The following is a 72,089-nucleotide window of genomic DNA, read 5'->3' as shown; positions in this document are numbered from 1 at the left end:
TCTTTCGGCAGTGGTTCTGCTGTGCCGGTCCATGTTGTCACCTGTCTGATTGGCCGACAGCAATGCAGCAAGCAACGCCGTGGCACACGCCCACTTCTTTGTTTTAAGCGAGAAGAGTAAGAGGCGCCCACCAGTCTCACCAAAGTCATAAAAATACAGTATATACAATAAATATAATGATGTTTTGCAACAACGCTGAACTATATTTAGAATTTAAAAGGTACTTGTGGATGGATTTGTAATTTTTGTGGTTTTGAAAAACATCGCGATTGCCAACGCTGGCTGGTCGTGTGTTCCTTCACTCAAGCTCCAGCAGCAGAGCTCTCCATTCACAAATAAGTTCACGAGCCGGTCGTGAATCGCAATATTTCATCCATGGTGGTCCATATTAAATTGTAAATATGGTTCAATGTTGGCACGACTTGCCACTCGTAAAGTGTTACGGCAGATCCACACGCACTGCGGGAGTGCAAGCTTGGCTTGGGGTAGCTGGGCTGAAGGAACTGTAGAACTGCTGGCTTTCTCCTTACCTGTCGGTTTTGCTTCGAGTTGTATCGCGCTGTGCTGTGACAAGTGTTTCCTCAAATTGGATGTGGAGTTTTTAGCCAGCGCAAAGTTTGCAACGCACTGAGAGGGTTTGCAATGCACTGAGAGGGTTTTGTGATCCGTTTGTGGAGGTCCTCCTGCTTCTTCCATTGTTTACGTTGTGATGAGGTAGGTAGTGTCTATTGTTTTGGCCAGACTCGTCATTAGCGCTCGCCTCTCACACATGTTGGTAGACGTGACCCACTCCCAAACGCACGAAAAACATGTTCTCCTCGAAATTATCTTCGAAATGGACAACAAATTTCTGCATTCAACAGACATTACAACAGGGGTGTCCAAACTTTTTCCTTTGAGGGCCACATACAGAATAATCGAAGGATGCTAAGGGCCATTTTTAAATTATCTGACTTTATTAAACATGCCTGCGATTGGCTGGCAACCGGTTCAGGGTGTACCCCGCCTACCGCCCGAAGCCAGCTGGAATAGGCTCCAGCACCCCCGCGACCCTTGTGAGGAAAAGCGGTTAAGAAAATGGATGGATGGATATTAAACACGGTGAAACAATGTACGATAGTTTCGCTGTTTTTTTTGTGTGTATGTTTTTTTTTAGTTATTTTAAACAGGACAGTTTGGGATTTTTCTTTATTTTGGGGTGGCCCACACCCCTGTATCCCACAATAATAGATCCGCCCCTGTCATGTTTTGGTTTGGTGGGGGTGGGATTTTGTTTTCTTTTGGTGTTTTTGGTTGTCATGTATTCCTTGTCTCTTCCTTTGTCCCGTTATGTGTAATCACGTCCACCTGAGTGTGTCTTCCCTTCCCACTGTGTTGACCAATCAGCTCCCTTGCCACTTGTGTCTTGCCCAGCTGTGTCTAGTCATTGTCAATTAGTCTGTGTGTATTTAGTCACCTGTTTTCCGTTCAGTTCTTGTTGAGTCATTGTGCCTGTTGTTGTTCCTGTCCCTGTTATCCATGCCATGCCTTGTGTTTGTTTTTGATCGTGTTAATTTTTTCCATAATCCCTGGTTTACATTTTTTGTTAATTAAACCCATTTTTTACTTTCATCCCTGCCTTGCCCTGTTTTTGTTGCCCCTGCATTTGGGTCCTGCCTCCAACACCCCCCCCATCGTGATAGCCCCAGCCCTGAACCAATCTCCACATTCAGAATCAAAGGAAGAGTAATCGGTGATAAAATGACAAATTTTAAAGCAGTTTTTACTTGAGGAGCTTAGTTAATCATTAATGTGATATGTTCACAAATTAGACCTTGACACAGACATTGGAACGTGGAAGAAAACATTTTTGCTCCTGGAACTGAAATATCTGACTTAATTCATTAAATTACAAAGAGAAATATTTCTGTTTTAGATTTAAATAGTTTCTTTGTATATCTAGAAAAGCAGGCTATGTCAAAAGTAATTTTTTGATATGCTGAGGGCCGCTAGAAATTGGATGGTGGGCTGCAAATGGCCCCCGGGTCGTAGTTTGGACACCACTGCATTACAAGGTAATAAAAAAAGTAACATACAGCCACTTTGGAAAGTAACTTTAATCAGATTACTGGTTGGGAACAATGAACGCATTAGATTGCTCGTTATTGAAAGAAAGTAATCAGATTAAAATAACGTCTTACTTAGAAACGGGAAGGGGGGGTGCTCTAGTATTGTACAGGGGGGCAAATTTGAAGGCGGGCCGGGAATCACTGCTTTAGGGGCTCCGTAGTGTTTCAATGCAGAATGCCAAAAAATTCTGCACACATTGTCCCACATTATTATTATTTATTTATTTTTATTTATTTTATTTTTTTAGGTGGAGCTCTACACACTGGCCAGTTAATTATTGTCCAAACTTTAACAATTCCACGTTACATTGTAATGGGAAAGGGGGAAACATCAATTCCAAAATAATAAATGTCTCATTTGCATTGTTAATTCTTGCTGCACTGCTTTGTGAGGCTTAACTCAGTTGTTTAATTCGTGGCAAGTTTTATGTCATAATGACGTCATACTGTAAACATAGATGCTATCAGCATGAAAGCTTCACTGTCAGAGACTGAACATCAGAAACACTATCCCTGAGGTTGCATCCAAAGTCCAATTGTATGAATGACCCACAATCAGGAGCCCCGAGGCACATTGCCCTTTACGGTCCATTTGTTCATCGGATATGCCAACAGTATTCTTTCCTTCAAGCCACTGTAGCCTGTCCTCCTTTGCTTCCAAGTTGTTAAACCCTTCCATTCAAGCGTGCATCAAAACATGCTGCTAAGATAACCCAGGGTTCACCAATTCCGGTCCTCGAAGGTCCGGAGTCCTGCAGGTTTGAGATGTTTCCGCCTATCAACACACCTGATACTAAAGATCAGGCTCGTTATCAGGCATGCTGATGAGCTGATGAAATTAATCAGGTGTACTCGTGGGCGGAAACATCTAAAACCTGCAGGACTCCGGACCTTGAGGGCCGGAATTGGTGAACCCTGACCTAACCTATTAGCGAACAAGCGAATTAACATGTTTTGTCCATCAAATGATGAAACATAAGTTCATAACGAGTAAACGCTTCACAAGGTAAACGAGAAGCCCCACTTGAGTTCCTAACTGGAAAGCACCACAAAAAAAAGATGACATTTCCATGTAATTTTGGATGCAATGGATGGCTTTGAATTTAGACACCACTGCATGCTCCAGTGTCATACGCACCAATTACTACACCGAATCATTTTTTTTTCTGTCTTGAACTTAACATGCAGTCAAGCACTGCAGCTGCCTTCTTCACCTGCTCTTTCTTTTCCACTCTTTCCATCCACATTAGGCCTGTGGCCGTCTCTTCCTTCCTCACCTCCTGTCCCTCGATAGCAGTGTAACATTTTACCCTGGCCATGAATTTTACATGATCGTTCATCTCTGCACCAAGATGCCTCACTCTACACCACTCATCCACTCACACGATCCCACTTTGCACACTGTGGCCACACCCTCCTCCCGCCCTCATTAAAGATCGATGTTAAATAAATGTTTCAGGGAGATTTTTTTTTAATTTATTTATTATTATTATTTTAACAGGGGGCATACCATAATTTGCAGGCATACAAATCCAGAGACCACTCTAATAAATATGGCTAGAGCATGACCCACTACAAGTTATGAATAAGTAAGAAGACAAAGGCAGGAAAAATCAGCATTCGAGTGGAATCAGGTTGTGGAGGAAGACGAGATAAAGATCAGCAATAAGAAGGTGGACAGGGTTGCATGAAACACAACCTCGTCAGCTACTTCGTATTATTTACTCACAAAATGTGTTGTTCAATGTGTAAAGATGAGCAGATATTTGACTTTACTGTAACAGATGGTTTACAGTAAGCATAAAGCGAGAGCTAATTCTGCACAAAGGAGATGCCAAAAGAAAGAAAAATGCTGAATATCGTACATTTCAGCAAGAATGAACAGAGGGATGTTGCCTTTGTGTAGAGAGCAGCTTCTGTGCTGTGTCTAAGATGCAGTGAAAAAATTCCGTCAGTCTAAAGCGGCACTTCGACACGCGCCACACATTTCCATCAAAAATATCCAGCGGAGGGATAGCAGGAAGAAGCCATGCCAAGAGCTACTGTACAGAGTGCAAGCGAGTCAGCAGCAACTCCATATGGATCCGGCAAGTTGACTGGAATTTGACTAGCTCTGCTGGGTCTTCAGTAAAAGTGTGGAATAGAAAGCCATTCACAGATGGGGAGATTGCCAAAACGTTCATGCTTGATCATGATAAAGCCAACAAACTTTTTGACAACTTTCCGAATGAAGATAAAATAATCAAACAAATAAAAGACATGCCTATGTTAGCAAGAATTGTTCACGACCGTAAGAGGAGGAAACACAATTGGAGGACATAAATTCAGCGGCATACTTTTCCCTCGCTTTGGATTAATCGACAGATGTACCTTTTTAGACTGTATGAAAAGGCACAGTCTCAGTTACGGGTGCTATTTTTGTATTTAACACACATAAAGGCGCGCACCGCACTATTGGGCGCAAGCACAGTTAAACATATGCTAGCCCAAAACATAAGGTAGCATGCTTTCACGCTAAAACATACGCTAAGCATGCGTGCTAGCGTGTTTTTTTTTCAAAGGTAACGGAGCAAAACTGAGTTTGGTTGTTATTTTATTGAAGTATTTAACAATGTAAACAGTGAGTTCGGTTGTAGTTTAAATTATTAGCAGGGTTGCCACTGACGCAATTTCTCGCATTTCTCTCATACTCATGATTTACAATTATTTGTTGCACGAAGAAAAAGTATCTTTAACAAGGATGGAAAAATGTAATTTCCAATTCAATTTATAATTAAGGTTAAGAGTCTTGAGTGCCAAATCCAATAAGAATGAATGGACTTCGGCAGCTGTTAGTGCCATAAGTTGCTCTTCATTTGCATGTGCAGTTTGCTCCATCTAAACGGCCTAGGCACCCAGTATATTACTGTAATCACATATATATATATATATATATATATATAATTTTGAATGTGTCTGTACATTCACACAAGCTTCTTTCAAGCGTTCCTTGGACTACGGTGAGCAACATCCACAAACTCACAATACCACTTATTCACCATAACGAGAAGTTACCAGCGGCCATCTTACGTTGCTACCTACTAGGCTCACCAAACTTGAAAATATTGATTTTCCTGCAGCCTTTTCATGTTATATATTGTCTCTATGGTGAAAATGCCACCGTGTGTGGTGTATGGTTGTTCCAAAAAGTCTGCAAGAGCCCTACATGCACATTTCATTGGTAAAATGCATTTATACAGTTTCTCTTCTAGCCTAAGCTATTTCTGTAAGTGCTACTCAAGGATTTGTCCGCATCATACTGTCAGAACCATGAACAATGAAATTAAAGCAAAGCCCATCAGGACAAAATTGGCTTGAAATGTAAACCTGTTAGTCCATTTCCATTTATATACAGTAAGTCCTTGGCAACACCAGGCATACACATGGCCAATTTAACCCAGTGTCACATCTTTCCAAAACCTGAGATCATAAATTACATGATGTATGTTCCAAAAAAATTAAAATCACTTGTATATCAGATTTGTGACACGATTACAATTAACCCCGGTTTGTTACTTGTTTTTAATCACACAGGTCATTTTAAGCATAATTAAGTATCAAAACAATTTGTATAAATATGGGCACCCATCGTCAGGGGTGCAACTACCTGCTTTCTGAGGGGTATGCAGACAAAAAGCACCCCCCCCCCCCCCATCCCCCAAGAAAAAGAAAATAAGAAAATTGCCAACCATTTAATTTATGAGGTTTTGACACGATGCCAGAAATATTACAGCAAGTGAGCAGTGTTTTTTGATTTTCCAATGTTCGTTCATTGTTCTATTGCATCAACAAGCATTTTTTTTTTTAAAGTTAGTTATATTACGTAGGTCGTAGGTTGTTGCAATCTTTAGGTTGTTGCATTCTATTAGTTCACGAATAGATGGCACTAAATTATACACACTGTCTCTTTAATCAAAAACAGTTGCCAGACAAGAAAGTTTCTAGTCCGGACGAGAAAGTTTCTTGTCTGGACAAGAAACATATATATATATTTTTTCCCATGTCACTTTAGGGGTCCGTATTAAAGTGAATGTTATATTTTTTAATTATTATTTTAGTATTAAATGAATTTACATTTATTTTCATTTCCACAAACAACAGAACAAAAGTACCGAAATTGGTATTGTTCAGTATCGGTATCGATAGATACCCCAGCACGGACAATTGGAATCGAACCGGTTCAAATGCGAAAGGTAACCATCCCTACTTGAACGCAGCACGTGCTCTTTTTTTCAACATCCATCCACGGTCCGATAAATATAGCAAATACGTTAGCATTTTCGCAACGTTTTTCTTGACGCCGTCATAAAATGTTGAACATTAAAACTTGCCATCCTTTCTTTCTAGGCTCACATGTCCACGATAAAACAAAACAATCTTTGCCTGTAGACCCCAAGGTACATAATACACTGTCCTTGCATGTCTTAGCTCATGAGGTGAGGGATGCAGGCATAACCAATTTCCATAAAGGGGAAAACAACTCAGCTCATCCGTGCTCAGCAAACGCACTCTCCTCTCTCTGGACTGTAGTGCTGCAAAACAATTAAAGTTTGATTATGTTAGCTCAAACCTCAGTTGTCTGCAGTGAATTAGATGGGAGTGGTGAGGACATCCAGTCCTGTGACATCAAGGTTTTTACAGGAAGATAGATTAAGATGTTATTAAAGTGGAAGTCAAGTCAAACATTTTCTTCACAATTTTATGTTCTTTCCGCTGCCACTAGTCTAAACACAATAAACTGATTAATATTGCATTTGTGGAATATGAATTAAGCTGAAAAATCCACCCATTTTTATCCATCTCAGGGGGCGGCCATTTTGCCACTTACTGTAAACTGGGAAATGACAAAACAGTAAGTGCTCAGCTTGCGAACATCACATCACCAAAGCACATTGAGTTGCCTTGTATATGAAATGTGCTATAAAATAAACTTGCCTTGCCAAACGCAGAAAACAGGTGAGCCGTGATGCTACACAAAAATCAGTTGATATTGCTGTGCATCTTTTCACTTGAAATAACTTTTCAGGTGTATATGTGAAGGTCATCACAAACATTTATTTAAATGTCAACATAAATGTATCATAATCGCAGCACAATAACGCCAAATTTAACAACAGCTATATCTGGGGGTGTCAAAGTGAACCTTTATAATCCAGGGGGTCAGTCCTACAGTCCTCAAGGGACACTATCCAACATGTTTTAGATTTAGATCAGTTTCCCTCCTCCAACACACCTGATTCATATGATCAGGTCTTCAGCAAGCTCTGCAGAAGCCTACTAAGGATCCTGGTCAATTGAATCAGGTGTGTTGGAGCAGGAAAACATCTTTAAAAAAAAAAATGCTGGATAAGGACCCTTGAGGACCAGAGTTGATGACCCCTGCTATAATCTTTGTCTAGGCAGATTTCATGGCAGTGTTTTTATATTTGATAATATTTGATTACACAGTAGTGCATCCAACGCTTCATCCACTAAGTGTAGCATCTGAACAGCAACGTACTATTGATTACAAAAAGGAACACCGTTTAGTGGAAAGAAGCGCTACTGTGACAACTGGTAACAAAGGCAGTATTATAATAAGTGTATTTCATATTAGAATCAGAATCATTTCATTGTCATTAATTTGTACCACAAGCTGCAACAAAATTGAATAGCAGCTCCAATGTGCGTAAACAAAACACAATTAATTCCAATAGTAAAAATACGATATTAGAATGTGGTGTAGTTTTTTGTCTTGATTGGAAGGTAGACTTAGAATGTGGGATTTCTTTTTTGTAAGGTAGAGTTTTAGTGCTTAGACAGCCCCTTGGGAAGAAGCTGTCTCTGAGTCTATTTGTTCTGGCTCGTAATGTCCTGTAGTGCCTGCCAGAGGGCAACAGGTCGAAGAGGTGAAGGCTGGGGTGGAATGTGGGAGCGGCAGCTGGAGCTGTAGATGTCCAGCAGAGAGGGTACAGAGGGCAGCTGATGATCTTCTCTGCTGCCTTTATCATCCTCTGCAGCCCCTCAGTGCAGCTGGAGTAGAACGCCATGATGGCATAGGTCAGCAGAATCTATGTTGAAGCGGTAAAGGTTCACCAGCATCTGGGTGTTCAGGTTTTCCTTTATGACAAGCCTCAGAAAGTGTAGCCACTGCTGGGCCAATGCTGACGGTATAGGTGGAGGAGAGGTGGAGCCCAAGATTTACATACTGCGGCCGGTTAGTTTGAAAGTCCTTAATCCAGGCACTAGGGATGTAACCCGATTCATTCAGCCCCGATTCGATTCAATTTTCGATTTTCAAATATCTGATTTTCAATTTGATTTTTTACATACTTTTTTTTTTTTTTTAACAAAATGAATGATGTTTTTTAAACAAAATGTTTTTATTTTAACGTTTGCATTTTGTCATTGTTACAAATTGTCATTGTTACTTTTTGTAACTTTACACAAAAAAATGGAAAATGAAATAATAATTTTAATTTTTGTTTTATCAGTGGTTTGTTAGCGCCAGAAGTAAACAGGAAAATAAAGAAATATACAATAGATATGACTTATCATTACAAAATATGTTACTTTGAATATCTGCATTTATTTTGTATCAACCTGAACTTGTCTTAAAATGCAGAATTTGCTGTTACACTCCGTAACTAGAAAGTAAAACTGTCAGGTTTAAAGACCGTCTATAACATTTTTTAAAATACACAAATGAGGAGAAAGACACTAAAATGAGAAAACAAGGCCTTTTATTGTACTTGTACAAGGAGAGTTAAGTGAGAGAGATGTGTGCTGGTCACATGCCTCTGGCCCGCTCTGACACACATTCATATTTCTTGTCTTTTCATGGAGTTCGGCAACAAATGGTCAGTAAAAGGTGGAGGGAAAGTAGCAACATTGTGACAACAATGCAGCAGTCATGAACACAGGAGACATCCTTTTGACCACTAGTCTTTGAAGGTTGTCTATTGTCCTAGTGTGAAGTTCTTCATTCGCGCATTCCAGATGTCCTGAGGTTGAATACACATGCAGCAGCTCCATACAGATTGCGAAATGTTGAATATATGCTTTACAATTAATTCTATGTAATGAAATAGGAAAATATGGAATAATATATACATAATAATCCCAACAAAAACAAAACTCAAATTGGAAAACCAAAAGTAAACTTGTGCTTCTTTGGCATTTTTTTTAAATGTATTTATTTAAATACCAAAATATTGACATTCTCGGGCAAAATCTGTGATCTTTGCAAAGTAACAATGTCCCCTTGAGAAAACGTGTTCACTTCGCACAGAAGTGGCTGGTGTAGTGAGGTACGCTTTTGCCAGTGAAGAAAATAGTAGGTAGGTCTTACCATGCTCATTCCACCAGTCCAGTGTACCGACAGCTTTTGAGAGGTGTAGGTTCTTCACTTCTGTATCTGGTGATTTCTGTTTCTATCATTTTATTGTGGTCTTCTTCACAGCAGTCGTTGAAGCACTGGGTTCTGTTCCTCCATCACTTCTGTTCTTTTCTGGTAAGATGTACTCTATAGCAGGGAACACAAACAGTAGAGGAATGAACAAAAGCAACAACAACAAAAAACATAAATTTTATTTTACAATTTTATCCTCTCAATACATAATTATTTGGGCAAAATCTACTAATACAATATTTTATAGAAAAACATCAACAAAAACAAAATACTTGGTTGAGTACCAGTAGTTGCACATCTTTGTCCTTGATCCTATGGTAAACATCTCCATGCTGGATTTTCCTCTAGGGTAGCGTGCAAAATCTGGGGTCAACTGCAGTGCACTCCAGCAGGTGGTTGTATTCACTTGCATAGCTGTTTGATAGATTGCACGGGATAGCTGCCTTCATAGCAGTCACTGTGGGGCTGAGTCATCTTCATTATGTTCCATGCTTTGCTCAATCATGTGATTTAGGGGGACGATGAGGGACTCTGTTGGACTGTGGACATCACTGAGCACAGTGGCGACACCTTTTAAAGGTTTCAGTTTCGTCCTCGGGATCACGGATGTCAGAATTATCTTGTGCATCAATTTCACGTGGATTCCGTCGAACGTCTGCACTAAGAAGAGCTGCTGCAACAACTACCTGTTGCTCCAGATAGCGTTTAATCATGGCCAAATGTTTGCTGTAACATCCATAATAAGCTTGTGATGCTCGTCTTCCTCAAGTGCTTTTTGTTTGGCAGCGAAAACAGAGGTTGTAGTGGGGCTATGGTGGAAAAAAAGCGACAATGCGACCTAACAGACGTGATACACAGCTAATCCTGCCTGACTTGCTAAATTTAGTGTATGAGCAAAACAATTAATGCCCCAGTTTAGCTTCTCTTACGTCAACGTCGTTTTTTTCCGTTATTATGGCGTTAGATTTGTGCCACAATTCCGTGCGTAACAAAATGTGTTTCGTACGTACAAAATGTGTTTCGTACGTACCAAAAATGTGTTTCGTACGTACAAAATGTGTTTCGTACGTACCAAAAATGTGTTTCGTACGTACAAAATGTGTTTCGTGCGTACAAAACATTCCTCGCGCACGCTTGCTACGTCTCTCTTCAACACATACGAAACTTTGATTTACGCTTGCGATGCAAGGGTCGAGGCGTAATATTTGTGCCACAATTCTTACGTTTTCATTATGGTAAGTTACAAAATACTGTACTGTATTTAAGTCAGTAAATCCTATAGTTTTGTCCTCTTTTGATCGTGCTACTATCATTACAATCTTAAACAATGCATGCCATCATGAGTGGCGTTGTATAAGAAGTAGAAAAGAAAATGTTAGACCATCCATTTTTCTTTAGTAATTAGTGCCTGGTACCACTAAAGGTATATCGTGAATAATAGAAAACATTGAATACATAAGAGCACTGTGTTTGGCAGTCCAATGCCATAGTTATTGACGTAAGAATTGAATTCATTTTGGTTACAAGACAACCATACACCATGACTAGCAGCTGTTGAAATAAACATGTTTGCCCAAAATAATTGTTTTTACTAATGTGAGAAACATGGTTGATCTTGTCATTTTTCCATAACAACAGATAGACAATTAAAAATCTGAGCGCTAACCTTGGGTTTTGTTTTTATTACCAGGCAACAAAGATGACAAAGGACACAGAATGCACCTGATGACACCACAACAGAAGTGTAAAAAAAAACACGAGAAGCAGAAGATGAAGAAGTGGAGTGGAAAAAAATATTGATATCACGCTATTGGCCCATGCAATATGCATATAACAGACATGCAATAAGTTTCATATGGAATTTTTTGCTTTTATCTGAATTTGACCAGTCAGCCACTTGCTAAAATGTGCACCACCATCCACTAGTTGAACATTATTGAAGTCATTACAATTAAATAACTCTGAATACATTTTACTGCATTAGAAATATAATTTGTTCATTAGATAATAAAATCATCATCAGTCATTTCTTTAGATCCATATTAAATATTGCAATATCTATTGCTATATTCAGCAAAATCGCGTATTGCATGATTTTCCAATTTTGTGCAGCCCTAATTCCTGACGTTTTTGAGCCAGCTGATGAGACCAATTTGACTTAGTCATTAAAATGTCTGTAGGAAGAGTCAGAACGTGAAGCTGAGAAGCAGAGAAATCAAGAGCTCCTGAAGAATGACAACATTAACATTGGACTATCATAATTTGAAGTTCGAATAGTTGTAATGGCCTGTTTTGCAGCATACCAAATCAAACATTTTTAAAATATTTTGTCTCCTGTAAGTTGTCGACACTTTTACTGAACTTATTTAAATGTGTCTTGCAAACAGTATCATTGACAATTAGAAAAATAAAAAGTGTCACACACACTGTATTCGGAACAACCTGTAAACAATAACCAAAATACTATTGCAGGTACAGTGCCAATGCAGTACATGACACATTTATGGTTTCAAGATTAAAGTGCGGAAGTGCACACACTGCACATTTGCCCATCATTGACCAAGAAGACCTCAGAGTACTGTACTCACGATGATGTATTGAGAATGCAAGACCCAAGAGGTTCCACAGATGAAAATATATTACACATTGTATTTGTAATTGACACTTAATGATGCATTATCGATCAACAAACAGCAAACTGTACATTTTGTTTTTAAATCAAATGAATCGTCCTCAGTTACAGTGCATCTTTGCAGTTTTTATTTCAAGTTTTACACACAGTAGGCATGGTAGACTGCTATTGTGGAGCCATCCATCGCCGTCCCATCCATCTCAGCTGTACTCTCTATCCTTAGACATTTTATTGATGACTGTGACCCGGATATAGAAACGATGCGCAATCTGGATTGGTTTACCTGGTAAATTGGAAACAAACAAAAGCTCAAGGTTATTAATTGTAAAACGTGAAACAATCATATCCATCCATCTTCATGTAGTTATGGGAAAACAATGTGACCATCCATGTTTCTACAGTTTCTTGTTCATGTTAAATGTCTAGTACAACTAAGGGTAACCACTTCATAACCTCTGCAGCTATAATGTGATGCTCTTTTGAGGGAGAACAGTCAGAAGACCTTTGCAATAATCAAGTCTACTGGAAATAAAAGCATGAGTCAGGTTCTTCTGGTATGGAGCATGCAACCCTTCTGTCGAAGTCTTTTAGGTGGTAAAAGGCTGCTTTAGTGATTTGTTTGAGATGGCATTTATGTGCACAAGTATACAGGTAATGACAACAAAATTAACTCGTGAATTGAATTCAAGAGCTGATATCTCGTAATTTTCCACGATTTTCTAATCAATATCACTAACGTACTTAAAAATCAGTAACTATGGCATTGTGTTAACAGTGCTTTTGGACATTCCATGTTTTTTTCTGTCTGTTAGTTACACGATATACATTTGGTGGCACTAGGCACTAAAAATGCATAAAAAAATAAAGAAAGGGGGTGGCGATTTTTTCTTCTTCATCATGACTATGCACATCCATTGCCAATGTCGTGTATGTAACTATTACATACAATTTTGATTGTCTTGGGAGCCTGTGTGTGATAGTGGCCAAGTTAAAAGATGCTACTTTTATGCTACTTACCGTAATGAAAATGTTGAAAGTAGTCTTCGATTCGGAAGTTAGCGTCCCCCCCAACGGTCATCCAACGGTCCCATGAGGGCTAAAACTTGTCTTCCGCTAAGCAGGAAAGCAGTTGGGAGCTGCTTCACCCCGTAATATAACAAAACTTTTGTTAAGTAAATAAAAGTCAGCAGAAATGCAGATAAAATACAAACAGGAAAGCACCGAGTGCTAGTAAAAAAACAAAAAAACAAAAACAAAATCGAAGAAGCGCCCATGATGCAACGCGGCATGACGACACGTTGTCAAAGTTCTGCCTGATTGGATATTAAACAGCCAATCAGGATTTGCTCTCCTGTCCGACTCCTGATTGGTTAAGAATTGTGGCACAAATATTACGCCTCGACCCTTGCATCGCAAGCGTAACTCAAAGTTTCGTACGTGTTGAGGAGAGACGTAGCAAGCGTGCGCGAGGATTGTTTTGTACGCACGAAACACATTTTGTACGTACGAAACACATTTTTGGTACGTACGAAACACATTCTGTACGTACGAAACACATTTTTGGTACGTACGAAACACATTTTGTACGTACGAAACACATTTTGTACGTACGAAACACATTTTGTTACGCACGGAATTGTGGCACAAATCTAACGCCATACGTTATCCGTCACTACAGCGATGTGATGTGTTGGTCGTTCCAGCTTCCATTCTGCTCTAGCATTCTCGCTCAGTGCTTGAGCAATGTTTGTCCCGCTGTGTTTTTCAAAAAAAGGACACGTTTGAAGTACAAAGCTTGCCATCTTCCACTGATCCCATGAGCCATAAGGTAACTTTGCGTTTGCCCTAGATGTCCGCCCGTTGGTCGTGATAGCAACACAATCAGCCTTTCCAAGCACCTCAACAACAACAGCTTTGACTTGCCTGTCGAGTTTGGGCATCACCACCTGGCTGGAGTGTGGGCGGGACGGAATTGTGTATTTTGGCGCTATAGTATTTTATCATCTCATCATAGCTGTTTTGCATTCCACAGTTGAAAATGGTTTTTAGTGATATAAACAGCGATGGACTGTGTAATCCCTTTGGCCCTTGCACTGGATTGAGCTAAAGGATGTGCAAATGTGTTTGTCAGTGTCGTTTGTTGCCTTAGTAATCTTATTCGTGGTGACATCGTTAGCTCGCTGTGGTATATATTAGTGTTGCGTCGTTCACGACCGTTTCGTTCAAAATGAACGGATCTTTTCAGTGAACGTGAGTGAACGGCTCAGTTCTTGAAGTGATTCGTTCTTTTCTCAGTTCATGCCGCCAGTCTTCGTGAATGACCAATCAGCAGCTAGTGTCAGACGTGGGCAGGATTTTACTACACATACAGCCTCGCTATTGGTGATCAGGAACGAGTCACTGAGGAAGTGAGTGAACGAGTCAGTGAGTAAACGTGTTGCCATTTCCGGTTCAGGAACGATTCAGTGAATGAGCGTGTTGCCATTTCCGGTTCGCGAACGAGTCAGTGAGTGAATGTGTTCCATTTCCAGTTCAGGAACGATTCAGTGAATGAGCGTGTTGCCATTTCCGGTTCGCGAACGAGTCAGTGAGTGAACATGCTACCTCCATTTCCTGTTCGCGTACGATTCATTGAGTGAACGTACTACCATACCAGGTCAGTGAGTGAGTGTATTCTTGCCACGAGTGGTTCACCATTGAAGGAACTTCTCACGGAAACGCCACTATTTCCGTGCTGGTGGGGACAAACTTTCATAATCATGTGTTTCTCCAAGCTAACAGCTAATGTGGTGTCCATCCACGTACTGGGGCTGGGGGAAAGGGTGAAAACAAAACAAAACAAAACAAAATGCATGAAAACAAAATACAGCGAGTGACGGTCTTTCTCTCACCAGCACATGACGGTGTTCTCCGCGCTGCAGCGGCGGGGCGATGACGTTGTTGAGGATATCTGTGACGGATTTATTATCCTCTCTGTGTACTGTGAGTGTAGTCTACTGCGATTATTATTATTATCATTATTATCATCGTTATCATCATCATCATTATTATTATTATTATTACAGTTGATTTTAAAAAGTAACTTTATAAATTAAAACTTAAAAAAAAAAAAACACAACGTTCCAATTACGTCCGTGCCTTGTTAGTGAGTCGGTGAACGAATCCTTTGAACGAACTGATTCTAGTAATTCAGTTCACCTAAAAGCACTGCAATGCCCATCACTAGTATATATGTTGAGACATGTTGGTCGTACTATTATTGTACGGTAACAGTCTCTTGCAATGTTTGCTTGTCATGTCCGTAGTTTTCTTTCGTACACACAGGGAAGCCAAAATTCTGACACACAATTGACTTTAAATTAGCTGGCGAGTCCTTTTGAAGTCAATTGATGCCGCTAGCTTGGCGCCACAGCCATCCACAAATGCTATACGCAATGACGTTTGCCGCAAGCTTGTCAAGTAATTTACGCAATGTGCGTATACAGTTTTACTGCAGAGACGTTAGAGAGTGGTGCCGGCTGTGCTTAACATGGTGTTCCGCATCGATACTTTGATTTTTTTTTTTTTTTTTTTTTCTTTTACAGTGATGCATATTTTAAGTGGTTTACATCAAGATTACATTGATTTTCAATCGTTACAACCCTGCAGGCACAGGTGGGATTCCCGGTTGGGACAATATCGAAACCAGGATGTCCGGGATTATGGTGTTGAATGCAGAACTACCTGTATAGTCAATAAAGAACAACCTGACATAGTTGCACCGGTGCTCCAGGTGGCGGAATGGTTGATATGGCTATGGCGTTTTCTGTGGATTTATTCTGCTGTGAATGGGTTCGTAACCAGGGTAGGAGAAAGGAATGTGATAAATGGGGGGCCAGACCAGTGCTAATGGTCGATAATCAGAGGCTGGCTGAGGAGCACGTTTTTGGGTTTGGATGATAGTTGCTGATAGCAGGCTGACATCTTAGGCCCTAGTCGGGTTGAATATATCTGAAGACCTGAGAGAGCTGGAGGGAACAGGCCTTCAACACTTTTCCGGGTACTTGATCTGGACCGGGCAGCCTTCCTTGGGTCAACTGACCAAACGTTCTAATGTTATGTCCCGTACCTCTAGCACATCAAATATTGTTTTACTGGTTCACTACATTTTAATGGTGTAATGATCTCACTTTAATAATCTCCAGAAAGGAAATTCAGGCACACAGAAAAAAAGCCAGGAGCGCTTATTTGTGATCCTACGTGCTGTCCATATACCACTGCATATCCTGGGGAGTATGAGTATGAGTGGCCCTCATGTTGCCGCACTGGCCATACTTAAAGCATGCTTAACATAAGCTGTTTTTTCGACCAACAAGACTAGGATATTTGAGTTCTGGGTAACGGGCGTTCTCGGTTGTAAAAGTTCAGTAGGGAATTTAGAATTGTTTCCACAGCGTCTTACCCTGGGTTTACACCGGTTGCGTGTGCGGTGCGGCTGCGGTGCGGTGCGGTGCGTCTTGACTGCGTGCTCCGGACGCGTCAAATTTTTGGACAATCCACACCGGCTCCGCACAGCTGTGGTCCGGCAGCTCCGTCGCTGACCACTTCCCGCCGTGTCTCGCGTGACCGCGCGCGATCATGTGGTATTAAAAACGACGACAAACACGCAGAAAGTCTGTGCTCAACAGAGAAGCAGAAAGAGAGGTGGACTTTTATTATTTTGTGGCTTTCTACCTCCAATATAAACCTCTCCTCGTCCATGTTCGCTGGTGTCTAAACCGTGAATGAGCACCTCGCACGTTAACTCCAGGCCCGTCACATCACGTTTTGCTAGCATGCTTGCGAAATAGGAGCTGGCGAGTGTTTTATCTTGAAAGGTAACCGGAAATTTATTTTGAAACTGCGTCGGTCTTCCTGTCCCGCTGCGGCGTCCGGCAAAAATAGAAAATAGGTCTATCCTTGCGGAAGGGCTGCGGCACGCCGCAGCTGAGACGCAGTCGACACGCAACGCACACGCAAGCGGTGTAAACTGCACCATTCGAATGAATGTAATCTAATCTAAGCAATTGCTTGTGTCGCCGGAACGCACCGCAACCGCACCGCAGCCGTACCGAAACCACGTCCGGTGTAAATCCCGGGTTAGGGTTCTCAGTAACTAATTCAAATGAGTTTAATTGAGCCCAGCTGATGTAAAAACAACGCCCCCAAATTTGACCAATCAGCCGTGGCCACTGCAGCCCGCCCCCTCAAAGTTCCTGCCTGGCTCAGCAAGACCCCACTGCTGAGATAGTACTTGGATGCCCTCTGGAGAATTTAATTACCCTGGTATTTGTTGTTGGTGGAAAAACGAACAAACTGAATTTTACCAAGGTAAACTGAAAAGTTTTCCATAAGTTCCTGCGGTGGAAAAGCGCCTATCGACGAGCAAGCATTGTCGCGGTGTGAGCTCTCCGGCTGCCAGAGGCTGTTCGCACTCAATATCATTTTCATTCCACTTCACAATAAATGTGCTAATTTAGGTTGGTCTTTCACAGAAAATCTTACCAATACATTTTAGTTTGAGGTTGTAAATTAAATTCACAAAATGTGAAAAAGTTCAAGTTTTACGAATACATTTTTTTTTTTTTTTTCCCCACGGAGGAGGTTTTCTGCTGTTTGGGCACCCAATCAATCTCAGGGAAAGGTTGAAGAAGTATTAAAAGACCCCTGCCAGCTATGAGGTGCCGTCTGGGCCAGAATTCAGGATTAGCTCTCACACATATAACTGAAAAGCTCTTATGAACACCACTGAAATGTTTGCTGCTTATACACACCAATCAAATGTGTTCATACGTACTAGTGAAATGCGCTCATAAACACCACTGAAATTCTCTTATAAACAGTACTGAAACGTTTTTGCTCACACACGCTGGTGAAATCCGTTCAGAAATACAACTCAATTGCTCTTATAAACAGTACTGAAATGCATCAACACATACATGTGAAACATTCTCATAAACATAACTGAATTGCTCTCATAAACAGTACTCAAATGCACTTTCTTTTTCTAACTTCCTTATTATTATTGTATTGTATTATTATTCTAATAAAGAAGTTAGAAAAAGAAAAAAACATCTCAATTTCAATCCGAATTACCCACAACTCACCCCAATATTTTACGTCATGGCCACGGACTTAAAATATATATCCGTTCATGTCAGGTTTAAAGTTGCGCAAATGATTAACTTATAAAATTGTGACTGTAGTCATTTGTCAGCACTGAACACCGTGCCTTAGGCATTACTGACACCTAGAGGTCAAAACGGCGCACAGCACATATCGGACATACATCTAATTAGACGCAGGACTTCAAATTTCAGAACTAATCTTCTGTTTCTGTCACTCCTTGTTTATTTTAATTTCAATAATGTTGTATTTGGGCCACTGCGTGACTTGATTCTAAAAATATAGTCAGATTATCTAGCCAGCTATATCTGTCAGATATATATATTTTCTTGTCAGAAAGCCTTTAAGTAATATGTAAGGAAATTTTAACTAGTATTTATACGAGAATTAATTTCATATAGGCGTCTGAAAGACTTTCAGTTGTGTGAGTAAGTGTGTTTCAGCTGTGTTTATGAGTGTTCTTTTCGACGTGTGTACATGGATTTCAGTAGGTTGTGTGAGAGGAATATATATTAAACGCAGCGGAAGTCATTTCTTTACGTTTTTCCAAGTAAAACAAATGGGCTGGCCAAAAAGCATTAAGTAACCCTAACTCAAGCCGCAGCATAACTTGGTGACATGTTATATAGCAAATGCACATAACGATCCATCTATTTGTCATTTACTTATTGATTATTGCCTTACAATAACATTTTGTTAATATGAAAGCTTTTAATTTGAAAATTTTCGTTCCCCCAATAGGATATGACGTTTCGTTCGGCCAATAGGAAACTGTGTGGTAGTCAGGTGTCATGTGATGTAGGCGATGGATCACCCCCCCGTTTCACATGTATGCGTGGATGCATTTGAGTACTGTTTGTGAACGTAATTCAGTTATGTGTGTGAGACCGTTTCACATGTATGCGTGGATGCATTTGAGTACTGTTTGTGAATGTAATTCAGTTATGTGTGTGAGACCGTTTCACATGTATGCGCGGATGCATTTGAGTACTGTTTGTGAACGTTATTCAGTTATGTGTGTGAGACCATTTCACATGTATGCGTGAATGTAATTTGAGTACTGTTTGTGAACGTAATTCAGTTATGTGTGTGAGACCGTTTCACATGTATGCGTGGATGCATTTCAGTACTGTTTATGAGAGCAATTCAGTTATGTTTATGAGAATGTTTCACATGTATGTGTGGATGCATTTCAGTACTGTTTATGAGAGCAATTCAGTTATGTTTATGAGAATGTTTCACATGTATGTGTGGATGCATTTCACGACTGTTTATAAGAGCAATTCAGTTGTATTTATGAACGGAGTTCACCAGTGTGTGAGCAAAAACGTTTCAGTACTGTTTATAAAAGCATTTCAGTGGTGTTTATGAGCGTATTTCACTCGTACGTATGAACACATTTGACTAGTGTGTATAAGCAGCAAACATTTCAGTGGTGTTTATAAGAGCTTTTCAGTTATAAGTGTGAGAGCTAATCCTGAATTATGGCCCAGACGGCACCTCATAGCCAGCTGACCAGTCCACACCCAAAGAATCCTTGAGCTGATATTAACTTGAGTTTGTTGATGTAGAGACAGTTGAGAGAGCGCTCTATGTCCCTGAATAATAGATTAAGTAACTTTAAAGCAGCTTTCACAGATACATTTCAATTATCAATGTTATGTCCTGTTTGTCACAAATAGCATTGCTGATGCATTTATCACTATAAGTGCATAAAGTAATGATTGTGCCAGTTTAGGGAACTTTATAGTCAGTTTGTGCCTTTTGTCTTGCTACTGCCTGGAACTTTGTTTTTGTTCCCTCTCACTGTGCACATAGAGAGAACTCTTTTCAACAAAAGCTTTGAAATCTCTTCTTCAAACAACTTGCTCTCTTCCTAAGCGTCACAGTACGCTAGAGAGCGCAAATACAGTATTGCATTACACACAGCAAATGCATACTTTTCCCCAAAAAAATGAGACCACAACTACTCAGTAATAATTCCTTGACTGATGTAAAGAATGATGGAATCAAACTTGTTATACATTTCACAATTAATAGGCGCTTTCACACCAAAAAGCCCAGGAACTTTGAGTTCATGGTAGAGTCAGTTCCGGGTCCGAAGAACTTGTGAGCGGCCCACGAGTTTGCGTTCACACGGCATGAAAGCAGGCAGGGTAGTTTATTCAAATGAGACTGATGACGTATGTCAGGGGAGGAAAAAAAACAGCACTACCCCGCCTGTCCAGCAAGTGGCGGTACCGGTAAAACTGAATGACAAACAACCAGTGTGACGTTGAAAAACGCGACCTTTGACCCTCCATCGCCATTTGTTATGATACAAGGCATATCATCTTTTCGTTTTCCTTGTCATGTTGTACAGAGTTGTGTTTGCAGCAATTAGAACTTCACGGGAAAGGTTGATGAGAACCATTGGGACCCGCCGTATTACCACATCAAGATGAGAAATGGGCAGGACTTGCTCACTTGGAAAGACAGTCAAACCTGCAAGCACGAAGACGTGCACTGGTAAGGTTTAAACACACAATTATACGAAATTTATTTCACATCGGAATTAAGCTGTAACATGTAACGGAGCTCCCCTTGCAAGGTGGAGAACACGAAAAAAAAAAATGAAGTTACAGAGTGTATTAGTGCCTTAAACACAACGTATGACTGGCGCGTTCAGTTGCACGTCTACTTGCGTGTGTCCCCGCGCGTCGGTCGTTTGTGGATATTTTGTCGTACTTTCTGCCATGAAAAGGGCAATCGCTGGAAACTGGTGTTTCCTGCCTAGTTCTCGTGCAATTCACGGCAAAATAGGGCTTGATGGCGAGTTGCTGTTCACGCTACATGTACGCTGCGTATTTCATAATACCGTTGGACCTGGATGTATTGTTAGTCTGTCCGCATGTTTTTTTTTTTTTTTTTCTGTTAAACACATGATTGACCGATCCAAAGTGTTGAAATGGCTTGCTTTCTTTGACGATGCACGAATGTTAGAACAAAGGTGCCGGGATTTTGGGAAAAGTGCTGATTTTGGAAGTGTCAGATTGCCACCTCAAGCCAGTGGTTTATCATAGGGCCATAAATTGGTGCATATTCCGCTATTTTAAGGTATTCTGTCATGTAAATCACAAGGCTGTTGCACAAAAGTAATTAATGTAGATATTAACATTTATTAATTTGTTGTGTTTCTGTTTCAGATTTGCCACTTCTACCAATCTGGGTGTGTTCCGCGCAGGGAGTGGAAGAACATCAGAACCTCTGAATGGTGGGACGCTGTAATTATGTTTGCATTACTGTTTGTCAAAAATAAAAACATTAAAAAGAATTCATTGAGCATAAGTTTTTATTCGTGTGGAAAAAAAACCAGAACCACAAAAGTGATATGAAAACAAAAGCATTTATTACTTATGCATTTGGCTTATTTGTGTCCACAAGTCTGTTTTGGACTGCCAGGAAGCCCATTTGGAACTCTCTGTCGTGCCTTTGTTCAACCAGCTCATGTGCCACGTGTTGATCTTCCTTGCGCTCCTCGCTTCTGAGGTCAACTTCCTCCTTGTGCTGCTCGCGTCTGAGTTCAAGGTCCTCCTTGTGCAACTGCATTTCTTCTAAGAACATTGCACTCGTGGACTCCCCCTTTTTTCATCAAATTGGTGCAGGTATTCCAAAAATAGGTGGTCTCGGTCCCGTGTCCGCTAACCTATAGGGATGTAAATGTACAATGAGTGACAGTAAATACTTTTGATGAGCTTCCAGTTACATGACTTTGAACTTATTGGAACTTGACAAAGGGGCAGGAAACTCTGTTCGAGTGGCGCAGTTTCTGCTTGTGGACGGACCATCCTCGCTTGTACCTTCCTAACGCATCGACTTAAACGGTTTCAACAGATTCGTGCAATGAGTAAGAGTACAGTACAATGATTTAGGTAGGGGTAAAACACGGCACTCACGTTAATGTACTTTCATTTTTCATAGTTACAGAACAGAATATGCCACACTACATTGCCAAATATGGCGGCATGCACTTGAAGCTTTTTTAGGCAATACACACTAGTAAAATTGCAGGAATGTAACTTTTTTTTCCCCTTTCTCAATGCACCATTATGAGTGAAATGAAAATTGTATATGTGAGTATGAGGATTTATTATTGTGTATGCCTATGAATTTCATGTACATACGTTAATGACAAATGCACGCATGTGTTAAGGTGCAATTGTTTACACAAGCAGGATTACACTTTTTCTTTTAGTACATTCCAGTAAAAGAAAATGTGTAGTAAATTAATACATTCCAGTAATGTACTTTTTTTTTTTTTTTTAATGAAATGAGTCAGTAGATATAAAGAATGGGTAGGACTAGACAAGTTTTTAACTTCTTTCTACTCCTTTGAACATGTAAACTATTATGAATGATTGCAATAAGTTTCTTCTTTCTTTTAAAATGTTAACTGCTACTCATTTGTTTATAATGTCCAATAAACAAACAAACACACTGCCTTATTCAACGAAGCAAAATTAATTGTGAGTGGGGTGTTGCTTTAAAAGTTTTAAATTAAGCTTTTGAAGTTATATAAAATGAAATGAAACATACCAGGACTGTTCAGGGAGGCATCATAACGTAAAGGAGAGCACAGAGAAGGTCCAGCTGTAAGTCACAGTACATAACATTATTTTTCTTACGTTTCAGTTTCCCTAGAACTGTTTATGAGTTGTTGTTGTTTTTTTGGGTTTTTTTTACGAGTTGTTAGGTGATGAGGCTAACAAGTTAAAACGTTTTAGTTACGTTGAATGCAGAGCTTTGTATTAAGGAAAAAAACAAAAAACAAAAACGAAGTGGTTGCTTTGCTTTTAACAGTGAATAGTATGCCTAGCTTCCACACATCCTTTTCACGAAGCTTTTCAATTTCGTCACTGAAAGCAGGGCTATTTCGGCGTTAGCTGCCTACAATACTTTTCGTTTACTAGGTTAATTGATTTAGGAATGATTTCACATTACATGGGCTCGGAGTTGCCCTGGATGCGTGACTTTGCCAAGCTTAACCTAACATGCTACGCTAACAGTTTAATGCTAGCGCGGTGTAAAAGCTACATTGCGACCGAGCATCGACCTAAATAAATATATATACAAAGATGTGCATGAGGCAATTCTGTCTTACCTTCATGTGTTAGCAAGGCTGTTGGCAATGAATCCTCGCACACTGCCGTGTCCTTGCACATTGCTTCCAGCATGGTGATTGCAGAGTCCTCCTTTGTACTATTGGTGGTACAACCCATCCGGTGGCCGAGAATGTCGTCCAGTCTTTCATACATTTATTAATTTTGCGGTCATTTCCACTGTGGTTGTTGTGGTCCTTGAGTTTCCTTTAGTCCTGTTGGAGTTTCTTTAGTTTTTCCCTCACCTGCTTTTGTGTGTGTAATGTTAACTCTGCTAGCTTCGCGGTTATTATCGTTTCTTGTTGGACTTTCGAAGTGCCGTTGGGTCTCCTCGTCCCATGTTTGCTCAGGAGAGCCTGTACTTCCTCGTCCGTCCACCTCTCGGTTTTTTAATCCTTCCATTGCCGAAATGTTTGAAGAAAAAGTCGTAGCGCCCGATAGAGTATAGTAAAGAAGAAATGGCGGCTTTACCGCGGGAGAAAAAAAAAAATCATCTAACCAAAACGACACACCTCCTCATCCAGTCAACCAATCATAACACACTAGACAACACGCCCCCACCTTGTGTCATTCAGGGTACACCCAAATACTCTCCTCATGCCGAGGAACTTAGGTAGTACCGTTCCGACCCCCCCAGACCCGGAACTGGTTTTGTGTGTGAACGCAAACTTTGGACAAACTCCCCCGGAACATATGGAAGTTCCATCATAAGTTCCTGAGGTGTGAAAGCGCCTAATATGGTCTCCTCCAAATTATTGGAATGACAAGGTAAATTCCTTTGTTTTTCTTGTGTCCTGTTTCAGTTTGGTTTGGGTTTTGTTTTATTTTGGTGAGACTGTTGCTTGCCTGGTGTTGTGTGTTTTTCCCCAGTCTCGTTATTGTTAACCTTGTCCACCTGCATGTGTCTTCCCTTCCCGGTGTGTGTGTGTTGCTGATTGGTTCCCCCTGCCTGCTGTGTCTCCCAGGTGTGTCCTGTTAGTATCTAATTAGTGTTGGTATAAGGGAGTGGTGTTTGTTTCACTCGGGTGTGGCAGCATTGCATATGTTGTAGTATACACCTTTTCTTGTGAGCTATGCTGAGTGCTTGTTTTGTTACTGGTAGTCAAGTTTTATACGTCTAGTTTATGTTTTATTCACATCTCGTCAAGTTCTCTATGTCTAGTTAAGTTTCCTCTACATCTAGTTAAATTTTCCTCTACATCTAGTTAAGTTTTCTCTACGTCTCCTCAAGTCCTCACGCCATGTCAAGTCTTCACGTCATGCCAAATCGTCACATCATGTCTAGTCTCCACGCCACGCCAAGTCTTCACACCTTACCCAGTCAGTTCACTTTCCAGCCAGTCAAAGTTATTCTTGTCTCATCCAGTCCTCTTCCTGCCTGGTTCTCTGCCTTTGGGTCCACCCTCACTCCCATCATAACATCTTGTATATTGAAGACTTTTGTGTGTGAAATCAAAAATGTGAATATTAGACCTAAGTTCTAAATTCCAGATATAATTTCATCACATTTTTATCTAGGTGTGTTTACGAGGGGTGGGAATCTCTGGCATGAGGCCGATTCGATATGTATCTCGATACACAAGTTGCGATTCGATTGAAAAACGATTATCTTTCAGAACAGAACGGTTCGATACGGTTCGATTAAGTTTGGGAACGATACAATTTTCGATTCGATACGATTAATTTCAATATTCAAAACTTATAGTGACATTTGTTGCTTGTAAACATTAATCTTAAAACACCACAAATTTTTACAGTATCTACAAATGTGTTAAAAAAGAACAACCACAATGTCTTCTATATTTTTATATATTGAATCAATTATTTAAATGGACCGGAACAAAGGGCTGGGCGATATGACTGAAAATGTATCAGTTTAAATATTTATTAGTTGTTATTGACAGCTATAATTGTTTTTTGTTTTTGTTTTTTTTAATTGAAAATAAGGATCAGGAAAACAAAAGGCTGATAATTCCATTTGAAATATAAATATTTAACCTTTAGACAGACACCAACACAATTAAACAGAATATGTCCACATTGTGAAGTATTTCAGAAACATGAAATAAACCTACCGTCCAGCCAAAAGAAATATGAAGCCACCTTATGGAACAATAAATCTATCAAACCCATTTTAACAACTTAATATATCCAAAAATATTTCCAAAAGTGCATTTCCCTTTTTATTAACAATTTTTGTTTTTAACAATTTTTGTTTTTCTTTGCCATCACATTCATTTTTGGTTAATGTATGATATCTTTTTTGTTTTTTTAATCTGAGACACGATGATGACCACGGAATCACTACTGTTTGTTTTGTTTTTTGGGCTGTCGTTCATTTTGAGTTTGATGACGTAATCACGGGCACGTCTCAGTTCTCCTTTCTGCTGCTCATGCTAGTTGTATACGTTGACAGGGAGCCACAAACTGAGAAATGAGATACTTGCAGTGTGCTTTTAGCTTAGCTGTGGGACATACCTGTGTCGTTTGAATCCATGCATTGGATCGTCACGGGAGTTATTCTTTTTGGCTCGCGCGCAGTACCCGGCCCGGGACATACAAGTGCACCGAGAGGACTCGATAGCCATGGGAAATACCGAGATGTACGGCACCGGCTTCTGCTAACTGTCTCCACTGTTGCATGTTGTCACTCGTTGTGTGCGCGCGCGCCGTGTCGCGAGCACGGCGCTGACGGTCGCCCCCCAAAAGGTGCGGAATGTCTTTGCATTATGTTTACAACATCCGGGGAATGAAGCGTCTCTGAGCGCTACTTTGCTAGCTCTCTGTAAACACGGAAGTAGCTTGAATAGTGCTGCTACTGAAATGTAAACAAAACAAGTAGAGCACGGTGCAGAACTCTTGCTATTGTTATGAAAACCATTAAGCCTCACTCGCAACCGATTCACAGCAACGCGATATCCGGTCCACAGCTTTACAAGCAATGTATCGAAGGATTCCCGGCGGATTTTGTATCGGTTGACAAGTCTGCTACCGATACGGTCGTTTAGCTCCCCTTGACGACCATGGTTCGGTCGAATCGTTTTTTTGTCCCACCCCTAGTGTTTACCAAAAACTCTGGACAGGATTTTGAAGCCACCCACTTACAAGTGAGCAAAAAATATTGGAACAGAAATTATTAAATAAACTTACAGTGAATAATGTTTAACATTTGGTGGCATTACCCCTACTTACAATAACTGCATCAAGCCTGCGACACGTTGACTTTACCAGACTGCATTTTATATTTGAAATGCTTTTCCAGGCCTTTACTGCAGCCTCTTTCAGTTCGTTTGTTTATGGGAGTTTCTCCCTTCAGTCTCCTCTTCAGTGTCATGACTAGGGTCATGTAAGGGTTATGCTTACTACCATGACTCGGGTCATGTAAGGGTTATTTTCACTGTCATGACTAGGGTCATGCAAGGATTATGCTTGGGCCATGCAAGGGTGATGTTTGGGTCACGACCGTGAGGTCAAGTGTCTGTTTTGAACTGATGTAACCAGTATCTAGTAGGGGTGTGAATTGCCTAGTACCTGACGATTCGATTCGTATCACGATTCACAGGTCACGATTCGATTCGATACCGATTAATCCCGATACGAATTTATAAGTCGATTGTTGCGATTTTTTTTCATTCAAATTTAGAAAATACTAATCAGTAAGCTTGTAGAGTGTAAGATTTATATGAAAATGTATTATTTATTTATCTGAAATTTCAGTCTTATAGAGGTTGTAATCTGTTTCATGTTTGAACAGCATTAAAATAAAATATTAAGGCTTAATGTTCCGTTCATATAACATTCTTCCATGCTCAAGGTGTGAATCCTAACCCGAAGTCAGACGTTTTGTTGAATATTTTTCCATTAAAAATGGAAGTTTAAAAATCGATTCACACACACACACACACACACACAAAAGGCAATGATGATAAGACGTTGAATCGGTAAGACTACCGAATGAACAATTCTGAGCTCTTAAAAAAAAAAAAAAAAAAAAAAAATCGATTCAGCCGCCTATTGAATCGATTCGAGAATTGCGCGATGGAGTATCGCGATATATTGCCGAATCGATTTTTTTTAACACCCCTAGTAGGCTATCTAGTTTCAACTGGTAAGACGCTATGTGATGTCAGAAGCTATGTGATGTCAAGAATCTTTAATCTCTTTATCTGGTCAACAGCCAATCAGATAATCCCATGTCACTCCTGTTATCCACATGTCTAGCCACAACCAATGTGATCAATTCGCGGTCTATATAAGGGAAGTGTGTGTTTTGTCGGATTATTACCTCTGTTCTTCTGTGCAACTGCACAGCCCAAGTTAGCTTAGCGTCTCGTGATTCTCGATACATTCTCGTTGTTTCTCGTCTAGTCAACTTTCTTCTGTGCCTCTCGATGTTATGCGAATAAAGAGTTAAAATCTTATTTGTGTCTGCGTTTTTGGGATCCATCCTCAGAACATAACATTCAGGATGTAAAATGCATACTCTATTGGATTAAGGTCTAGTGAATGACTTGGTCGATCTATGACCTTCCACTTTTATCTCCAGATGAAGACCTTTCTTGTGTTTTGTGTCATTATCTTGTTGCATGATGTAGCTACTCTCTATTATTTTGGAGGAATTTGTCCAGCAATTGCCAGGCAAAACAGCTGTGTATTGTTCAGAATTCATTCTGCTGCTACCATCACAAGTTACAGCCATGACATTACCTCTACCTTGCTTCATCAGCAGATCCTTTCTTTTTTTCCATTAATTTGGTATAAATTAATCTGGGTCCTATTACTACGTATAGAGAAATTTGTTTTAAAACTTTTGTGGCTCATCATCATATTACTTTGCAAAATCCAGTCTGATCCAAAACACACAAGCTCATCTATAAATCATACCGATTCAGCTCAGACTCTCATTTTAAACCATAAGAACGGAAGGAAACCAGGGCCCACTGCACTGGGTTCCTTCCGCTCATTTTTATTTATTTAAAAGGTTAAGTCCAACACTACTTCTAAATAGGGATGCTCCGAGCCCAGGTATTGTGGATCGGGTATCTGTCCATACGGTCCCGATCCTCACCCCGATCCACAGACGCTTATCTCCAGGGCACGTGTACGTTCAAGTCTCGAATGACTTGGTGAAACGAGGAATTGTGAGGTAAATATTTCCACTTTGGTACGCTGGTGCAGCCAATTTGTCTGTCAAAATGTCACTGAGGGAACATCGGATGCCAAAACAAAGAGATCAGAACATATTACTCCAGTACTTAAGGATTTACACTGGCTCCAAGTCAGCTGTAGAATCGATTTTAAAGTTCTGCTACTCGTCTATAAATCACTAAATGGTTTGGGTCCTGAATATATCCAAGAAATGCTGATTGAGTACAAACACAGCAGGGCTCTGAGATCGACAGACTTGGGCCAAATAGTGGAACCCAGAGTTCGAAGCAAACATGGTGAAGCTGCATTTAGCTGTTATGCTGCACACAGATGGAATAGGCTGCCAACAGAAGTGAAGTCAGCCCCGAGTGTAAATGCTTTTAAATCCAGGTTAAAAACTTTGCTTTTTTCTTATACCTTTGATTAGGGACTTTTAAACAGCTTTAATTGAGTTGGGTTTTTTTTTATTGTTTTGTATTTTTGTTTCCTTTTTAATTATTTTTTTATTTTAAATTTCCTTATGCTAAATGTTTTAAAGTTTGTTGAAATTTTGAAACCTATTTTCATTTATTTTTCTTCCTTTAAATATTAACTACTGTTTGTTGATGCTTCTGTGTTGTCTTTCCTCGTGTAAAGCACATTGAGTTGCCTTGTGTATGAAATGTGCTATACAAATAAACTTGCCTTGCCTTGCCTTGCCATTTGGCAGGAAGACGGGCCCCGCGGAAGCCGTTCGTTCGTTTGTGCAAAAACTATTTAGTACGGATCAAATCGTATCGGTAGATACTGAACCCAAGTGATCGGTATTTCTGTTATGAATCGGTAATGAAAAAAAGTGGATCGGAGCATCCCTACTTCTAAAACACAAATAAGTGGCACTATGGTACTGCTGATTAGCGTAGTGCCTTTCCCATGTGTTGTATTGCAAGCAGCATAGCCTGTACCTAATTTAAGTGTAAGCACGCTGAGCACTGATTCATGCACCATAATGTATGGAGCAGCTGAATGCGTCATCATCGTATCGTCTTCACTTTTGGCTGGACACAACTCTTGTGATCAGTGATCTCCAAGTTTAGTAATCCAGTCTGTTTTCCATGTCTCCCTCGTCCAACACACCTGAATCATATTAATCAGGATTGTTACCAGGCTTCTGTGGAGCTTCAATCAATTAATCAATCAAATCACTTTATTTCACTCTTTAAAATGAAAGAAATGAAAGGGGACAGAAAGAAGTAAAACTTGTTTTGTCTGCCCCTAATCAACACACACAAAAAAGAACACAAAATCAATGACAGCAAGCGGTCAAGACGCTTTTGGTGTTACAATACTACCAAACAATTCAAAAATAATTCAGCTGGGTGTCATTTTATGATATATATATTTTTGCAGTAAATATGCTTTTATACATTTTTTAAAAATACAAATAGATTGAGAACATTTTGCTTTACAATCCAAATTGTTCCATAGACTGACATCTTGAGTTGAAATACATCGTTCTTTTTGTTTTGTTCTGTATTTAGGTTTAGAGAAAATGTATACAGTGGTACCTCTACTTACGAAATTAATTGGTTCTGGAAGAAAGTTCTTAAGTAGAAAATTTTGTAAGTAGAGAGGCATTTTCCATGTAAATGCCTTAATCCGTTCCAAGCCTCCCAAATTTCAGACATAAATGTTTTATAAAGCATAAAAATGCATCAAAACATGTAACAAATACATGTTACAATTAGATTATTGCACAATAAATGAGAGTTGTGCATAATGTAAATAACAAAGAATAGAGTAAAGAATAAAAATGATGGTCATTTACCTTTTTAACTGCTGTCCTCATCGTTTTTTGCCCTCTGGTTCATGTTCTCCTCTCCTTTTTTTTTTTTTTTTTTGCCTGGTGTTTTGTAAAGAACTGATCCATGGATGTTTTTTTTTTTTTTTTTAAAAACAATCCTTCGTTAATGTCCAATGCAAACATCATCTTAGTAAGCAAACGCCCGACTGGTGAACACTTTTTCTGGGCGATTCTTTTAAACAAATTCTGAAACTTCATGGAAACTTCCGGTATGGCGAGGCATCTTTTAAAAAAAAGACTTGTCGCAATTAAAAACTTACTGTGCCTTCATCAATCGCCAATTGTTTGAATTTTTGCACAAATTCGTTGGCCGTTAGTTCATACATTTACGAATAACTATCGGAACACCTCATGGGCCGCGGGATGAATGATGAGGACGCTGTATAGACACCGATCTAGTATACGCTCATAGATACAGTACCTATGGTAGAGGTTCCTCTTAGTAGGCCGTGGGGTGAAACCCCAAAAAGTGCTTAGAAAATGAGTTTCGCTCCACTGTCTGGGCACTACTTGTTCAATGCATTTTTTGATAGATAATACCCTTCTGAACTTTGGGTTAAAAGTTCACCCAATGTTTTCCTGCCCCAATTTTGTCAGGAGCCAGAAATGTATATATAGGTAAATAACAAAAAACGAAAATCTTGTGCTGCAGTTCTTTGGTTGTAAAACGTCTTACATTAAATTTGGCAACACAAAATCTTTCTCAGATGTTATAAATACATGTACCTAACATCAGAAACAAGTATTGGTGATTTGGTGTACTCATATGTGAATTTAGATCATTAAATGTATCAAATTTGTGCCAAAAAAACAACAAAACGCTTCAATTATAAGTGACAGCAGCACATGAATGTTACATTTAGCTATGTTTATGTTTCATATATGAAAACAATTCACAACCTATGTATGAAAGGTACACAAGAAGCAGCATACATTGGCCAAAAATGGCTGAAAATACTACCATGCACCACAAAACTGGAACAAGGCAGAATTGACTAGATGAAAATAGATGCATTCAGAGCCCAGATTATTGTAACATATCGAATATTTATTAAAGTATCAGATTGTCACAACATGTCATTTATATATATATTCTGTGTTGTAGAAGAATGAAATACAGACATTTTATTGTTGCTTGAAAAGTGTTAAAATTGAGAGTCATATCTTAATGAAACAAAATGGCATATTTTACAAAGTGGGTTATCACTCATCAATATCACTTTCATCAGTGTCATCATCCCATGTGGCTCTTTCTGTTTCCTTTGAAATATTTTCACAGTTTTGGCATTGACATAAATCAGTACAAGACATTTTTGCAGACAGGCATGAACATCTTTCAGTCTCACACTTGCTTTTTTTTGCAACCACAGTGGACTACCTGTAGCACACTATCTGGGGCAGGATTTCTAGTCATCCATTTTACTGTTAATTCACCATCCTCAACATCCCATCCATTGCCAATGGGTGAAGGGGCACACATCATACCAGTCAGAGAATGTCGCATTACTGCTGCTTGGTAGTTTGCCCTTTTGCAGTGTTGGAAAAGAGCATCACTTGTTGGAGGAATAGACAGTTCTGGCAAAGCTGACGATGCCATACAGAATGCCTTGTATCTTGCATCGTTTACATTTTTGGCAGTTGACTGGCCATACAGATGGCACACATATTTGCTCAATGCCTCAAATGTAGACTGGTCAAGGTTAAAACTGCTTCCCAGATTTGTGAACGCAGTCAGGTATTCTTCTTTCTGACAAGCAAGAGAAAATGGCTTTGCTTTGCCCTTGCCATGAAAGGCGCTGGTCGAATCACAACCTGTGAATGTATGGATGCCAATGAGGGCAGAACAAACACTGGGGCCAAGAGCTGCGGACATCTTAGACACATCAATGATCCTTGATCTGTTGCCTACTCCTGTAAAAAAATACAAGCTCCAATTTAAATCTCTCTCTAGACTTAAAGCAATCACTGCCACGTCAGTATCAGGGCTTTTGATTACTACAATTTTGTGTTTTTGTGCCGCATGTTGTGCATGTAAAAACACCCTGGTATCACATTCTTCATGGTCACATGTCAATTCTGGAACAGCCCTGACAGTTTGTGAACCTTGCTTTACAGTAACACAGTGACACATTATTCCATGTGCTATGTGCAAGCTGAGATCCCTGCCCAGAACAGTGAGGTCAGCATCTCGCCATGTTACAAAGAGGAATTCTGCCAATGCTGCTTTAAATTTTCCATCTGATAGAAACTTTTTCCATTGTGTTGGTGCCCTCTGATCCCGTTTATATATGATTTGTGTCTGATGTATCGTACCACCCCTAACTCGACGTGAGCGCTCTAGGTTTTTAATACTAATTTCCTGATACCTGTCAATGACGAAATCTATTCGGGTACACTTGTGCTGCATAGCCAGCTTGACCATACACTGTAGTAAGTTGTCAGCCAACTCTCCAAATGTACCTGGTCTTGAATGCATGGCTTGAATGACTGCCATGCCATCAAAGAGAATAGCTCCTTCAAATGGAACTTGCTGAAATCGGCAGTTTTTGTGTTTGCTCTCCAACAAAGTCAAAAGAGCGGATTTGTCTGTTTTAGCTACTGATCCTTCACAGTCAGTACTGGCTAAAGGATAGGAAACAGTTCCCAAAGAGTAGGAAAGAATTTCTCTCAGGTCTACCTTTCTACTTTGACCAATAATGAGTAGCCTGGAGAACAGTTTCTTGTCAGCACGCAGAATCACATGCTTGCCTGCTGCAGATTTCTTCTTTGTTTTTGCCTGGTCACTGAAGGTTTTCAGTTTTTGAGCCATGATGGGGGCAAAAATGTCGACAGATTTTTTTATTAGTCTTTCATCAATAAAGACTTTGACAGCTTCTTCCCCCCTTTCTTGTGCCACAAGCAAGTCCTTCTTCACCTCTTCAGCAGCGACTGTCCCTGAGCTAAGGCTCACAATAGAATCTTGGTGCAAGTCAAATGGGTTCAACATGGATTCAATAGTGGAAGTTATTCTAGACACAGCTTTTTCATCGGCAACAATCCTTGTGTGGTCGAGATCTTTTCGCCTGCGTGTTTCTGCAGATTTACCAGCCATTGATTCGCATTGTCTAGCTATGGCAGCTCTTTCATGTTGTGACAATATCCAGCGAGACACTGCAGCCCGATTCTGTGTTATTCCTGTCCAGCCACCCTTTGTCTTGGAATCTCTGTTGCATGTTTGCTCAATAGCTTGGTCACAGGCAATGGATGAAAATCCATGGGAACTTTGACGTTGAACAGTCCACTGACCTTTTACAATAAGGTTTTTGTGACAAGAAGGATGAGTGAATGGCAAATTAACCATTTCTAGCCAGTAAGGAGGCAAATACCTTGCATAGTTAACACGATCATAAGCAAAATACCATGCCATCATCAACCGCACTGTTGACAGGTGAAGCTGCCAATCTGATTCTCGTGTTGCTCTGACAAACAGAAGGAGTATTTGTACCATTTCGATGTACGAACTCCAGAAGGCAAATGTTGGGTTTTCCTTTGTTCTGCTTTCCACAAAGATTGCATACTTTGAACACAAATGGTCAAATTTCTCGTTTGTATGCAAAACATCCATAGTTCTTACTGGGAATGTGTCTTTGATCTCTCTGATGACAGTCAAGCAGTCATCACTCTCCTCTTGTGTCTTGTGCATTGGTTGAATTCTGACCTTAGAATCTTAACACACATGGGATCCAGATTCAATCTGATTAGTCTACCAAAAAAACCTCCCCCAGCTGGTAACTTTCCACTGTGGTCTCACCCGGCCCCCCCTTGGTGTGGAGGCCGCCGCCCTCCCAATTTAAAAGCACGCTCCCTGCTTGCTGCTCGCTCTCTCTTCCGCTGCTTTGGCTCCCGCTCTCTTCACTGCTCCTTGGCTCCTTCCTGGTCTCCATCGGCGCGGCTGCCAGACAAAGGGCTAGCCCAGCTAGCTTAACCTCCAGCACACGGCAACGCACAGAAGCCATCGCGTGTTGCGACAGGCGCAGCGAAACACGCTGCTTTTGGTCCCTGCACAAGGCTCAAACGGATGGTGCCTTTCCAGGCACACTAGGCCTCAACCCAAAAAGGGCCCTTCCCAGCCAGCAGGTTGACCCCGTGACGCTCAGTTGCCCAGCCGGACGACCTGTCTCTCCCTCTCCTGAACTGAACCTTCTTCATCCCTTCTTCAAACGGGCTTGGCGAGTCTCCATCCAGGGTCCTGCTTCTGAGACCAACCCCCTCTGTAAGTGCAACTTTGCAGGCCTTCGCCCTAGTACAAATTGGTGCAAACTAGGTTGATTGTGGGTCCCATGTTGGTTCGACTTAAGAAATCCATCACCTTGGCTAAGACCGTTTCTTTTTTTCTTCTTTTCTTCTCCTTTGATTATTTTTATTATTTTAGTTCTCGTTTCATTGCCTATCATAGTAGTTAGTTTTGCTTCTTTAAATTCTAAGTAGATTATCCCACCTAGGTTAGAGAATAAACGTGCACAAAACTCAACCCCTGGTTTACTGTGTGTGTGTTTCATCAATTTATAGTGACCTCTAAGCTGAACAAAGAACTCACAAAATTGTAGTAAGGGCACAACCTTCATTTTAATGACTGATCCAACGAGGTTCTCATCTGTTATCCTGATAAAATTATCAAAAAGAGATGTGGTGCTCCGCAGGCAAGCTCAACTTAATTTAAATATTAAGTTTGAGTCTCCTTCAATTAATGAGCCAATTAATTATTAATTTAATAATTAACAATTATTGATTTAATAATTAATTGGACCGATTTCCCTTACAGAGAGTAGGAATGCATTGAAACGGGCACGTTGCAGACTTTCATACATTAGTTTGTGTGCCCTTATGCTGCGGTTGTATTGGTGACCACTGATCACACCATTGATGGATCCTGGGGCAACAACTTCAGACTCAATGAGAATGTCCTGCAGTCCTGCATCACAAAACCTTTTTCCTATAATACCTAGGAAGGACATGCAAGTATGAAACTCACCAAGTCGAATCACAAGACGCTTTGTCAATTCCTGATCCTTCCAGCGGATTTGCTGAGCTTTCGCATATATAGCTTGGTCAAAAACTACCACTACATGGTCCAGCGCTAGCTGATCAGCAATGCCAACACTTTGCTTCAAAATAGTGTTAACTGTTGACATCTCTGTCGGTGAAGCCCCAATGACTGGAAGATAGTGCAATGCTGACTTTGGCAGAATGGCACTTTGAAGCATTGTGTGAAAAACCTGTCCAACTGGGCACTGTGCATGCTTCAGCATCTGTGTACTTTACTAAAGCATATGCCAATTCGGTTTTGGCAGCAGACACAGTGTTCAACCTGTAAGTTTCTGCATCCACTGCAACACTGCCATGAAGACTCAAGTTATGTGGCCCATGCCTTTTAGACTGTTGGTAATGTTCAATAGGGTAGCTAGGAGGTGGTTTGAATGACTTCACTCCCTTCTGTAGTGGCTGTCTGTCTGTTTTTGATACAATTTCAGCCACAGAACTTTGCAGCATAATGCCATTTGTATGGTGAGTAGTTCCATGACCTGAAAGAGTCTCCTCCCCAAAATCAATGTTGTCCCACACCAGTATGGTAGGTGCCTTCTGTGCAAATCCCTTTGGTATTTTGTCTCTACCTTCTAAAAGTTGTAGCTGAGCAAGGCTCGTGTCGAGACTCACAACTGTATCCCTTGAAGAACAATGTCCTAATCTATTCAGTAGTGACAGAACATTTGATGAACCTGTTAGATGGCGAACAGTTAGACCAAGACACAACGATTTAGGTGTCTGCTTTCGACCTTTAGATGCAAGATACACAATGTCTTGACAAAGAGAGATAACTTTTAGATTCACATCATCAGGAATATCAACATAACCAGCTATTGTTGCTTCTTCTGTCGCACCAATAATCCAGGCAATTAGATTGTACAGTTCAACAGGCACAATAGATTTAGCTTCAGATACATTTAAATCTTCTGCTGTGGGAGGCCACGGGCATTTCAGACCGGGTGATTTGCTTAGAATGTTCCTCAATATCAGACCTGCACTGTAAAGTGTCCTCGTATGCTCTGTGATTTTCCAACCAGATGTTGGACCAGCTACATGTTCAGTGTCACTTTCTTGGCTTACCTCAGTAGACTCAGCAGTTGATGTACCTGATGAGTGATGTACCCTGTCTAAAAGTTTGTCAGTTGCTGATAACGTCTCTACAAAAACCATTTCAGAGGTGTTGCGCTGGAACGGTGTGTGAAATACCAGCTAGGGGAAATCACGCCTCAATCTTCTTTTCAGTATATCCTGCCTGAAATATAAAATCAAAGGGAAAAATGAGCACAAGACACACATATTCACATCACATTAGGGCTGCTCTATTATGGAAAAAATAATCATTATGATTATTTTGGTAATAATTTATATCAAGAGTATTCAAAACATTTTTTTTTTCAAATAAATGTTTAAACATTTGAAAATAAGACAAATGCAATCATATTTTTTTTTTTTTACTTAAACTGAGCTTGTCAGCAAACTATTTTCATCTGAAACAGTGAGATTTTAGACAAATCACTCCCCATAGATTTCGGGCAATGTTTTTCAGTGTGAAGATTTATAAGTTACCTGTAGTCTGAAGCATCGAGATCCTCGTGTTTCTTAACAGTGTTCACGAACAACCTTCTTAGCTTGTCCATTTTCATCACATCTTTGTCAATTATAATCCTTTGACGGATTACTTGTTCACAAAATAGTTTGTAGCTTTCAGCATAGGGTTGCCTGAAACACACGCACGCACGCACACACTTAACATGTGCAAAGAGTCATGCTTTCTAGTTAATGCTGTCTCTAAAGGTAAACAGAATACAAGTGACATGTTGTTGACCAATGTTTTACTTTTGAAATGTGTAATTTTAGCAAAGTGACAATGCAATAGTGCAATATAACAACTCACATTTGTTCATCCCTAGTTGCTGTTTCTGTTGACTTTGTTAAGAACCTTGTGTAATCTCTGTAACAAGACTTATGGTATCGCACCTCCATTGCGACACAATCTTTGTCTTGAATATGTAGAAGAATGGAGGTGTCTTTCTTCATCTTAGCTGCCTGCAGCAACCGGCCTTTACACAAAAAATAATTGCAATAAGTGTTATTGTCACATCACCTCTTTTTACAGTATATGCACATCACAGATTTACAAGTACCAGTAAAGTGTTTTTTGGGTTTGGGGGAAGGGGAGAGTGTAGCTGTGACTCTCTATGACTCTCTGATAGGCACAGTAACCAGAGTTTGGTAACCACTGTTGGATTCACTGAAAAATCATTCAGCAGCTCGTGCTTTTACTAAGCTATAGCCTTAAAACTTAACCTAGCAACAAATTATTTTCAATCCTATACTAAATATCGGTGACATTAATAATAGAAATGGTCACGTGTGTGTAGCACATACCTGCCGACAATGTTTCTGCTTTGGCGAGATGATCCCTCTTCCGTGCGCCTTCCGATCCCAGACGAGTATACTTTGAAATTTTTTTACATATGATGCAGATGGCTGGAAGGACAGGGCCAGCTGAAGCGATGGGCAATCCTGAACGGGAACGAAGTTTTTTTCGGGGAGTTTCAGACTCTTCTGCAACGTCACTTGTACTTTCTGAGGGCGCTGAATGTCTCGCTGCTGCAGATGGCTCTCCCTCCGCCCGTGCGGATTTATTCTCAGCCTTTAACAATTTCTGTTTATCGGTAAAACGCCGGTAGCATGTAGTGTGAAATCCAGCGTCGCCAGGAATATTCTCAAAATCTATATTCACGCAATGTTTGTAAATTTCTGCAAGATCCTTATTTGCGCCACGAAGACAAAGCCACTTTCTCAAGCACGTTCTGTACGTGTCCCACCGTTGATAAGTAAAGTCCAAGACGTCCTCATTCTTAACGGATAAAAGTTGCATGTAACATCGTTTATTTCCCACTTTCTTTTTAACTTTTTTCTCCATTCGCTTTTCTTCGCTCTCCGATGTTGTAGTCGCCATTTTTTTTTCTGGTTGCTATGGTGAAAGAGTAAGCAGCTACCTGATTGGCTCGTGTGACCAAAATCACACCACTCCCGACCTAATGGCACTACGCCCACACCAGAGATCACTGCGCCTCACCGCGAAATAGTGCCGGAGTTTCGCCACCGAAAACACAAAATTGGCAGGTTTTCAGAGGGTGAACTCCACGGATTCTTACTTACTACTGATAAATCTATTTTATGAAGTAAAGATTATTTAGTGCCCCTGGTAGTGGAGCGAAACTGAACGAAAACGTGTCTGACCTGACGGCCTATAGCCAATGGGATGCCAGAAACATGCACAAACACCGATCTAGTATACTCTCATACCTATGGTAGAAGGTTCCTCTTAGCCAATGGGATGCCAGAACGATGCATAAACACCGATCTAGTATTTACGCTCATAGGTACGTACCTATGGTAGGAAATAGCCATAGCCGAAAGTATGTTGCGTTCGGTAATGTATTTTTACCTTTCGTATCTAGAAATTTATTTCGTAACAAGAGGCAATATTTTCCCGTTGGGGCGTTTCGTAACTCGAAAATTTCGTATGAACAGACGTTCGTAAGTAGAGGTTCCACTGTATTCCTCTTAATTTATATTCACTTTCCCTTTTTATATATCTAGTTTGTATTTTAACTGGTAGAATTTCACGGTAGGCTTTATACAATATTTTAAACCGGTTAAACTCCATCAATTCATTAAATTTTAAAATCTTTAGTTGCATAAATAATGGATTTGTGTGGTCTCTGTATCCACAATCCAAAACAACACAGATTGCAAGTTTCTGTATAAGAAAAATTGGTTCGGTGTAAGTTTAGGCAGCACACCCCCACACTTCAATGGAATAGGTCAGGTATGGCACAATCAATGAATTATATAACAATAACAAAGCATCCTTGTTCAACGATTCTTTAACCTTGTGTAAAACAGCTACAGTTTGGGATACCTTAGATTTAACATATTCTATATGTGATTTCCATGTTAAATGTTCATCGATAATAATACCTAGAAACTTTATTTCATTTATCCTTTCTATTTCCATTCCCTGCACTGTCAGTTACTTCAATATCCATATTTTTACAACTGAATATCATAAATCTGGTTTTATTAATATTTGTCTGTTGGCATTAAACCACTTCATAATGTTCTTGAACTTTTTCTCTATTACATGTAATACATTATAAATATTTTCCCAGAAAAAAATAGTGGTATTATCTGCAAACAATCCTGAAACAGTTTCTCCCCTTTGTGCTTGCAGATAAGCTGATCATTTGATTCAGCTGTGTTGGAGGAGGGTGACATGGAAAACAAGCTGGATAGGGGCTCTCAAGGACAGAACTTGGAGATCCCTGCTATAGCACAATATAGGGCGTAATTCCCCCGTTAATGTCCGCCATGTGACACAATAATTCTTCATGAGTGTCTGTAGTCATTCCACGCGTTTTATGCTTGTTTACAGCACGCATTGTCACAATGATCACGTGACTGTCCAAAAATGGCAACTCCTGTACCGAATGCAAAAATAATTTGTAAAGATTTTTTTTTTTTTTTAGGGAAGAGTTGAAATTAACCATTTCACAGAAAAGCTGGTTAGGTTTTTTTTTATTTTTTATTATTTTTTATTTTTTTTCAATAAATGGTGTGTCGCCACTAGGGCGATATTTACAGGGAGACTTTTAAAATGACACACTGAGATCGAAGATGACTTTTATTTTGATACTGTTTCCTGTAATTTGGTTACTTCTTCCTGTCTAGCATCAATTTTGTTTGCTGCCTGGTTATTTTTTGTTGAAACCAGTCTTTTCATCTTTTCTTGAAGACGCTAGAAGCAAAGTCGTGAGTAAAACTGATTGTTAAGTTCAATTGCCGATACATTAAGTTATGTTTTGAGTTGAAAGGGAAGATAATGAATAGGTTAAAAAGATTGTTTTTATTCACATATATGTATAAGCATATTTCATCAGACTTTATATGATCTCAATGTTAAAACACTCAAAGCTTGTTTTTGTTACAGTTTTCACTCTGTCATGTAATGTTGTAATCTTCAGTAAACAACGGCAAAAGTTTCACTACAACACAGAGTCCTCGTCATTGCATCAAGTTTAACTGGCTGGATAGCTACAGTAGCCACACTGCAGTAAGGACAGCACAAATGGTGTATTCCTTTAATGTCTCAAACAACCATCAGATGGAATCTCTGATCTGTCAATGTGATTTCAAAATTGGAGCCAGACTTAGGAGTCACACATAATAGAATGCATTCTTCCTTATTACTGGAAGCACTGAAGTGGTGGTACAATTGGATTTCCAGGAAACACAGGCCATCAGCGGGGATGTATTTCATGAAATGAATGAGAGGAGGGACAACAGGGCCTCAGGTGGTTCATCACTCTGGTCACAATGCATGGTACTGCATGACAAATGCAGCACTTGCTAACGCACAAACGTCACTTGGATCCTGGCCAGAATTTAATATGCATAAGTATGTGTGGGACTTGGGGCTGGTACGAGAGAATACATATGTACTATGATTTTGTGGCGATGTTGCTGTTGATGAGACAGGAGGCGAAGACGACTTCAGTCAATGGTTAACTATCTATTTCACAAAAATAACTATGTACAGTATGTTTTGCTGTGTAACCTGGCAACAACGGTAATGCCTCCTGACCAAAAATGGGAGGGGTATAAACTAAAGAAGCAAGAGCAACAGAGAAAATGCAGAGAATAAATACTGTACAGATCAAAATATTTAAAAAGTGTGGGGAAAGTGCATGAAATCAAATTAAATGAATTTGAAGAGGCCATCTGTGAGTTTAAAACATTCGCCTCCAAACTTAAAAGTTGGTTGAAAATGAATCAAAACTGCCCATTTGTACTCAGTGAATGGGGGGAGTGAATGAGCGATCAACATGTGTGATGGCACTCAATTATTATAATTGTTTTAGCCTTAGACTTGACTTTGTTGATCCCTTTGGGATGGCTCCCTCTAGGAAATTTACATGTCCAGCAGCAATAAGAACAGATAATAAAATAAAAAACAATTAAATCAATCAATCAATAAATACGGTTATTACACCAGAGATTGAATTAATAATAATAAAAATAAAAAAAATTAAAAAAATCAATCAATCAATAAATAAGGTTATTACACCGGAGATTGAATTAAATAAATTAAAGTACAGTACAGTGCCGTATTTGTGAAGTGAAGTGCACGCTGCACGTTTGCCCCCACCCCAGTGCGTGGACGGACACCACATTAGCCGTTAGCATGGAGAAACACAGGATAATGAAAGCTTGTCCCCGCCAACATGGAAGTAGTGGCGTTTCTGTGAGTAGTTCCTTCCTTGGCAAATCATGAATCACTCACTCACTGAACTGGTATGGCAGTACGTTCACTCAATGAATCGTTCGCGAACCGGAAATGGCAACAGCTGCAACACTCATTCACTGAATCGTTCGTTCCTGAACCGGAAATGGCAATACGTTCACCCACTGACTCGTTCACTTACTGAACCGGAAATGGCAACACACTCATTCACTGAATCGTTCCTGAACCGGAAATGGCAACTCGTTCACCCACTGACTCGTTCACTCACTGATCCGTTCACGTCTTCGCGAACGGGAAGCTTCCTCAGTGACTAGTTCCTGAACACCAATAGTGAGGCTGCATGTGTAGTAAAATCCCGCCCACGTCTGACGCTAGCTTCTGATTGGTCATTCACGAAGACTGTCGGCATGAGCGTAGCTGCTCTCAAATGAACTGAGAAGACAACAAATCACTTCAAGAAGTGACCCGTTAACTCACGTTCACCGAAAAGATTCGTTCTACGAATCAGTCGTGACCGACACAACACTAGATAACGCCGCTGATGCAGAGGACCACAGTACCACATCCAGCTGTGATGGAGCAAATGAAACAAACGAAAGGCTGGCTGTCCATGGTGTTCAGGCAAGGAGATACTTGGGCAGAAAGCGCAAAGCTGAAGCTTCAACGTTCGACCATGGGGTGCAGGCTTGTATTCTCCAGCAAACAAAGCAGCTGCAAGAGATGTTCGAAGCTGAGCAAAAGTGTCAAGCACAGGAAAGTGCAGCTATGGAGAGTCTTCTAAAAGCACAGCAAGAGGCTGAGGATAAAAGATTCCAATTGATGCAAGTACAACAACAGGCACATACACAGATGGTCAGTCAGATATTGGGAACTGTTGTTAATCTGTGATGCGTTGGTAGTCAACCCCCCCCACCCCCCCCCCCCACCCCCCCACCCACCCACAAGCACCAACTCCAACACACTGGCTTCCAGCACCATCATCCAGGTCACCTCCGATCAGATCTACGCCTAGCAGCACATGGTCCGTTCTTCAGCCGCCACTGTCCCAAGCACATCTTCCACAGCCCGTGTCTTCAACCTCAGTTGAAGGAGATGGGGGTGAACAGAATGATACACAGGCTAAGGTATCGGTGGCAGATGTCCTTCAAAGAATAAATTACAGTAATTTGTATGACCTGTAGATTGTGGAGTTGCACAAGTAGAGTATATTTCAGTGTGGGTTCAGTTAACTACCTCTACTTGAACTACCTACCAGTTGGCTGTTTGGTCTGAATGTTCAAATCAAGTTGCACTACTTAATTGAAGACGATAAAGAATGTAACTGTCATTTTTTTTTATTTATTTATTTTTTATTCCAGTTTAGAAATATTTCCATACATATATTTCCATACATGCTATGTGAAATGTTTATTTTTTTTCATTTTTGTTCACCCCTCTGGCCCTGATCAAAAAGAGAAGAGAGTGCAAAAACTCGAGCATCGTGTACTCGTCCTGGTTGCCCATTGTTTACATCCCATATTTTCATTTTGTTGTCAACAACTGCCTGAAGGATGATAGAATATTGTCTCTTTCTATTGTAGTAATCTGCTGGTGTATTTATGGGGGCTTTGATGGGCACATGTGTTCCGTCAATGGCTCCTACAACTTGTGGGAATCTCCATTTATCTTTTAAACTATTTTTCTGAAGTCAGCTGCAGATGGCTTCTTTAGATAACATGGTTTTAGTACAGTATTTATAGCTGTAATGACTTCCTGCAAGATGACACAGCATGTGCATGTCCCAACTCCAAAAAGATGTGAGATGGACCTGTATTCCAGGTTAGTGGCAAGCCTCCACGAACAAATTGCAACGCGGATTTCTACAGAATGAGGTCTTCTGTACCTTGTGTGTTGCCGAGATAAATAGGGTCGTAGAATGCCACAGAGTGTTTGAAAAGTGTCTCTTCTCATTCTGAAATTTTTTAACCAGTCTCTGTCTGCCCAATTTGCTTGGATAAGTTGCCACCAATCCTGCGAACATGGATTGGCCCAGGTTGTCCTGTAAACCAAGAAACGTGTCATAAGAAGCCATGAGGTAATAAATAAAGTGTAGGCTTCATACAGTAATGTTTTATGGAGCCAAATAAAATATAATAGCTACAGACTATGGTGAAGTATTCACTTTATTTTCATGTAATTTCATGTACTGTATTTGTTTAAAAACTTCATCACATAAAAAGTAAAGCCTGAAAAATGATAACTTCACCACATGTAACATAGGTGACTATGGTGATCAAATTCTATCAGTAGCCTGTACAGAATGTTTTCATACCTCATCCCACGTCTTCTTGTGCTTAGCAACCCTGCTGCTAGCATGTTGTGGGTAATGGCTCGCAGAGCACATCGTCTCCTTCGGGTTGCAGCACGAATTCGCCGACGTTGTTCAAAAACGACTAAAAGAGCATCGCAATACCTTCGCTGTATTGGGTTGACACTCCAAATGTTTTTGCAGCTCTAATCGCAAAAATGCACAGAGAAGCAATGCGGCACTGACGACCTCCTTGTTTTTTTCCATTTCCGGATTTGTGCTCTGCGTACCGCCCACTGCATATTTGTCCAATGGGAGCACCGATCGTCACACACGTGGTTGTGTTTACAGAATATAGTTCGCTTGCCAAAAGTGCAGCGTGACTACGAACCGCACCAAACGGAAAAAAAAAAAAAAAGTCCACCTTTGGTCCGGACCAAAGGACTTTTCTGGTCTGAATACACCCTCTGATTGCATTGCCCCTGCCAAATAAATAAAATGAAAACAAATCAATAAATGAAAAGATGATGTAAGCAAATGTGGGTGGGGGGCTTAAGCCCTTTGCTGCCCCCAACCTATACCGCCCTGTGTAGCTACACGTGCTGCACATTCCAGCAACAGACACGAGCCAATGAACGAAGTCATCCTTGTCCTGTATCAATGTTCCCTCTAATTTTCCATGTGACTGTGCATTCACACAAACTTCTTGAGCATTCCATGGATTACGGTGAGCGACATCCACGGACTTGTACACAGACTCACAATGGCACCATAGCGAGAAGTGAAGCCACCGGCAGCCATCTTACGTTGCCGACCAAACTTATTTGTTTTCCCACACCGTTTTCATGTTAATTTACTGTCTCCATAGTGAAATGCCGCCGTGCGTGGCGTATGGTTGTACCAATAAGACTGCATGAAGTGCTACATGCACATTTCATTGTTATGAAATTAACGCATATATAAATATTCTCTTATAAGCTATCTGTGAGGGCTATTCAAAGGCTTGTCTGCATCATGTTGTCAGAACCATGAACAATGAAATGAACGCAAAGGCCATCAGGACAAAATTGGCTGTGAAATGTAAACCCAACTGAGTCCATTTTATATACAGTAAGCTCTTGACATCAGACATGCACATGGCAGCCAAACCAGTATTACACCTGTCCAAAACATGAGATCATAAATGACATGATGTATGTATGTTACAAAAAAATCCTAACCACTTGTACATCATGTGTCAGACGATTAGATTCAGCCCGAGTTTGTTACTTGTTTTTAATCACAGGTTATTTTAAGCATAATTAAGTCTCAATACATTTTTTATAAATATGGGCCCACATCGTCCACTCAAAAATAATGGAAAACGTAATTTATTAAAACGTTGTAGCGAGTAGTGACGGGAGTCGGAGTGTTGAAGCCAAAGACTGGCGTTTTATTGACATCATCTTCTCAGTGTTTAACAGCAACAACAACTCACTCTGCGCGAGGCTCACAGGCCTACTAACATTTCGTCCTTTGATCCTTTCATCCTAACCAACTCTTACCACCCGGAACTCCCCCTTCGTCCCAACGTTCCATGGGTGAATTATGTTCCCATCACTACACAAGCCCCCCCAGAATTCACCCATAATCAAACTCCGGATGACGGGGCGGCAAAACTGACCGACCCTTACGGGTAAAGTACCCAGGGAGCGCGGGCGGGAGGGTCACAGCAGAAACATCAGAACAGTCCCGCGCACCAACTGGCGGGGATGCAGGAACAACTGGAAGGGACCCCGCACGGTCTCCCAGGTGCAGCCCAGGGGGGCGGCCGTGGCGGGGGGCGCGGGGCAAGTCCAGGTCAACATGAGCCGGCTTAAGCCTGAACAGAAACTGAAACAGTTTCGGAACGGCCCCCAACATCCACGGCCATAGTCTTGGCACCATGCTGCAGGACCCTAAATGGCCCATCGTAGGGGGGGACGCAAGGTACCACGGTGTGCACGGTGTGTGTCGGTTGAAAACAAACTCGGCCGACTGCAGGTTGGAGGGTACCCGGGCCACGGGGGTGCCATGCTGCGACGTGGGAACGGGCTGGAACGCACCAGCAGCATCCACCGGCGGCCCAGGCCTGGGTGCGGGCAATGCGTCGAGGCGTCCGGAATGAAATCTCCTGGCACTCTTAGCACCTGTCCATAGACCAACTCAGCCCACGAACACTGCAGGTCCTCCTTAGGTGCAGTACAAAGGCCCAGCATGATCCAGGGTAGCTTGTCGACCCAATTACCGTCAGAAAGTCCAGAGCGCAAAGCGGCCTTCATCGAATGATGGAACCGTTCGCACAGCCCGTTAGCCTGAGGGTGTAAGCGGAGGTGTGGTGTAGCTTGACCCCGAGGCTTTTAGCAACAGAGTTCCAAACCTCTGACGTCAACTGCGCACCCCTGTCAGACGAGAGGTCCGCCGGCGGTCCAAACCGAGCGACCCAGGTCCCGATAAACGCCCGGGCCACGTCACTGGTCGATATGGAGGTGAGGGGAACGGCCTCCGGCCAGCTGGTCGTCCTGTTCACCATCGTCAGGAGTTAGGTGAAGCCCCGGGAAGGAGCAAGCGGACCTACGATGTCGACGTTGACATGGTCAAACTTTCTCGCAGGGACAACAAAAGTCTCCAAAGGCGCCTTGGTGTGACGGTGGAATGGCTCGCTGACAAGCCACGCATGAATCGACCCAGGCCCGTACATCTTTCTTCAACCCAGACCAGACGAACTTCTGAGCCACTAACCTCGCCGATGCCTTCCTGCCGGGGTGTGAGAGACCGTGCACCATGTCAAAGGCGGCCCTCTGCCAACCAGAGGGCACCAGCGGTCTCGGCCAGCCCATGGAGACGTCGCACCACAGCTCTACCCTGGAGTCGTCGACCGCCACCCGGTGTCGGAACCCCGAAGCAACTGGGTGCTACAATCGGAAGCCTGGTCGGCCGCCATCCGGGAAAAGTCGAGGCCCAGCTGTACCGTGTTGACGGCTGCCCTGGACAGACAATCCGCGACCACGTTGTCCTTGCCAGCGATATGTCGGATGTCCGTGGTGTATTCAGATATGAACGACAGCTGGCGCTGTTGCCACGCGGACCACGGCTCGGACAACTTCGACATGGAGAAGGTGAGGGGCTTGTGATCAACGAAGACCGTGAACTCACGGCCCTCCAGGATGAAGCTGAAGTGGCGGATCGCCAGCCAGACAGCAAGGAGCTCCCTGTCGAACGTGCTGTACTTGAGCTCCCGAGGGACTAACCGGCGGCTGAAAAAGGCGAGCAGCTGCCACGCACCTTCGACGCGCTGCTCCAAAACGGCCCCGACGGCAAAATCGGATGCGTCAGTAGTGAGGGCGACCGGGGCGTCCAAGCGCGGTAGTGCCAACAAGGCCGCTCGGGACAGCGCGGCTTTCGTCTCTTCAAAAGCCTTGACTCTCACATCCGTCCAGTCGACCGCACGGTTAGGAACCACACCCTTAAGTGCGTCGTAAAGCGGGTGTATCATATGGGCAGCGTGGCGGATGAACCTGTGGTAAAAAGTCACCATCCCGAGGAACTCACGGAGAGCCTGGGCCGTCCGGGGTCGAGGAAAAGCGGCAACAGCTTCCACCTTTGCCGGGAGCGGGGTGGCGCCGTCCTCGTTGATGATGTGGCCGAGGAATTGGATGGAGGGCACACCAAAGACACATGTAGCTCGGTTAATAATCAGTCCAGCCTGGCTGAGCTTGGAGAAAAGCTGCCGGAGGTGTGAAAGGTGTCCTCCGATGGAGGAGCTGGCCACTAGGATGTGATCCAAATAGACGAAGAGGAATGGCATGTCCCGGAGAACAGAGTCCATGAGACGCTGAAAAGACTGGGCCGCGTTTTTAAGGCCGAATGGCATCATGAGAAACTCGAACAGTCCGAAAGGTGTTATCACAGCAGTCTTCGGCACTTGGTGTTAGCCCCGTACCAAGTCCACCTTGGAAAACACCTTCGCACCTGCCAGGTGGGCAGAGAAGTCCTGTATGTGCGGGACCAGATAGCGATCGTGCGTCGTGGCATCATTGAGGCGGCGATAGTCTCCACACGGTCGCCAGCCGCCGTCCGACTTCGGAACCATGTGGAGAGGCGAGGCCCACGGGCTGTCCGAACGACGAATTATGCCAAGGCGTTCCATGTTGGCGAATTCGGACTTGGCTGTGGCCAATCTATCAGGGTTGAGGCGGGCCCACGGTCTCGATGTGGTGCTCGACCCCCTGCTTGGTAGAAGTGGCTGCAAATGTAGGCGTGGTCAGGCTGGGGAATTCGCCAAGAAGCCTCGTGAACACGTCATCTGAGAGCGGGCTGTCGAGGCCCTCAAACGTCTCCACATCACACCCAAAAGCGACAGAGGAAAACGTCAAAGCGTCCAACAGGTGGCCATTTTTAACATCCACCAGTAGACTGTGGGCACACAAAAAGTCCGCGCCAAGAAGGGGAAAAGAAATGTCCGCAGTGACAAAGTCCCAAGTGAATCGGTGCTCCCCAAAACATACATCCACTGTCTTAGTGCCGTAGGTCCGGATAGGTGCATCGTTGGCCGCTGACAGGTGTGGGCCGTGAGTGCCCCCGGCAGCATCTTCAGCCGAGGCAGGCAACACGCTTCTGCGGGCGCCGGAGTCACAAAGGAATTTGAGTCTGGAGAGGGTGTCGATGATAAACAGCAGCCGGCACTTTGCGCCCCCACTCACAGCTGCAACTGAGTGGAGGCGTTGCCGTTTTTCGACGCAACAAAGGAGCAAGGGGCGCGGCACCTCTTCGCCTTGGTTCCAAAACAAGCGTGAAAATAGCATAAGCCAGGGGCTGATCGGCCATCCACGGCAGCGCGTGCCTTATGAGGTGCAGTTGCGGCCGCCGGGACTGGGAAGGTGCGCGCAGAGGCCAAGACCTCGTGGTTGTAATGCTGGGTGGCCAGGAAAAAACGGTCAGCTTCCTCCGCCAGAGCACGTGGCTCGGAGATGGTAGTGTTCGCTAGCGCTGTCTGGACATGAGGAGGCATGTGGCTCAGAAACAGTTCAATAAACAAAAAGTTCGGCTCCTCCGCACCAAGCAGGTTCAGCATTTTTTCCATTAGTTCGGACGGCTTACTGTCCCCCAGGCCCTGGATGGCGAAAAGGCGGCGAGCTCGTTCCGGCCGTGAAAGCTCGAAGGTCTTAAGGAGGTACGCTTTGAGCACCGCGTACATATCCCGTGCCGGGGGAGAGGTGATAAAACTCACGGCTCTGACCGCCGTAGAGCTCCCGAGCGCGGACACGACGTGGTAGTAGCGCGTGGAATCGTCCGTAATTCCCCGGATGGCAAACTGAGCTTCAGCTTGTACAAACCACGTCGCCGCAACCGACTCCCAAAACTCCGGTAACTTGAGACCAGCGAAGTTCGCCATGTCGCTCAATTCGATCAAATTATCAGCCTCGGAAAAGTCAACGAGGCGGATGTCGGGGTCACCAATGTAGCGAGTCGTGACGGGAGTCGGAGGAGGAGTGTTGAAGCCCGGAGCCAAAGACTGGCGTTTTATTGACATCAGCTTCTCAGTGTTTTAACAGCAACAACAACCCACTCTGTGCGAGGCTCACAGGCCTACTAACATTTCGTCCTTTTATCCTTTCATCCTAACCAACTCCTCCCACCCGGAACTCCCCCTTCGTACCAACATTCCGTGGGTGAATTATGTTCCCATCACTACAACGTGAACATTTCTGACACGCGTGAAGAGCCTCATTGAAGAGGCTCGTAAACTACGCCCGTATTTGGACTTCCTTAAAATGGCGCTGTTGCGTGTCATGCAGTCTCTTCAGTGCTGAGTGTTTGTATCATGTATGCATGCTTCAAAGTGCAGTAGAACAACTGTGTGCGCACCCAAACTGCTATTAAAACTGTAAGTGACGTGGAAATGGTGTCCTGTTGTGTGCGTGGCCGCGCGCCGGCTGGCGTCACAGTAGTGACGTAATGCTCTTTCATTTTGGACGGAGCCACTCCGTCCCACAATACGACATGGCTGTTCCCCTTGCATTTAAGATTTTTATCACATTTTACTTTCCCACTCCATGAACCACAAGTACTATATAAAGTTTTCATTTGTTTATAGGAGGATAATGTAAAAAATACAAACGGTAAATACATCTGCAGGTTAGGATTTATTTTATTTTTTTTACTGTGCTGCAAGACATTTGCTGTGCGCTGAGGTGGTGAGAGCACTGCGCAATTGCGCACGCGCGCAGTTTAGAGGGAACATTGTCCTGTATGCTAACAAGTCAACTCAACTTATTTCAACTTTAATCACTGAGCACTTCAAAACAGCCATTGCTGCATGCAAAGTGTTGCACATGGATAAAAATTAGTCATACAATAACGAAGACAGTTAAAACAAATTCACAACATGAACACAGTAAACAAACACCATAAAAAATATTAAATCATTTTTTAATGCAGCTTTTCATTTCATTCGTCCACATTCTTCAGGTAGCAAATATTCCCATCTGTTCAGTATTGGTGTTTCCTGCTCACATTCTGATCCAGGAACAGAGATGCATTGATTTGAAATGCATTCGAATGTCAACAGTGAAAATGCTCAGGCTTATATTTGTCTATACAAGCCCAGGGGGTCCATGGATAAGGCTGCGGGTGAGCAAGAGCAGCAAATTAGATACAGTCCTTCAAAGATGGATTTTTGAGAATTCTTATTCATCCTTTGTTAGTATGATTATTTATTTTCCTCTCCCCTACAACATGACACAAGATTTTGTCTCTCCTTAATTTTCTTCCGCTCACTCATGTTTTGGTTCATATGTTTGTCAAAGTTACTTAGTGAATTTGTTTAGATACGTAACGTATACGTACGTAGACTATGCTTTTAACTTGGGCTGGGTATTGCTGCCAACCTATTGATACGATACGTATCACGATACAGGGTTCACAATATGATACGTATGGCGATACATATGTATCCCAATACATGATCTTCAAGGCGATACGTATCCCAATATTTTACATTAATTGACTTGCATTTTATAATAACAATCATATGTATACTTAAAGGATATGTTTATTATGCTGGATGACAAAAATGTTTTTGGGAGTAGCTCTTCTGGTTTACCACCAAGCGGCATGCCTGGTCTGAATGTGCACACACTGCAGAGTAAGGAGCAGTTTTCACAGACACACCGGGAACATTTATTAATAGGTATGAGCCGATGTGAGCAAAAATATCAAAGTATTAAAATTACAGCTCTAAAATGTGCTTATTTTTAAATATTTGGGGAAATAAAAACAGCATTTTTTTTTCATGTAACACATTCTACTTAGTTTTTAAACAAAATATACGAAAATTGGTACATTAACTTTCAATCCCACGCATTTTCTGACAAGGTAACTCCAGAATCCCACCAGATTTTGCATATTTTCACCCATTTTCAATGCTTATTAGAATATTGTGTGCTATGACTAAATAGACATGGTGGGTGTCGTTTGAAAGATTGGGGTATCCTCTTTCATTAGAAAAAAAAAAAGTATGATTCTACCTTATTCTGTTCTTTAGTAATCATCATTTGAAAATGGCTTGATTTGACATAATTCAAGAATCTCGGGCAAAATAAGGAGAAATTAAGCTTTTTGTGAAATGATGCATTTTCTGCAAAACAGTGACTTTTACAGTAATATTTTTTGGTTTAGTGACATCTCAAATATCTCAACAATCCTTGCCTTCCATAAAACATGAAAAAAAAAAATGAAAATGTGTTTTTGATAGCAAAATAAGGATTTATTTACATATCTGATAGCGTGTGTAAACAGCAATATTTTCACATTTCACAAACTATTTCCAAAATGTTGATCATTTACAGGAATGTTTGTGCGTGCGTGTGCTCGTGTGTGCGTGCTCGTGCGTGTGCGTGCGTGCTCGTGCGTGTGCGCTATTTACGTACTATACAGGGAAATAACAGCTCCATTTTCACATTTGATAAACTATTTACAAATTTGGGGTTATTTACAAAATATGCATGCATGAATGGGTGCATGGGTTTTGTTTTGAAACCCAATAGTGTCTTTTGTGTGATCGCGTGTGAAGCTTTCTTCTGCGTTCAAGGGGGACACGGCAAGATGTTCACACGCTTGTGCCTCTTCCAGTGTAGTAGCTGCTTCTGTAAATTACAGAAAATACTGTGATCAAGATGTAATTTTTATTATTGTTGCAAGGTATTGTGATTTTTTTTTTACCTTTCGGTCGCACTGCGTGTGACTGCGAAGGGGCCATTTGTGTACGCTGCCCCAACTGTAATCGAATGTTGTGCAACATGCGTTAGTTAGTACGAGGTTACAGACATTGCACATACAGTATACAGAAGCATGTCTGTGAATATTCTCATCCATCCAAGTCATTTCATCCCTGTCACATTCAATATACTGAACTAGTACAATTGTGATCACTCGATTTACAGAATGCTAAACGTTAGCTTACCTCCGGGGCTTCCAGGAGCTTTCGGCGATAAATCGCTGCTGCTGCTACCTTCGCCACACTTGAATTGATCTGTTCAACTGGTGAAGGCGGCTCGAGTTCGCCAAATTCGTCACGGATTCCTCGTCAGATGACGTGGACTGGTCAGAGATACGACGATGCAAACTTTCACTCCGTGTCTCAGAGAACCCCGGAGGGGGTGGCTTCTGAAGTGGGCGCCCGTGACGTTTTTGTCGCTTTTCACACTCTCTTATGCAGAATCCGGCTCCTTGATCTTTCTATTCGTCATCTCTTGACCGATCGTGACAAACGCTCTGCTCAAAAGCGTGAGCTTTTGTTTTTAGCGGCCTCCGGTTAGCCGCCGTTAGCACTCGTCTTTTCTCCCCCAGCCACCGGCCCCCACCACTCCACAACACTCCGCCTCTACTAGGAAATCACATCCTTCTCGTGTAAAGAGACCATCACTGCCATCAAGAGGGCACAGTTCGTCACTACAGTGCTTCACGGGCTTAATATTCAGAGGGAAACTGCCCAAGAGTCTCAGCCACCCATTCATAAAAAAAAACACGTTTGACGAACTAGTTCGTCTTCGGGTGACGCCCACCGGGTGTCACATGACGTACTAGTTCGTCGGCGGATTGCAAAGAGTTAAGAAATGTGCCATGTTAAGTTTATAAGTAAATAAATGTTGATATTCTTCCTTGCTTTCATTTATCTTAGCAAGACACAGTGTCCAATCACTGGTGAGCGATTTTTGCATTAATTGAAGGCAATTAACTTCAAAGACGCTGCTGGTTTTTATTTTTTAGCTACAATGCAAGCTGCAAAGGCAAATGTTAACTATCTATTTAAAGTTAACGAGCAATATCGATTCTGACGCCTGCGTATCGATGCGTGTATTGTAATGAGACCTGCAAGGATATATTGCCGTATCGATTTTTTGAGCACACCCCTACTTTTAACCAGCGAAACGATCTAATTAAACACGCACGCATGTACACACTCACTCTTTCTCGCAGCCACGCGCACACACATGCGAGTGATACAGAGGAGATACTTCAGCTGAATCAGTGAGTAGCACCCATCTTGCCTCCACTGAAACCATTCTTACGGCTAATGGAGGTCCTCCAACAAAAAAAGACCAAAACACCTCTGCAGTATGGGACTCTTTCATTGTCTGTAGAAATGATCCATCCAAAGCCATGTGTAAACATTTCCTTTATTATTGTGATCAAAAACAGAATCTCAATTCTCTGTTCAGTAAATATTTATTCATAAGCATACATTTTCTGAGTTTATTAAAAAGACATTATTTAACAAAAAAAAAAAATCTTACTTTTGTGATCAAAAGCACTGATTTGAATCTCAATTTGGCTGTTTTGGCAATAGTTTTCAAATAAAAAAAATTATAGCAACTTTTGCTCAATCCATATCAATTTCATACTTTATTTGACCATTTATTTTAAGTGAGAAAATTGATGCAAACCCCACGTATTTCCGTATTTTGTTTGTTTGTTTTTGTCTTATTCAACAGCACGTTTGTGTTTTATGTGCTTAGTTTGAATTGGATGTTGTTTTTTGAATTACTAAAACAACGCAAAAAAGAAGAAGAAGTATTTCCAATCAAACCACGCCCACTTCTGGTTTAGGCAACACCCCCTCCCCATCTGCGCGTGTTTAATGAATTAGGCGCTCCCAGATTGCTCCATTTTTGCCAGTTAGCGTGGTGCAAAGGCGACGCAAACCTTTAGTGAATAGGCCCCAAAGACGCGTACTTCTTCACAGTTCAAAACTAAATTTTTGTTTTACTTTGTTTTTGCTTGTATTTTGAATGTTGGCCATTTTATCGCATGAAACCATGTCAGTGAATGGTCTCACAAATGATGACTTCTCAGGCCCGTATGAAGCTGATTATCATGTCTAAAGAAACCAATGCTGTCCGACTTTTTAGTGAGGTTCCAAGTGATGAATGCTTTAATTAGCAGCTCTTGTTGTAAATATTGCAATAGATTGGGTTTTAACTTATGGCTATTGTTTTTTTTCCTTGTGGCGGTGATGTTTTAATGTATTATGTGAGTCAGTAACTGTAATAATATTACAAAAATATATTGAGTAACTCGTGACATTACCTCGCTACTGCCTCCATTTAATATATTACGTTACCCCTAACGCTGATGAACAGATACAGATAGTGGTGTACTCGCTCATCCCTGTTAAATATGGCAAGGGAACAGATGGTACACTGATGTGAAACATACAATATAAACATCATTCTTCATATTTCTTTTGAAGTCTTGTAATTAATGTTAAAATGAAATTTCTGCAGAACTATTGAAGCTGTTTTTTCCCATCATATGATTCCATGCATTTCATACACCAGACCAGTTGCGGAAAAGAAAGAAAATTGACTACTACTTTAAATTGCACAACCTCAAGGGCTATTTCCTTTTACTGCGTATGATTACTCTTTTGAAACTACATGAAATGTGTGGTGGATGGCATTTGGAGGTTCATAAACGTTTGACCCACAACCGTGCACAGTAAAAGTTACATAAACACATTTAATAATTCCAGAAAGAAAAAATGGGCGTTTAGAAAAGCCGGAGGTTATTGCAAATTATGATTTATTCAACCTACTCCTCAAAACACTTAATATACATAAATGTAGCCAATATTTGCTGCATATCGTAACAAAAGGACAGAAGTAGGAATAGGCTAGGTATCAGAAGATTAAGGTCCGGCTCGGGAAGAGAGGAGGCAGAGACTAAAGCTTGTGTTTGGTAATTTCACCATGTATTAAATTACAACGTGAACAACAACAACCCTAGTGGACGGGACAAATATACACATATGTACAAGAGGCAAAATGAATGGCCATTCAATGAAAGTAATAAATTTTCAAAATAAAGAAAAGAAGGGAAAAGAAAAGGAACAACTCTTTATCGAGGCACGGATTGAACTATCTGATTGATAATTTCCCAAGTTCTGCAATATGAAGTTCATTGGTTGGCAATCGCACAGTCACAGTTCACTTGCGCAAAAATGTAGTCACAGTTCATGCAACCAGCACTATAGTGATCCGATTGTCCAGCAACCGAGGTGTATGAGTGAATGTGAGTAACTGAAAGAATGAATCCGGAGGGGTTGCAGATCAGAGTGCAAGTGATGGAAAATGCAGGGTTGGCTACGAGAGCCTCCTACCAGCCCGAACAGAGCAGGTGGCTGGGGTTCCTGGCAGGAATCTCCATTTCCTTAGCTGCATTCAATGTTCGTTGACTGTTCCTGGGCTTAGCTCACCATCAATTCAAGTCTGGCCTGTATGAAACAGGACCATCTTAATATTCTTTGTGTACACAAATAAGAAACTACATTGCATAAATAACACTAACAGCATTATCAATCCAAAAGTTCCAATCCATCATCAATATTGTACAATATAAATCTATTAGACATGTCAATTCATCAAAACTAACGTACTATATGAAAGTGCTAAAGTTGTGCAAAATTAGCAATAGCAGCATTAAATTTAATTCATTAGAATAATGTATTCTAATGAAGATGTATAAAACCTACACAATTCAAGTACATTCAATTATCAAAAAGAACAACTTCATTTAGTAAAATACTGTTCAGTATTATTACATTTCAAACAATCAAATCTGGGTAAAACGCCACATTGTACATAAAATACGAGCTAACAGTGAATAATCAGTACCATTAATCACTTCATTCAGTCGTTTGAGAACCATGTCAAAGCACCACAGAAATGGCTCATGTTAACACATGACTCACCAGTTCAACTTTTCAAACAATCGCGACGGTGAAACAATGCAGTCCGGTGCTGGCAGTCGGCTCTACAAGTCAATAAGTAGGCGTTTAAGTTTCAACATAACTATATTCAAGATAGAGCTTTCTAAAAAACCCACCTCGATCCATAAACATTTCCACACGCGTTGCCTGGCTCCTTCCGCACTACTGACCATAAGCGGCTCTTATTGGTGGTACGTGCGGTCACATGACAGAGCGCGGCAATACATCAAAGATCATTTATAAAAGGCAAGAGCGTACACTCAACAGGTCGTCTTGGTACTCTTGTTACACCCTCCCCCCTTTAGACCATGCACCTCCGCGTGCATGTTACACAATGCGAACCGGAGAATCAGACTTTGAGTTTACTACCGGGGTGGCAGTAAATGCCTCGCCGTAGGCATCAGCCAGACTATGGAAAAGCGTCTGAACAACCGAAATCAAAGGATTACCTAAAGTAGAATAGGCAAGGCGGGTGGGTGGCCGTGACTGTCTTAAAGAGCGACGGACAATCTCAGGCTCAACCACCGATGGTACAGTATTTCCAGAGTCATCAAGTACATCTAATTGGTTAGGGACACTCTCAGCCGACTTGACGGATGTCTCTGCTTGGCCACCATTCTCTGCTTCTCCATCCATCTTGTCCAGATCCCTGACTTCAGGTTGGATTGCGACAGACCCATCTGCTGCAGGTAAGCGTTCTTTATTATTTTCCACAGATGGAGGTTGAATTGTGACATCAACAGAGGATCCTCCAAGATCAGCTAAGTGGTCCTCCACAGGTTCAGCAAGTGTAGGCGCTGGTGCGTCCCTCAGTGTTGGCGAGGTCAAGAGACTTGTGGGGCGTGGAGGTGAAAGTGGTTCGGCAACTGTCTTTTTAATTTCAAATGTCTCTGGAAAGGGGTTCGCAAATAAAGGCAGATCACAATCTTCCTCATCACTCAAGTCTTCAGTAATAGGAACAGCATTGTGTTGACTGCGAGTCACTGGTCTCCGAGGGGGTGTGACCTCAGAAGGTGTCTGACAAGAATTAGAAGGTAGAAATCCGCAAGGGAGAAGAAGATCACGGTGAAGTGTCCGAGTTGGAGCATCTTCCTGTTTCTCCTGTCTGACAGTGTACACTGGGAGATCTCCAGCACGACTGAGAACAATATACGTGTCACGCTCCCACTTATCTTCTAATTTGTGTTTTCCACGCAGCCTGACGTTGCGAACAAGAACACGATCCCCAACTTCCAGACAAGATGGAATTATACGTCGGTCAAATCGAGTCTTGTTTCGCTCTGCTGATTTCTCTGCATTCCTGGTGGCAAGTTGAAAACTTTGCTCAAGCCTGGACCGTAACTGCTCGACATATTGTGAATGTGACTTGGTCTGACTCTCTCGAACTGGAAGACCAAAGGCAAGGTCGACTGGAAGACGGGGTAAACGACCAAACATTAGTTCGTACGGTGTAAATCCAGTAACATCACTTTTCGTACAGTTGTATGCGTGACAGAGGGGTTTCACATATTCTTTCCATCGCAGCTTCTGCTTGGGTTCCAAAGTTCCAAGCATACTTAGAAGAGTTCTGTTGAACCGCTCCACAGGGTTTCCCCGTGGGTGGTATGGAGTAGTCCTTGTCTTCACAATGCCGGCAATTTCACAGAGTTCTTTTATAAGCTTAGATTCAAAATCAGGTCCTTGATCAGAATGAAGACGTTCAGGAATGCCATAGTAGACTATGAAGTTTTCCCATAAGCAACGTGCCACAGTCCGCGCCTTTTGATTTGGCGTGGGTAGAGCAAGAGCAAACTTCGTGAAGTGATCTGTAATGACAAGAATGTCTTTGGTGTTGCTTTGGTCCGGTTCTAGTGACAAAAAATCCATACAAATCAATTCAAGCGGCCGGGTGGTAGTGATATTGACCAAAGGCGCAGCTTTCTCCGGAAGGGACTTCCTTCTGACACACCGATCACAGGTTCTGATTTTGGTCTCAACGTCAGCTGACATGCGCGGCCAAAAGAATCTGGAACGTGCGAGATCCAAAGTACGTTCCACACCTAGATGTCCCATGTCGTTATGTAGACTTTTCAGAACCGAGGATCGCAGCTCTTCAGGGAGAACAAGTTGAAATATGGTTTGTTCGCCATCCTGCCTCTTCCTGTACAAAACACCATCCAACAGTTTCAGGCGGTTTAACTCCCGAAGTAGAAGAGCAAGTTCAGGAAGCTCTTGTCTTGCTGTGGGAGGGACTCGCTCGCCGGTTTCCAACTGGTGAATCACTGCTTGGATGGATGGATCAGATCTTTGTTTCGTCATAAGTTCTTGAAGAGATAGAGATGGAACAACTGGCAATCCATGTTGACTTTCATCAATATAGCTTTCGGGAATAGCCTTGGCGGACATAGTCATGGACTCGACTAATGTGAAAGCATGGGAATCAGCAGAGAGAGTCAACGAGCAGGGTTTCACAAGATGGTTTTGGCAAATAGCTGCAACTACATCTGGCGCAACTCCACATGCAGGGTCACCACTGTGATCACAAGTGAACTGGCTGACAAGATCCAAATCAGAAGAAGCATCAGAAGCAGATGTATGTGGACGGCGTGACAGCGCATCGGCATCAAGGTTTTGCTTTCCAGCCCTATACTGGAGTGTGAAAGTATATGTGGAAAGAGCAGCAAGCCAACGATGACTAGCAGCATCCAATTTGGCAGACGTAAGAATGTATGTGAGTGGGTTATTGTCCGTAACCACAACAAAATTAGCTCCATAGAGATAGTCGTGGAATTTCTCTGTAATACTCCACTTCAATGCCAAAAATTCCAGTTTATGTGCTGGATACCTTGATTCACTGATGGAAAGCCCACGACTGGCATACGCAATAACTCTGAGGTGTCCATCTTGCTGTTGATACAGCGCTGCACCAAGCCCTGTGGCGCTCGCATCTGTATGTAAGATGTAGGGTTTCTTCGGATCAGCAAAACCCAGGACAGGTGCAGTGGTCAGCTGGTCAATCAAGGTCTCAAAAGCATGCTGGCATTTTGGAGACCATCTCTCTCCAAAGGGTAGATGCTTTGGGTCCTGATGCTTGGTATGGGGTTTTTTCTTTCCTGACTTGCGAGTGGGTACGTAACCCCTAGTCAAGTCATTCAGCGGCTTGGCTATAGTGGCGTATCCCCGGATGAATCTCCGGTAGTATCCGGCGAATCCTAAGAATGATTTCAATTCTCGCAGGGTTCGTGGAATTGGCCAAGTCTTTAAAGCAGAAATCTTCTCTGGGTCGGTCTCTACTCCCTTTTCTGATACCACATGACCCAGGTAACGTACAGATGTTTGGAAAAACATACATTTCTCCGGGGACAGTTTAAGACCGAACTCTTTCAGACGAGTGAGGACTCGCAGCAAGCGGTCCTCATGCTCTTCCAATGTCCTGGAAAAGATAATCAGGTCGTCCAAGAACACAAGTACTTCTTTAAGATGAAGGTCTCCCATACACTGCTCCATGAGGCGTTGGAACGTCGAGGGAGCATTGGTGACACCTTGTGGCATGCGATTGAACTCCCAGAACCCTAATGGTGTTACAAACGCAGTTTTTTCTTTGTCAACTTCACTCATTTCAATCTGGTAATAACCAGACTTAAGATCTAATACACTGAACCACCTGGAACCAGTCAGTGCAGAAAACGACTCTTCGAGATTGGGAAGGGCGTAGGCATCCTTTATGGTCTGGAGGTTCAGCTTTCGATAGTCAATGCATAGACGAACATCGCCGTTCTTTTTACGGACTACCACGATGGGTGAAGCAAATGGAGAGACAGATTCCCTGATAACTCCAGTTTTCAGAAGATCCCGCAGGTGTTGTCGCACTGCCTCAATATCCTGTGGATGGATTGGCCGTGGACGGTGTTTGAATGGGGTTTCGTCATGCAACTTGATGTTATGTTTGACCTTATTAGTTCTGCCAAAGTCTAGATCGTGATGGGAGAAAACTTCCGGTATTCCATTCAGTTTGTTCACAATCCGTTCTTTCCATTCTTGTGGGATAGATGAATCGCCAAAATTAAATTGTAGATCACGGGGAGGGGGTAGTGTGGAGTCAACCTTCACACTGGCATCATGTGAGAGGATTTGAGGCATTAGCACAAGATTGGCAATCGGGCTCAAGGGTGGAATACACACATCGTGTTCTGATTCATTTTTTATAATAACTGGTACTTTGTGAAAGGCATGCGGTGAAACTGTAATCAGACAATTTACAACACACAGTCCACCTGCCAATGGAGATGCTGGATGTTCAATGAGCACACAGGAGCGTGCTAGTGGGATGCTAGTACTGATTGAGCCTTCAATGACAACAGTCTGACCCCCAGGAATGACAATTGGAGCTTTGCCTGAGAGTCTCACCATTCCATTGGTGCCCAACTGCGCTTGTTGGTGACGTAATTGGAGCAGTTTCAAAACAGCTCGGTACCCATGTGCTAAGGGCTGAAAGCTTCCGGGGTTGCTCTCAATATACTGGTCGTACAAAGGTTCTAGAGTGTTCATTCCAATCAAAACATGTGATTGAAGCTCTGGACGTGAATCTGGAATCACGAGCGCCAATGTAGCCACTTCCATTTCAACCCCCACAAAGTCACTAGGGAATGTTACTGACATCTCAATATACCCCAAGTAGGGAACAGCTTGACCGGCTGCACCTTCAACTTGGAGGAGATCACAAAGGGGTTTCAGTGGTTGAGAGGAAAAATGCTTGTTATAAAATGAAACAGGAACAGTGGTGACTTGCGACCCAGTGTCAAGTAGACAAGAACAGGTTTGGCCCGTGATGGTAACTTCACTTGTACACTTGGATCCTATTAATCCCTTTGGTAATCGAGTGTTGAGAGGTGGTGACGAAGTCAACTCTGTACAGGTAACTGAAGGAGAGTTCTTGGGACATTGCTGGTCCGAAGCAGTTCCAGTGCGCCCCGTAACAGGAACTGGGCTCAGTTTAAAGACTGGCTTGATGGGGGATTGGATTTGTGCCATTTCTGCAGTTTGTCAGCATGCTGCTTCTTCTTGAAAATCACCAAAGCAGAATTCGGGGGATTGTCACACGCTGGTTTAATGTGTCCGTCTTCCCCGCATCGATAACAAAAACCTGGCTTCGGTCCTGCTGGTGCGGGTCTTAAGGATCGTGATGCAGATTTTGGTTTGGCACCGGAACCAGGAGGGATAGGTTTTGCTGATGACTGCTTCTGAGCGGATTGGGCTGCAGTCAAAGCTGCCAACTGTCTCTGTATGTCTGCTAACTGTTTTGTTAACTTTTCCAGTGTTATGGCTTGATGGTCTTCACCCCCAGCATAAGCATATTGAGCATGAGTCATGGCCTTTGTTTTGGATGGACCGAGATGCTGCTTCATTCGAATGGTCTTTGCTGCTTCCCTATCCTCCTCAGTACGCAACAGCAGTAATAATTCAGCAAAAGATGGTGGATTATGCTTTCGTTGCTTGAGTTGGAGTTCGGAGATCAATGTATTGTCCCAACACCCTCTGCAAAACTGGTTAAGCAGGTGTTTGTTGGTTTCAGTGTGTGGGACCCCTCCTCTCTTAATGGCTAGACTGAGGGCAACCTGCAACCGCTGGAGATATGAAGATGACTTTTCTCCTGCATCTTGGAAAGTGTCCATGAATTTTGCAAAGAGCTCATCGCCATCTTGCACGGTACTGTATGCTGAATCCAAAATTTGAAGATAGACTGCTGGGCGTGTTTCTGGTTTCAAATGCTTGACCATGTCTGCAGCTGGAGGCAAGAGACTTTCAAAAATTTTTCTTGACCGTTGTAAGTCGGAGAAAGATGGATCATTTGACATCAGATCGACAGTAGAACGCCATGTCTCATAATCTGATTCATTCTGGGGGCGGGGCAACCTCCCAGAAAAAGCCCTGAGTCGCTGGCTAGAAAGATGAAGCATTGCACTGTCCTCATTTTTAACTATATGCTCTACCACATAACGCTGGACTTCTTGTGGATTAAGATCAGAAGCGGCATTATGTGGGAAAGAGAATCTTGGTGTATGTGAAGTCTTATGTTCCGGCTCGTCTGATTCTTGACTCGAGTTCTCAGCATTAGAAGTGGAGACAGCCAGCGAATTTAAGGTGACATCAGATGGTGGCAGTGGGTTAGATTGGGCAAGTGAGGCAGAATCTTGTAGGGCTGGCCTTAATTGCGTAACAGAGTGGCCAAGCAGAGACATCACCTCATTAAGGACTTCTGTAAAATCCTTTCCTGTACGCTTAGCCAAGTCTTTTAATTCTAATAAATAAGCATCAGTTTTTAGCTTCTCTATTTGAGTAGCACACACTGTTGACAGTTCTAAAATATCATACGTTAGTTTTCCATCATCGCTCACAAATGTGTATGGCAAAGTGTCACGAAGTGCAACTATGGCAGCACCAGATTTATACTCAACAACCCATTTACGGTTAAACACAGACTCTGGCTCATCAATAACTTGACTTTTTAAAATTGAGCCATATTTTGTCAAAAATCCTATGACTTCTTCATCCGTTTCTGTCTTAGTGACTCCTTCAATCAAAACTGCATTGGGTATTTTTATGCCATGGTTCTCAAACACATCCATTTTAATGTTGTATATTTCTCTGTCCACAACAGTTCTGCCAACTCTCTCCTGGCTAGCTCACCAAATTATGTAGCCAATATTTGCTGCATATCGTAACAAAAGGACAGAAGTAGGAATAGGCTAGGTATCAGAAGATTAAGGTCCGGCTCGGGAAGAGAGGAGGCAGAGACTAAAGCTTGTGTTTGGTAATTTCACCATGTATTAAATTACAACGTGAACAACAACAACCCTAGTGGACGGGACAAATATACACATATGTACAAGAGGCAAAATGAATGGCCATTCAATGAAAGTAATAAATTTTCAAAATAAAGAAAAGAAGGGAAAAGAAAAGGAACAACTCTTTATCGAGGCACGGATTGAACTATCTGATTGATAATTTCCCAAGTTCTGCAATATGAAGTTCATTGGTTGGCAATCGCACAGTCACAGTTCACTTGCGCAAAAATGTAGTCACAGTTCATGCAACCAGCACTATAGTGATCCGATTGTCCAGCAACCGAGGTGTATGAGTGAATGTGAGTAACTGAAAGAATGAATCCGGAGGGGTTGCAGATCAGAGTGCAAGTGATGGAAAATGCAGGGTTGGCTACGAGAGCCTCCTACCAGCCCGAACAGAGCAGGTGGCTGGGGTTCCTGGCAGGAATCTCCATTTCCTTAGCTGCATTCAATGTTCGTTGACTGTTCCTGGGCTTAGCTCACCATCAATTCAAGTCTGGCCTGTATGAAACAGGACCATCTTAATATTCTTTGTGTACACAAATAAGAAACTACATTGCATAAATAACACTAACAGCATTATCAATCCAAAAGTTCCAATCCATCATCAATATTGTGCAATATAAATCTATTAGACATGTCAATTCATCAAAACTAACGTACTATATGAAAGTGCTAAAGTTGTGCAAAATTAGCAATAGCAGCATTAAATTTAATTCATTAGAATAATGTATTCTAATGAAGATGTATAAAACCTACACAATTCAAGTACATTCAATTATCAAAAAGAACAACTTCATTTAGTAAAATACTGTTCAGTATTATTACATTTCAAACAATCAAATCTGGGTAAAACGCCACATTGTACATAAAATACGAGCTAACAGTGAATAATCAGTACCATTAATCACTTCATTCAGTCGTTTGAGAACCATGTCAAAGCACCACAGAAATGGCTCATGTTAACACATGACTCACCAGTTCAACTTTTCAAACAATCGCGACGGTGAAACAATGCAGTCCGGTGCTGGCAGTCGGCTCTACAAGTCAATAAGTAGGCGTTTAAGTTTCAACATAACTATATTCAAGATAGAGCTTTCTAAAAAACCCACCTCGATCCATAAACATTTCCACACGCGTTGCCTGGCTCCTTCCGCACTACTGACCATAAGCGGCTCTTATTGGTGGTACGTGCGGTCACATGACAGAGCGCGGCAATACATCAAAGATCATTTATAAAAGGCAAGAGCGTACACTCAACAGGTCGTCTTGGTACTCTTGTTACATAAAGTCAGCATATTTTTCGATGATATGCACCACCGTTTTCTCTCATTACCTTGACATGCTCCGCTTTCACATTCACTAATAATTTCGCTTTTGTTTCACTTAGACGTCACGGTGGATGACTGGTTAGCACATCCGCATCCCAGTGCAGAGGACGTGAGATCGAGTCCGGGCTTCGGCCTTCCTGGGTGGAGTTTGCATGTTCTCCCCGTGTGTGGGTTTTCTCAGAGTACTCTGGTTTCCTCGCACATTCCAAAGACATGGATGGCAGGTTAATTGTGCGCTCCCAATTGTCCCTAGGTGCAATTGTGACTCAGTGTGGATGGTTGTTCGTCTGTGTGCCCTGCAATTGGCTGGCAAACAGTTCAGGGTGTACCCCGCCTGGCTGGAGGCACCCGACGCAACCCTGGTGAGGAATAAGTTGTTAGGAAAATGGATGGATGGAATTTCACTGTGGAGTGACTTTAACAAAAATATGTTTTGATCATGAATACTAATAAAGTACATCAATGACAGTCACACATGAAAACTAAAAGCAAATCTAGCCAGAAACACGGTCTAAATCTGCACAGGGGCGGTGTAGACCAAGTTTTGGTATTTTTGCAGAAGCACATAGCTTCACGCAGTTAAAAGCTGTGTTTTTCTGCCATTGTGGCCATAAACACAGCCATCTTGATTTGATGCAAATCGAAGAAGCTCCTCTTATTCCTTTTATAATTAGCATGTGAGATGTGCAGTCCTTGACATGGCGGATGCAGTTTGCTGCAGGTGACTGATGCAAAGTCCGTTTATAAAGAGCTGCAAACAGACCTCCATGGGCGGATGATGTAAAATTGGCCAGGGAGATTACAGATCTGTGTAGTGGGCACTTGGAGATAAGGATGAGTACCTTCTACATTTGAATCTGTACAGTGACATTTCCTAGATATCGGTACTCAACAATACCAATTTTTGGTACTTTTGTGTGTGTGTGTGCTTGTTTATTATCCATCAATTTTCTTGACCGCTTAATCCTCACAAGCGTTGTGGGGGGTGCTGGAGCCTATCTCAGCTGGCTTTGGGCAGTAGGCGGGGTACACCCTGGCCAGCCAATCGCAGTGCTTGTTTATTAGTGATGAATAATTTAATGAAATGCATTTTACAATAGGACTAGATGTTACAATCCCTTAAAGGGACAGCAACATGAAAAATCAACTTTTTGGAACTTTTAGCCATGTTAAGATGCTTATTCCTCGACAAAAACATGACGGAAATGGTGTCTTCCGCCATTCACCCCTCAGAGAAATTTGAGGTCATTCTGCCCTCCAAGCACCAGCCCCTTCCAACCTGAGAAAACGAGCGCGTGCTCACTTTATGATATCATAAGGTGCGGACCCACCCCCGCACCGCCTCTGCAGACGAATTGCACGCCCATTTTCTCTGAGACATCCATGGGATAGTGACAAAAATAGCCTTTATCAGTAAACATCTTTTAGATCTTTTAGAATAAGTCACTGCTGTATCACAGAAAAATCAATCAGTGATATACTTTCTTCACCGAGTACTCTTAAAATTTTGTTCCCCATTCTAGAGAGAGTGAAATGCAGCAGTTGTGTCAAAATAATGTAATAACACATCATCCCATGATGTTCTCTCTTAAATGAGCAGTAGAAAAATATCTAAAACTTGTTTTAGATACACTTGCTCACAGGCAATTTTCTATTTTCCATCTTTTGACCGGCTTTTAATGTACATCCTACAATGAATGTTTTGAACTGTTGCATTTTGTCTTGAAATTGGCCATTGTAGCACTGACCTTACCTCACTGTGAAGGGGCACTGCACAGTGGTTATGTTCTTCCAATTGCTGGAAAGGTCATGCTTTCCCATTTCTGGCCTTGGTTTGACCATGTTCACCTCTGCCAAAACCTTTTAGTTTTCAGAGCCATGCTGTTTTTTCACCTGGGAACCTCTTGATTTCAGCATGCTCTCAGTTTTCTTGTCCCCGTCATTGAAAGTCATCTGACAAAAAAAGAGGTGTGATGAATGTTATGTTATGTCCTGTAGCTCTGACGATCACCTGACAGAATCCGAAGCTATACATATGTACACGTTTTTAAGTCATTTTGAAATCCCAGACTACAGAAAGAAAGGGAACTTCTCCTCTGTCACTGTTCTTATCTCCTTCCAGCTTCCTTGCTCATCAGCCTCCCACATGTCACCACATTTTGCTTGCCTACTCACCTTGGGATACACAGGCAGGTGGCCAGAATAAGACATCTTGGTGTCAGCTGCTATGGCATTTATTATTAAAATGTCCTTATGCCCACATTCTGTCATTCTGTCTCATTAAGTGAGTGTATTACTTGAGCATAAAGAGCTGACACTCTGGGTAACCCAAACTAGAATCAATTCCCAAATGGGTCCCTTGTAAGTGCACTAAAATTGGTGTTGTGCTAAGTTGCTTAAAAGCAGTACAATGATCTCATGTAGAGTACATGGACGTCTACCGGATGTAATCTTGTGATAATTTGGAAACTAGAAGTGCACAATAGTCCAGCATGCTGTATTAAAAGCATGTTTCTTTGTGTGATCATGAGATTGGCAAAGCTATATTTACACTGTGGCCACGCAAGCCCTATTTGCACAATGGAGGCTGCTGAGTCCTGGGGGCTCAAAGACGCCCTTCAACTATCTATCATCTTAAGTCTGATGCTTTGTTTATGTTTTGCTATGGCAGCCACGTTTCAAGGACACTGAACTGGACAGCAGATTTTTATAGTCACAACTTTTGAACCTGACCGGACATAATAGTGCGCAATCCAACTTGGAAGCCATCCTTTGTTTTACAGTAAGCAGATAAAGGCTTCATATCTTGAAGCTTCATGTGCACTTACATCCCACCACGACAGCTCAAACTACAATATTTGTGCCGTTTTTCCTGTCTTGCTGCAACAGTCTCCACATGGGAATGATCAATGAAATAAACACACCACGATCTTGTGGGGTTTATCCGTCTAATCTATTTATGATTAATGTGTGGGTAATAGTATGGAATAAACAAATCTGATGTTTATACAACTGTTGCAACATCTTCAAAAGATGGTGTTGATTGTGTGCTTATGAATGCATTTCCTTTGGGAAGGGAGGCAGAAAGCCTTTTTTGTAAAATTTGCATTTGTTTTAAAGAAATGTTTCTGATTGTTTATTTTTTTTGTTATTCTGCAAATTAATCTCAGCTTGATAACATCTGTTATGTGCTGGGGTTGAATCCCAAAAACGCAGTCACAACTACGACCTTAACTATTCATTCATATCAAGAGGCGTGGAACAAACTTGGCGAGACGAGAAACAACGAGAGTTGCACAGAGGAACAATCCGAGAAAAACACACCCTCCTCAGACTGGCGAATCGTTCTGATTGGTTGTGGCTAGACATATGGGTGACAGGACTGACATGGAATTATCTGATTGGCTGTTGACCAGATAAAGAGATTAAAGATTCCTGACATCGCATAGCTTCTGACATCACAGTGTCTTACCAGTTGAAACTAGATGCTGATTACATCAGTTTAAAACAGACACTTGACCTCACGGTCATGACCCAAACATAATCCTTGCATGACCCTAGTCACAACAGTAAGCATAACCTTTGCATGACCCTAGTCATGACAGTACCCCAACACCCACTCAGATAATTCCATGTCAGTCCTGTTACCCACATGTCTAGTCACAACCAATCAGATCGATTCGCTGTCTATATAAGCCTGTCTGAGGAGGGTGTGTTTTTGTCTGATTATTACCGATTATTACCTCTGTGCAATTCTCGTTGTTTCTCGTCTAGCCAAGTTTGTTCCACGCCTCTGGATGTGAATAAAGAGTTAAGGTCTTATTTGTGTCTGCGTTTTTGGGATCCAACCCCAGCACATAACATCTATTTGACGCTATTTTTTTTATACATATAACGACACCAGGTGGCGAAAAGAAATTTCATCTTTTATATTTTAATGGACTGACTTGAGCATGTTGAGCAGATCAAACTGATAATTTGTCAGAAAAGTCACATTGATCAAGCTGTATACTTAATATTGTGACTTTTAGGCTGAGGGCGTGGCTTATGGTGTATATTCCACGGAGGAAGCGTGACTTCCGTGTGTCACACACGCTGTTTCCAGTTGCTGTTTGCGATTCCGCCCTTGTGCCCCTCAGTTTCGCGTTCCCGTCTTACGGAAGTCCATGGTATCTACCCCATTGGGGACCACAAATCTGATGACTTGTCATGACAACAACAGTTGTTGTAACTTGACCCAGATGATCATATTTTGTCAAAATTTCACACATTTGATGAGAGTCCATGCCTGAAGACACCAACAAACGTATTTTCATTGTATTGTAGTGCAATCTACTGGCAAAAGAAATAACATCCTTTATCGTTTGACGTTCTCCTTTCTAGTGGGTTCACCAGATGTGTCCCGTATTTGCTCTGAAGTGGTTAAAGGCCCAGTCTGCCGGTTTCACTCGGGAAAATGCACTTTTTAAATACAGGATGTAACACACTTTAACTTTTTCTCAGTCTACACATCTGGGCTTATGTTAATGTTTGGTGGTGATTTTGTCCTAACCCCCATAAACCTGTATTTTGCAATTTTGTGTTTGTTTTGTAAACAGCGGGATGTTTCTGTGGAAAGACAGTGTTTACACCCCTCCAGCCAATCGCAGAGCGGGGGGTGGCGTGTCGCAAGCGGGGCAGGGCGAATTTGTCGACTGCGTGATGTTACTCCCGCGGTAGTTTGACAGCACGCAAGGATTTTTTTTTTTCACTCACTCATTCACACATGTAAGCTTCTGTGAGTGAGTGAGTGAGTGAGTGAGTGAGTGAGTGAGTGAGTGGAAAAAAAAAAAATCAGTGCGTGCTGTCAAATTGCCGCGGGAGTGACGTCACGCAGCCGACAAATTCGCCCGGCCCCGTTAATGACACGTGCCTAAGGGCTCGGGTAACGACCAATCACGGGTCACTTGTTTCCTGGATTTGGTCATGTGATGTTGGCAAACTGGGTCCTGTGTGAGTTAATGCAACCCAAGTATGTGATATTTCCAATTGTGTAGCATAAACGGTGTTGATTTGCACTTTGTGAGCTGAACAGCTCAAATGTATATTCAATAATAATGTATGATTGATGCTCCAAACGTCAAAAGAAAAAATATATTTTTAGAACATTCCATTCTCTCAGAATCTAACACCAGTCACAGAGGGTGTCATTATATTGTCATTTTAAATTGATCGAAATGACAATCATGTAATGCTTTGCGTGAGAGCCGCATGCATATTTATTTATTTTATTTTATGACGGGGGTTCTTGGAGTCATTGAGGGATTGTTCTTCAGGCACTTCTAAAAATATCCCAAGTTTGTTCTTGATGGATTTTTTAAAACACAAACTTCCATTGTATTTTGGGCAGTAGCGAGCTGCCTCAAATTGATTCTTATTTAGAGTGACACTCCCTTCAGAGTCACGCAGAAAAGTGACTGTACTGTACATCCATAAAAATATACTCACACTGCAAAATGCAGCATTGTTATTTGTCCCCTACAGTTGCTGAATCACACACAATGCAACTGGATGGTAAAAAAAAAAAAAAAAAAAAAAAAGTGCAGTGATTGATAGGTGAGCTCACTAGTCACCACCAGTTTTTGCCATAACTGCCTACATCAAGGGTGTCCAAACTTTTTCATTTGAGGGCCACATACAGAAAATCAGAAGGACGCAAGGGCCACATAATGTTATGAAGAGAAATTGTGTTTAGTCCTAAAAAATTGTACAAATAATTTATTTGTGCTTTTGCATATTTAGAAAAATGCTACAGTATATAAACCAAATTATTTGTAATTTGGCAGTAGGGTTTTTATAGTTTTGGAATTTTTCATTTCAGTTAGTTCAGGGTGGTTCTGTTAGTTTTTATTAGTTTAGTTATTTAAACAAGGCTTAGTTTTAGGTTAGTTTGTTAGTTTCAGTATTAGTTTTTTTGTTTTTTTTTTAATGTGTATTACAATATTTAAAAAACACCATGGGAGCAACGTCATCTGAAGATGTGTTTCTATTGGCTGCTGCTGCTGCCATTAAATCTACTAAAAATCACATTTAAAATCATCCCCAAAGGCTCATGTATTAAATTAATTACCAAAGACTAAAACAAAGGACGTTTGCTATAATTATAGTTAGTTTTAGTTAGTTTTGTAAACATAAAATGTAGTTGCAGTTAGTTTGCGTTTTTTAAAAAGCATTTTCGTTTTTATTTTATTTCTGTAACAATATTGTTTTTTGAATTTTAGTCTGTTTTTTCATTAGTTTTAATTAACTAAAATAACCTTTAATGTCACCTGTTTTTCGTTACCCTCCCTTCTTATTTTGACCATTTCCAAACATTTTTGTTTTGTTTATTTCATTTGAACTGAGTCAAATGCCATTTTTAGCACATGTCGCGGGCCACTGAAAAATGGACGGCGGGCCGCAAATGGGCCCCGGGCCGTAGTTTGGACATTTCCGGCCTACATGCTCAAAATTAAATTGCAAGTGTGAGAAGGTACGCTTGAATACACTCTTTGTTGGTAGAGTTTGGGCTGTGCTCTTGTTTTTTCTTTTTTTTTCAGTTTCAGTCCCAATTGTGTTGTACACTAACGCCAAATAGCCACGGGGTTGAACATGACATCATCCTCCACCACTACCACCCCACACCACCTCCAAGAAAAGTTTTTGGGGCAAACACACCAAACTGAAGGGAAGAGACAAGCTGTAGGCGCAGTCGCAGTTAATAAGTAAGGACTCTTTGTACTCATCTGGGCATTGGTGGAGCATGCATGATGGAGAAAAGCTTTAACATTAACATTTTAAACTCCACAGTGCACCTTTAAAGCTACTCTATGGAGGATTTCCCCCAAAAATATCTTAACAAATAGCCTTTTTATTTGACCATTTATGACTGAAACATATTCTAATTGGTAGATCTACATCTTAGCTGTTCACAATGGGTACTCCTACAAGCCTCTGGCCAATATTATTTAGGAAGCGTCCGGTCCGAATCCTTCGAATTTCCCGCCCTCTGTCTGCAGGATGTGACATCATGCGCGTCATCGTCAGTTGTTTCCTGTCGCGCGAAGACGGAACTCGTACAGATTTTCGCTGCCCCAGACACCCGCTGTTACTCCGCGGAAGGCTGCTTAAAAAAAATGAAAACAATGTCAAGTGCCACGAAAAAAAAATAAATAAATCTAAACTTGATAGTGACCGACGTCGGGCAAGAACGAGAGTGAACATTGGTTTGACATTTCAGCGGTGGAGAGAGTTGAGATCGGACTTGGATTAGAAAAGTGATTCACAGCTGGCTTTCTTTCTACTCCAAAAGGTAAGAAGCGAGTATCTTGACATTTAGAAAAAAATGTGTCGTTTTCAAATAGCAGTAACCTCAAGATCGATCACTTCTCGGTCGTAACTATTGGGGTGAAAGTGAGGTGGACGGCAACATTTAGCGTGAAAGGGGCGGCAAAGTTGAATGTAATAGAACAGAATGACTTTATGAAGAACACGTTCCATTCCGCGGCGTTTCAATCA

General features: G+C 41.7%; 3 long non-coding RNA genes across 3 annotated transcripts; all 3 read right to left on the bottom strand.

Annotated features, from left to right (window-relative positions):
• Window positions 1–12,157: 12,157 nt before the first annotated feature.
• On the bottom strand, window positions 12,158–13,408 carry LOC144025862 (uncharacterized). Its single transcript, XR_013284972.1, has 2 exons — window positions 13,187–13,408; window positions 12,158–12,452 (listed from the first exon to the last, which is right to left on the bottom strand). It is a non-coding gene; the product is annotated as an uncharacterized LOC144025862 (long non-coding RNA).
• Window positions 13,409–31,524: 18,116 nt separating this feature from the next.
• On the bottom strand, window positions 31,525–38,458 carry LOC144025826 (uncharacterized). Its single transcript, XR_013284960.1, has 4 exons — window positions 37,895–38,458; window positions 37,401–37,566; window positions 37,073–37,225; window positions 31,525–36,758 (listed from the first exon to the last, which is right to left on the bottom strand). It is a non-coding gene; the product is annotated as an uncharacterized LOC144025826 (long non-coding RNA).
• Window positions 38,459–55,272: 16,814 nt separating this feature from the next.
• On the bottom strand, window positions 55,273–64,524 carry LOC144025669 (uncharacterized). The gene is made up of 3 exons (XR_013284936.1): window positions 64,201–64,524; window positions 63,610–63,723; window positions 55,273–55,903 (listed from the first exon to the last, which is right to left on the bottom strand). It is a non-coding gene; the product is annotated as an uncharacterized LOC144025669 (long non-coding RNA).
• Window positions 64,525–72,089: the final 7,565 nt, after the last annotated feature.

This window comes from Festucalex cinctus, chromosome 9 (genome assembly GCF_051991245.1).
Source record: "Festucalex cinctus isolate MCC-2025b chromosome 9, RoL_Fcin_1.0, whole genome shotgun sequence".
NCBI lineage: Eukaryota > Metazoa > Chordata > Actinopteri > Syngnathiformes > Syngnathidae > Festucalex > Festucalex cinctus.
Note: the sequence above shows the minus strand (reverse complement) of the source record. Positions and strands in the feature narration are given on the sequence as shown.